The 72,089-nt window shown below is 43.3% G+C and overlaps 2 protein-coding genes across 2 annotated transcripts; both read left to right on the forward strand.

Moving 5' to 3' along the window:
* Window positions 1–995: 995 nt before the first annotated feature.
* LOC308293324 (ras-related protein Rab-25-like) lies at window positions 996–26,780 on the forward strand (the record flags this gene model as incomplete). Its single annotated transcript, XM_080735785.1, has 5 exons — window positions 996–1,032; window positions 12,310–12,505; window positions 14,575–14,768; window positions 24,799–24,879; window positions 26,653–26,780. The coding sequence occupies 5 exons, from the start codon at window positions 996–998 to the stop codon at window positions 26,778–26,780; spliced, it is 636 nt and encodes a 211-aa protein (XP_080591911.1).
* Window positions 26,781–70,773: 43,993 nt separating this feature from the next.
* Window positions 70,774–71,943, forward strand: LOC308292261 (beta-1,4-galactosyltransferase 1-like; the record flags this gene model as incomplete). Its single annotated transcript, XM_080734576.1, has 1 exon — window positions 70,774–71,943. The coding sequence occupies one exon, from the start codon at window positions 70,774–70,776 to the stop codon at window positions 71,941–71,943; it is 1,170 nt and encodes a 389-aa protein (XP_080590702.1).
* Between the last annotated feature and the right edge of the window lie 146 nt (window positions 71,944–72,089).

Here is a 72,089-nt window from a genome sequence, read left to right on the forward strand (position 1 = left end):
AGTTTTGCCGACCATCCCCCCGAACTGTCTGACAAGTCGGTAAGACGTTTTATGCCGTCGCCCCGGGAGGCTCTCTCCATTCCGACATGTCGCCACTCCGAAATTGACTTCTTATTGTCGGAGTGGCGACACTCCCATAGGGGTTAGGTTTAGGGTTAGAGATAGGGTTAGTGTCGGAATGGAGACATGTCGGAAAGGAGACATGTCGGAGTGGAGAGATGCACTCCGTCGCCCCAACATCACAATACGGAAGTCTCGGCAGAAAGCGTCTTAATGTAAGGCCAAGAGGGCGATAGCAAGAGGGCTGCATAAATATCTTTGTGTAAGGCTAACAGACGATAAAAGGGCAGGGGCTCAAGCCCCCTTTTGATGTCTATGTGTGCACCTGCCTGTTGAGGGACGAAACCAGAGCCCTAGAGGTGAGGTGGAGGGTGGAGAGGGAGGGGTTGTAAAAGCCTTGTTATGACACTGGTTCTACCTGTTCCACCTGTCCTCCCACACGCGCACACACACACACACACACACACACACACACACACACACACACACACACACACACACACAGAACGGCCCGTATAGCGCACACCTTTCCGCACCGCCTCGCTAGGTCAGCTGATGAGGGATCGGCACCAGTAGCAGCCAAGGCGACAGAGGAGTGTCGTCTCGTCGTCTGCCCCGTACGTGTCACTGACTGCCCAGCCAACCAACCGATACCTACACCTGCTGCCCTATTAGACACGGAGAAAGAGAGCTGAGGCTGCTAGTGCCGGAGGAACCGGTTCTGTTCCTCGACCCTGTTTCATTTTCACCTGTAGCTTCATTCAGTCCTGGAGAGAGAACATAGAAAGAGAGAGAAGGGAGAAGAGGGTCCTATGGTTGTTGTGTGGATGTTGTGAGGGACTGTTGTGCTGTGTGGGACTGGGAGGCACGTTGGTGAACCAGTAAAAAGCCTGAAAAGCTCGCCCTGTGGCCGGCCGGGACACCACACCGTCATCATGGGGTCGGACGAGGCCTATAACTTCGTCTTCAAAGGTGAGTCACTTTTTTTTCTTTTTCTTCTTAAAAGCTCCGAAAACAGCTCGGCGCTACAATCTGCGCGCAACTTTAGTGTGTGTGTGTGTAGCGCCTATAAATCAAGGCTGATTCCGTTGTGTCTGTCTCTGGGTCTGGGATTATTATAGCCCTGAAACATGACGGTCGCTGATCGTAGCTGACACCATGACGTACCAACGTCATGGATGAGGATTCACCTCGGTTGGCGGAGGCGAATTCAAACGCGTCTACAAACTACACAAACGTTCAAATTCCACAAACAAAGTGCTTAATAAAGTCACAACCCATTGTAAATCTTGGCCGGCATTGTATAATTACCCGGAACCTCCGTGTTCTTTAATAAGAAGCCTTTTTATCCGATATGTGTCTGTTTCCCCATGCATTTCCTGGTGTTCCGCATGCGCACCAACGCCATCTATTGAACCCTGAGATGTGGGCGTGGCCTTGGGAAAACAGTACAAATATGGGATAAAAAGGCTTCTTATTAAAGAACACGGAGGTTCCGGGTAATTATACAAAGCCGGAAAAGATTTACAATGGGTTGTGACTTTATTAAGCACTTTGTTTGTGAAATGTCAATGTTCGTGTAGTTTGTAGACGCTTTTGAATTCACGTCCGCCAACCGAGTTGAATCCTCATCCATGACGGTCGTACGTCATGTTATCAGCGAACGTCATGTTTCAGTTCGGTCTGGGATGGGATTTGATTGAAGACGATTTTATTAGAAGTGCCTATGCCTTTGCCTAGGAAAAGGTACAGTTTCATGACAGTACAGTTCACTGGTACAAGGTCTACTAAAAGGAGATCATAGAAAAGACTAAGCTTATTTCCATAGGAAACCAAGTATCTCATATTTAAAAAAAAAAAGGGGGAAAACATAAAAAAAAAAAAAACATACAGCAGGTAAATACAAAGAAGGGTCAGGGGAGGGGAGGGCTGGGCTGGATGGGAGTGCAAGGACAAACAGACAGACAGACAGACAGACAGACAGACAGACAGACAGACAGACAGGTGCACTGTCTGGGTGCAAAGGGCAGCTCAATGCTACAGAGCAGCTCTACTGGTTGGTAGGTCATGGAATGGTTGCCACTTCTTATTTCCATGAAAGCAGAAACAAACAAAAGGAGATCTGGGACCAAACGAGGAAGTGCTCTCTCTCTCTCTCTCTCTCTCTCTCTCTCTCTCTCTCTCTCTCTCTCTCTCTCTCTCTGCTTGCCTGGCAGCGTGCCCGACCGTGTGATCTTTGACCCCATGTGGGTGTGTCTATGATATAGGCTAGTGAGCTTGTAGATCTGATATTTTTAAATAGCCCTAGTGCAAGGGTCCTCAACAAGGGGTCCGGGACCCCTAGGACAGAGTTACTACAAGGGGTCCTCCAAATATTGGTGTGATAGAAACCCTTTTCTGTTGTTTTTATATTAACCACTTGAACCCTATTCTGAGAACTTAAGCCAAAAATAGCAGATCTACAAGCTCACAACGCCTCGCGATGAGAGTTAGTAGATCGGCTATTTTCGGCAAAGAGGTTTGGTGTAGAGGGGGAAAAAGAGCAGACTAAGTACAGAGTAAAAGGTCAAGTTTATTAAGTATTGATGGCTCAAGTGGTTAAATATCTAAAAACACAAATTGACATCCAAAATATGCTGATGATTGTGCTGTCAAACGATGAAACTATGGAATCTATGAACATGTTGTGGGGGTCCCTGCTTCATCTCTCTCTCAACCAAGGGGTCCTTGGCCAGAAAACATGAAAGATCCCTGGGCTAGTGGTTCTCAACATGTGGGGCCCTTGGGGTCCGCAGATGACAGTCAAGTGACAATTATGGACTTTTGGAAATGTTTAATTTACTTAAAGGGGGCCTGTCACCTAAAGGGTTACTGTCATTGTGGGGATGCGCAATTATAAGCCAATCAAATTAATTGTCCATATAGCCTGACTGTATGACTACTTACTGTACTGGTCAGCTGTTGTTGGGGGGCGAGGGGCAGATCACACTGTGACATAAGCTTCAGACTGTTTCAGACCGTTTTCAGAGAAGCTCATCACAGTGTAATCTGCCCCTCAACCCCTTTAGGTGACAGTACCCCTTTAAACAAATTGGGGGGAAAAGACAGTGCATCAAAAATAATCAAAAAAAACTATACTACTACAAAAACTGGTCAAACTTTGGTCAAATTGTCAAATAATAGGCTATATAGCCTATGTAAGAGGCAGTTTATTTTGAAAATAACAGTCAAACAGAATGAAATGCCTCAACTCCTACATTCATATCTTCAATGAACACAGTATGTAGTCTAGTCCAGGGGTTCCCAAACCTTTTTGTCTCAGGGCACCCCATAAATATGTTTTTAATCCGAGGCAACCCTACATTCTAATTTTCACTCCCAGCACCTTATATTTATAGCATATCGTCGTTGTCAGGTGGAAACCTGTGTCCAAAACCGTTTGTTTTGTATTCATCATCTATAAAATGTACTAAACTAGTGAAAACAGCAGATCTACAAGTGTGCTTGTAGATCGGCTGTTTTCACTAGTTTTGTGCGACAGTCTTGTAAGATGAAGCAGGGCTTTGCTTTTACCAAAAAGACGTACACATTTGAAACTTGGAGATACAAGGTTTCTGCCCGACAGTGACGATATTTTAGTGATTATGTTGCGAGGAAAACGTTGAGATAATAGCCACTTTGGTTAGAACTGACTGAAAATAACTTTGTAATTCAAGTTTAAAATGGTACTAAATATTTCTTCAAGTGTCTAAATAAATTCCAAATATTAATGATCTCGCGGCACCCCTGGACTGCCGTCGTGGCACCCCAGGGTGCCCCGTCACCCACTTTGAAAACCCCTGAAGTCTATGCCTTTTCATTCCGTACATTCCTAATGCTGCATTCACAAGTGAGCAGCAACAATGCGTGACCGGCGACATTGTTGCCATGTCTCTGTTGAAGCATTGCTTAAGAGCCACACTGTAATTGAAAAGGGTAGATTTAAAGATAGGGTTAGATTTAAAGTTATTTAGTTAAAAGTCATATATTCTGATAGTAATCAATGCTTATAGAGTCTTTGTTCCGTCACGGGGGTCTCTGCAGCTCTTTAATTGCGACCGTCAGGTCGCAGTTAATATCAAAACCTCCACCGGCTGTCAGTCTGTCTGTCACACGTCACGTCACACTTTTGCCCTACTCACATCTCCGCCACCGTTGCCCCTATCCATGCCAAACCTTGCACACACACTCCTTGGCTGCCAAACCACATCCCCCACTCCTCATTTCTCACATGGCCCTCTTCTAGCATTCTTGCTATTCTTGCAAAACACATTTTTTTGCTCCTACAGATTTTGCCCTAAAATCCTGCAAAACGCTACACAGTATGTATACAGTCATGTCATCAACATGGATCTGTCCCATTTAGTGCCACCATCAGGCCGATTTTTTCAAACAAATCTTTGGACACTGCTCCCAAAGATGTTGGCCTAAAATCACGCAAAGCGGTACACAGCATCTCTAAAGTCATGTCATCAACATGGATCTGTCCCATTTCCCATATTCCTTCCCTCCTGATTGGCTACGACTGCCTTCTAAAGTTTGTGTATGCGACGTGACGGTCGCTTATCTCCCGGTTAGGTAGTCTTACTGGTAAACACTAAACAGACAACAGTGTTTCCCCTAGCCAGAAGCTGAAGGAGTGGGGGAGAATTGCGGAGAGCGGGGGGGGGGCATTTGCTAAAGACCCATAAGGGTCTATTTGGTTCATAACTATTTATCATTTGGCTGGGGCCTGGGGACCCCCTGGAACTCCCCCACTTTGAGAACCAATCCTACTCACCAGTGGTGGAAAAAGTACAGTATCCTATCAACATTCTAATGTAGACATACTGTGTTACAACTTACAAGTAGATGTCTGGAATAAAATATGTAGTGAAATAAGTAAAGGTACAAAAGTATTGGTGTCAAAATAAACGTAAGTACTAAAAGTTCTCAGTAATCATAATAACAGTTTCCAAATGTATAAAAAAAATTAAATCCTATAAAAATAGCAGATATACAAGCTCTACAAGCTCACAACACGTCACTTTGTGAGCTTGTAGATCGGCTATTTGCATAGCCATCATGTCATAAATGTAGTGGAGTAGAAGTACTTAAGTACAGTACTTGTAAAGTAAATGTAGACTACTAGTTACTTTACACCACTGCTACACACTCTGTGTGTGCATGTAGCAAAGTTTATTTTCTAGTCAAAAATGTTTGTTGCCTAATGACAGTGGTGGTGATGCATCCCTCGTTTCTATTCCACATCTACCACATCTACAACCAGTGAGTGAATGACAACCGTGTTAGCACTTAGCTCTCATTAGCATGAGACAAGTTAGCTCTGGTCCATAGCGTTAGTGGAGTTCTCCCTAACGCTATGTTCCTCTACCTCCGTATTCCTTGGCAAAACCGGAAAACCCCGCCGTCTGGTCCGAAAATAACAAAAACTGTTTCGCCCCTCATCAAACCAAAGGTATCAGTGGACAGTTGAAAGCTTACACTACTTAGTGGACGCGGGCTGAGCCCCCCACCACACGATTAAAATACATTTCTAGGGCAAAATGAAAAATATTCTACCGGATGGAGACTCCATTTCTTCTCGTTTTTCACTATTTGTCGTCGCCATCAAGGTGCCAACTCACTACTGCCGCGCAGGTCAGAGGACCGAATTACACTGAGCATTAGTCTCCCTGGCCTCACTGGGTGTTATTCAACTCTGCGACGTTGGAAGCGCTGTTTCGTAAAAACCTGGAAGAGCGTCTCCATCCGGTGGAATATTTTTCATTTTGCCCTAGAAATGTATTTTAATCGTGTGGTGGGGGGCTCAGACCTCGTCCACTAAGTAGAGTAAGCTTTCAACTGTCCACCGATACCTTTGGTTTAATGAGGGGCGAAACAGTTTTTGTTATTTTTGGACCAGACGGCGGGGTGTTCCGGTTTTGCCAAGGAATACGGAGGTAGAGGAACATAGCGTTAGGGAGAACTCCACTAACGCTATGGACCAGAGTTAGAGACAAGTAAGCCTACTATTGCCCAACAGCGGTAAACTACATGATTCAAACCCGTGGGGCACTGCTTTTATCCACAGCCCAAATCTTCTAATTGTACACACCAGTTGCAAATATGCTAACGAGGGGCAAAGACGTAGTCAGCTCAGAATCAGAGGTGCTCAGCGCGACAAGGCTGCTGCCTGACTGACTGGATGAATGAGAGGGGAGGGGGAGAAACTAGACATATACATCTCCTTCCAACCGTATGTAAGCGAGAGAAGTTTAGAACGCTATGCTTCACATGAGCGCTACATTGTTGTGGGGGGAAACAATCTTAAAAAAAAAAGAAAAAAAAAAATCTTAAAAAAAAAAAAAAGTGAAAATCATACAGTGGCGGCCGGATTTGAAGCAGCGGCGGCCCGCCGCTGCTTAATGCATGTAGGGGAAACACTGGACAATAAATCTTCCGGTATTTTGTCATTTCAACCAATTAGGAGAGAGTGTCCATTTATCAGCTTCATTGCGACCGTCATGTCGCAGTTACTATCAAAACCTCCACCAGCTGTCAGTCTCTCTGTCACGTCACGTCACACTTTTGCCCTACTCATATCTCTGCCATCGTTGCCCCTAGCCATGCCAAACTTTGCACACACATTCTTTGCCTGCCAAACCACAACCTCCAGGACCCCCGGAGCTCCAGGGACGCCCAGGGACCCCCCAAAACGTACAAAAGTGACCAAATGAACACCCCAACGGGGCTGCTCACGGGGAATTCCCGGGGACCACCGACTCCTGGTGCTCAAGAACGGATGCAAAAGTGGTTGCACCCCTAGTGGAAGACCCCCGCCACTGCAGCGCACATAAAATGCTGTAACTCGGCCTAGGAGAGTCCGGGAGAGCCGGGGCCGGTACCCACGCCTCCGCCTCGGCCGCGCGGAGACAGCCGTGCGTAGAGCGCAGCCCGCTAAAAAGGCCGTAACTCGGCCACCCAGCCACCGGGAGAGACGGGGCCGGCACCCAGGAGGTCCCCGGGGGCCCAGCCACCGCTGGGGCCCCCAGCAGACCCCAGTGGACCCCCACCCCGCTGGGAAAAAAATATGGGAAAATAGTCAAAAGTAGCCGATCTACAAGCTACTGCTCCACTCCACGGCCCCTGGTGTACTATACATGTGACCTGACGGCCGCTTATCTCCCGACTAAGGAGTCTTACTGTTTTTTATTGTGTTCCCGTTCCTATTGTGTTCTCTGCTCATGTCTTTGTGTCATCACTTCTGATTTTGCTTGTTTAATCTGTGTCAGGACTGAGTTTAGTTTAGTTTATTAGCACATTGTCAACTTCATTAAGCGTCCCGCAAAGCGTGGCCAATGTGACCCTGGCCTGGGCGTCCCTTTGCCCTGGACAAACGGACAAAGCCAGATGTAGGAGCGGTTGGTTCCTTACAGCAGGGGTTTTCAAAGTGGGACGGCAGTCCAGGGGTGCCGCGAGATCATTTGATAATAGTTTGACTTGAAAAAGTATTTAGTATAATTTTAAACTTGAAGTACAAAGTTATTTTCAGTCAGTTCTAACCAAAATGGCTATTATCTCAACATTTTCCTCGCAACGTAATCACTAAAATATCGACACTGTCGGGCAGAAACCTCGCATCTCCAAGTTTCAAATGTGTACGTCTTTTGGTAAAGCAAAGCCCTGCTTCATCATACAAGACTGTCGCACAAAACTAGTGAAAACAGCCGATCTACAAGCACACAACGCCTCGCATTGGTATCCTGAACCTGAAAATGCATTTTGTGTTAAAAGTGCTGGAGAGACATGGACTGGAGACTCCTGTTACTGAACAAACACTGTCTATAGCAGCGAGTACTATCAGAAGATATAGATCTATTTAACACTTATTTTAACCAAAGAAAATCACTTACCGTAACTTTTGAAATAGCAGCACAGTAACTATTAGTTTCTCCTCCTTTTACAGACAAGAACAGGGCTTGTGGGGACAAAGAAGTGCAGTGTAAAGTAGGGCATTAACGACTTGTGATTTTTGCAAGTCGACTCGACTTGCACAAATAAAAAGTTGAGTTGAAGTCGACTTTATCGTTTGATGACGTCATCACATCACACAGGACCCCCCAATTATTTTGGGGCGTCCCCAGATGATTAACTTACTGTGAAACATTGTTTTCTCACTCAACTGTAAACAAACCAACATAAAGTTTAAGTATACTGTATAGAGGGTATCTTCACATTTCTAAAGTGCCAATTCAAGGACCTTTTAACACATTGACCGCCATTTTAACATACCTCCGTACTCCCACCTGCCATTCGTCTCCATAGACTTCCATGTAATTGGGTGTGCACGGATCATGCACACCCATGCCTAGATAATGCACCACGTGTGTCCACATTGCTCACAGCTTTCAAACAAAAAAATCCGAATGGAAATCCGTTCAGGCATTCATGAGATAACAGCCACTATGTTTAACAAAGATGGCTGCCAAAATGGCTGCCATGCTTGAAAGATGGGGTTGCTATGGGGGTTAAACATGCAATTTCGCGATTGCTATCATGCCTACTCCATTTTTTGGGGTCCAAAAATTTTTTTGAATTTTTTTTTTTTTTTTTTTTTTAATTCTCGGGACTATCGGGCCTGGCGGGGAAAGACATTGGAATAATCTCGGGACTATCGGGCCTGGCAGGGAATGAGTTAATACCTCTGAAATGACAAATTAAACATTGTCCAAATTGTCAAATATTAGAGGCAGAAATTGTGAAAATAGCCGATCTACATGCTCACAACGCCTCGCATCACAATAGAACCATGTTTTACCAAATGTAATGTAGCACTGTAATATTGGATCATTCCGTTCTTGACGATAAGCAATCCTACAGTTTGAATGCTGCACAGACGCACACATGGAGCAAAAATAATGATAGAAAAAAATACAAAGGTTCATTTTTTTTTCCAAATTCGACTTTCTCGGGTGGGAGCCGACTTGTGTAATGAAGTCGACTTGTCGACCTCTTCGTTAATGCCCTAGTATTAGTTTCTCCTCCTTTTACAGACAAGAACAGGGCTTGCGGGGACAGAAGAAGTGCAGTGTAAAGCAAACTAGGGGGCGAAACAAAAACTCGTGTCTGATTGAGGCATCCTTGCATCATTGCGTCATTGCGGCGCTGAAGAAAGTTGAAGCCAGTGCAGCGCAACATTTTTAATGTGGCCCGTCACGCAGAGCCAGCTGTCATCTGAGGGACAGCCACAGGGTAGACGGGGACCTCATGTGTGCCAGTCTCTCTTTGATGACGATGTCATCACCACCACATCTGGTGACCTGTCGGGGCCAAAGGATGGCACACTGCCAAATGCCAGGTTGACGGACTGAGTAGAACAGTGGTTCTCCAGCCTGTGGGTCGGGTCCCCCAGGGGGCGAGTATTCCTACCGTAGGAGAGTTCGTTGAGGCGCGGCTTGTGATTGGCTGGAGCGGAGGTCTGGAGCGCTCGGCTGTGGTCACTTGGACTGCGCGGGCGGGTGTGAATGCGTTTATCGTGGGCTTGCCCAGGCCTTACGGCCTGGGCATAAATATAACGATTGCATTCACCACGGCTTCGTAACTCGCGCGGCGCTCCGCCGGCCGCGCGGCCCTGGCCCGCTCTTCGCGGCCACTCGCGCCTGCGGCGCTCGGGGGCGAAGAGCAGGACCAAGGTCCGCTGGCCTTCGCGCCGCTTGTAATGTCGTGGACAATAACTGTGACATTTAACCATAAAACGAGCGCTCCTTCAAACGAACTCTCCTACGTTTGGAATATCAGCCCCCAGGGGGGTCCCCAAATTATTTTGGTCCCCAGATGATTAACTTAACATTGTTTTCTCACTCGTCATCAGTAAACAAACCGACGTAAAGTTTTAAGAGTATAGTGGGTATCTGCAACGTTTCTAAAGTCACAATTTGAGGACTTTTTAATACATCTAAAATGACAAATGATACATTGGTCAAATTGTCAGATAGTAGAAGCTGAAATTGTGAAAATAGCCAATCTACATGCTTACAACGCCTCGTGAAAACAAGCGCTACAAGAACCTAACTGAACTCTGGTGGTTATAGGATTCACGCATAAAATTCCCTCGATTTTCCCTTGAAGGCACTGGTCATCAAGGGTTGGGTTGGGGGTTAAGTCCCTGTGACATACTAAGCGGCATAACTATAGCATCATGTCCAGGGGGTGTACTTGTACATCAAGCTGCCTCAACTGGCTACTATGGGCCTCATGGCTCGGTTGTGACAAGTTGTCAGTCAGGCGGTTTGATTGATTGAAGACTTTATTAGAAGTTTACACAGAAAGAAAGTACAGTTTCATGATGGTACAGTTCACTGGTACAAGGTCAACTAAAAGGAGATCCTAGGAAAGCACTTGGCTTATTTACACAGGAAACCTCTATTACATATCTCTATTACATTGAACGACAGACGGATAGAACACAGTACTATGCAGTAGATATGCTCAGGAGAAAATAAATAAATAAATAAACAGAGACTAAAAAAAAGAAATTCATTGTCGGATGGAAACCTTGTATGCCCAAAACCGTTTAAAAAATGAACTAAACTAGTGAAATTCAGCCGATCTACAAGCACACGTGTGCACTCAAGTGTGCTTGTAGATCTGTTGTTTTCACTGCTTTTGTGTGACGGCCTTGTATGATGAAGCAGAGCTTAACTTTGCAAAAAACGATATACAGTGGCTGGGCTAGGTTTGTTATTGCCAGTTGCGAATGGCTGCCGCCTGTAAGTGGTTTTTCAGGGCGATTTTAAAGGATGCTAGGGAACCACATACCTTTAAGGCCTTCGGTAAGGTGTTCCACATTTTGCTGGTATAGCAGAAGAACGAGTTTGACCCTTTGTTTGGTGACATCTGTTGATATATTAATGCAGGGGTCTTCAGTGATGTTGCTAGGTTTTCAATGTAATGGGTCCCGGGACCCACAGGTGGTCATTCAAATGGGTCCCAGAAAAGTTTTATGAGTCCTCAATACAATGTTTTCGAGCGCAGTGAGCTTGTAGATCGGCTATTTTCAAAATGTTTGCCTATTTCTTATATTTATTTTACAATTTGGCTAATGTTTGAACTTAGAACTAGGATTTCTAAATACACTAGGCTACAGACACCCATTTAATTATATTTATATCACTGGGACCCCAATTTATATTAAATGTTAAAATACTAGAGTAAAAATGGAACAGGTCCATTTGGTTCCATTTTGTTCCCTCAAGGACCCAGGACCCCACTTTGAGAACCACTAGTGAAAATAGTTTTTAGCTGTTCCAGGTTTAACTGATACTAAATCTTTACAGTGTTTATCTTACACAATACATTAAAAAACGAATTAAACTAATCTAAACTAATATAGCAACTTAATTTAAGTAGAAGAAGTAAATTATTTTAACATGGACTCGAATGGAGGCGCATCCCCGGGACCCCAGGACCATGACATGAATGAGTCCCTGGGCGACTTGAATGAGTTTTTGATGCGGGATGCGCACGTAATGACATCACTGGGTCTTCAACGTTTTCAGGCCAAGGACCCCTTAGATTTGGAGGACCCCCAGTAGCAACTCTGAGGACCCCCTGTTGAAAACCCTTATATTAATGAATTAACGATTTATCTTAACCTAGAATTATTGAATGCTTTAACCAGTGAAAAATACAAGCTCACAGCGTGGCACAGAGTGCCGCGCTGCAAGCTTGTAGATCTGCTATTTTTTGAAAAAGTCGTGAAAATGTGTGCAAATCTTTGTATTTTCAAAGCAAACGTTTGTAACTCAAATTTTGCTTCTGGGGGGGTCCCTGGAACTAAATATTTTGAGATGCGGGTCTGTGGCCAAATAAATATCCGTTTTTTGGGGTCTTTCACATGAAAAGGTTTGAGAACCACTGACATAACTGTGCTCCATTTAAGTGAAAAGGACCTTTTCTTTGACGATGGCTGGCCAGATTGCTGACATAGAAACATTGGGTTTTTCCCAAAAACCTTAGAAGGATTCAAAAGACACTTATAGAATCGGGTCAAATTTTCATGTTTTTTTTTTTTTTTTTTTTTTTTTAATAGCAGACCGTGCCGCGCTGCGAGCTTGTATATCTGCTATTTTTCAATAGTTAAAGCATTCAATAATGATACACAATAATGTGTACCCGCTCTGAATGGGGTTAAAGAATTAACGATTTATCTTAATTATCCCTCGCCAGTGGTCCTGATCGGCGAGTCGGGCGTGGGGAAGAGCAACCTGCTCTCTCGCTACACAAAGAACGAGTTCAACCACGACAGCCGCACCACCATCGGCGTGGAGTTCAGCACGCGCACCGTGCAGCTGGACACCATCACCATCAAGGCCCAGATCTGGGACACGGCGGGACTGGAGCGCTACAGAGCCATCACCTCAGCGTGGGTACACGCACACACACACACACATGCACGCACGCACGCACGCACGCACACACACACACACACACACTAGGGCAATTGCCAAATATTCGAATATTCGATTATCAAAGTCACTATTCGACGTTGTTCACCGTAGCCGAATATTTGCTTTTTTTTATTTATTTTTTATTGTTTTCTCTTTAAAAAATATATAGTTTATAAAGCTCGGCTAGATAGGAAGTCATAAGAATGAGTTGTCAATGCCCCTGGTGGATGAATTTGTTAATGCTCTATACCAGGGCTTCTCAAACCTTTTTAGGCCGTGACCCCCAAAATAAACATATTTGAACTGGGGACCCCCACCCTGACAAGCACTTGGAATTGTAGGTATTACATTTAATTTGACTCACAACGCCTTGCGTTGCGAGGCGTTGTGAGCATGTAGATCTGCTGTTTTCACAATGTTCGCCTCTTGCTTACTTAATATTTGACAGTTTGTCCTGTCGAATATTCGACTATTCAAATACTTTGAGGTAGAATAATTCGAATACTAAGAATCACTATTCGTGAATGCCCTAATGCACACACACTCACAATAGGGATGGGACGATAATCGTTATTATCGTTTATCGTGATAAAGAACACTCACGGTAATCATATTGTGGAGATTTAATTCGTCGTGAAATCGTCCTCCGTCGTGCACTGGGATCAATTCACCTTTTATTTGCCGGGCTGCAAATAATAGATGTTGGGGATATTTTGATTAAAATAAAGTTTATCTGGAAAAATAAAGTCTCAACCTGTGGGTCGGGACCCCCCCTGGGGGTCCCCAGGTGATTAGCTTAATGTGAAACATTGTTTTCTCTCTCAACAGTAAACAAACCAACATAACGTTTAAGTGTATAGAGCAGTGGTTCTCAACCTTTTCAGGCCGCGACCCCCAAAATAATCATATTTTAACTGGGGACCCCCACCCTGACGAGCACTAAGAGTTGAGGCATTACATTTAGTATAACACGGTTCTATTGTGAAAATAGCAGATCTACATGCTCACAACGCCTCGCCACTGCGCCACTCACAACGCCTCGCAACGGCGTTGTGAGCATGTAGATCTGCTATTTTCACAATTTCTGCCTCTAATATTTGACAATTTGGCCGATGTTTAATTTGTCATTTTAGAGGTATTAAAAAGTCCTTAAATTGTCACATTAGAAACAAGCATACTGTAGACTTCTATACATTTAAACTTTATGTTGGTTTGTTTACTGTTGAGTGAGAAAACAACGTTGCACATTGAGCTAATCAGCTGGGGACCGCCCAAAATAATTTGGGGACCCCCAGGGGGGTCCCGACACCCAGGTTGAGAACCACTGGTATAGAGGGTATCTGCACATTTCTAAAGTGACTTAGTGACTAATGCCTCTAAAGTGACTAATTAAACCTTGGCCAAATTGTCAAATATATAGAGGCAGAAAGTGTGAAAATAATCTCTTTTCACAATAGAACCGTGTTATTCAAAATGTAATGCCTCAACTTTTGATTTGACTCTTGATGTGATTATTTTGGGGGTTGCGGGGCTGAAAAGGTTGAGAACCCCTGGTCTGGGCTATAACCACACTAACAACGTGCGCTAAACGTCGTTCCTTTGCGTCTAGGGCTGTCACGATATGACATTTTACATGACGATTAATTGTCACTCAAATAATTGGCGATTAACGATTTAATTGTGTTTTTGTCGTTGACAATTACATTTCTGTTTGGCTTTTAGGCTTTGAAGTTGCACATGGTAGATATGACACATAACCTAAATATACAAAGACATTACTGACATATTTGACAACTTACTACTTAAAAAAGAACATTGATAGTGGAAATAGCCGATCTACAAGCTCACAACGCGTCGCGATGCGACGCGTTGTGAGCTTGTAGATCTGCTATTTCCACAATTTTTGACCTTTTTTTTAAAATATATGAACATTTTTCAACATGGAAACGATTATGACGATTATGAAAAATAATCGCGATTATGTCAAAAAAATCACGATCAGACGATTATGTAATAATTGTGACAGCCCTATTTGCGTCTCCAGGTACTACAGGGGCGCGGTGGGGGCTCTCCTGGTCTACGACATCTCCAAGCACCTCACCTACGAGAGCGCCGAGCGCTGGCTCAAGGAGCTGTACGACCACGCCGACCCCCACATCGTGGTCATGCTGGTGGGCAACAAGAGCGACCTGGACTCCACCAGGACGGTGCCCGGGGACGAGGCCAGGCAATTCGCAGGTACCGTATTCGCAGTGTTGTTTTTGTCAGCGGATTTTGATTTAGTTTCAGTCATGGTCTTTTGAATAAAAATGTCATTTAGTTTTAGTCATGATTTTAGTCACCTGAAAAGTTTTAGTTTTAGTCTAATTTTAGTCGACTAAATATTGGCAGGCCTCGATGGCATCGTAATGACTGGTTTTACACTTGGTTGTGTGCTGAAAAAGAGCTTGTAGATCTGCTATTTTGCTACACCTGAGAGCAACCAAACATAAAATGACTCTCTTCTCCACTAGTCCCTCCCGAACGTCTAGTTTTTTATTTTGTTGACGAAATTGTCAATATATTTAGTCTTAGTTTTAGTCATCACAGCTTAGTTTTTATTTCGTTTTTATTTATTTTTCGTCAGTGAAAAAAAACAGTCGACAAACATTTTTAGTTTTTACAGTTTCACGATGGTACTGTTCACTGGTACAAGGTCAACTAAAAGGAGATCCTAGGAAAGCACTTGGCTTATTTACACAGGAAACCATTGAAGTATCTCATATAACATTCAATGACAGACGGATAGAACAGAGTACTATACATTAGATATAGTAAAAACAAAAGTAAATAAAAATAAAATAAACCGTGCAAAACATATAGAGTAGGTAAATACAAAGAAGGGTCAGGGGAGGCTGGGCTATGATAATTATAATACACTATAACAGTGATAACACAATATAATCTATTATCATGTATTACAACTATATCCTGGTGGTCTAAATGAAAAGTCAGTGAGGGATCAGTCATTATGAAGTGTTTGGCCCTGTTTGGCCTAGCTCAGACCATTGAGCTGAATTATTGTTATATAGTCTTGGAAATTGGGTTAAATATTCTGGAAAAGTTTTGGAAATTAATTGGTAAAAATGTGTGGGAACCCTGGTGGTGACTTCATTCAGTCCAATGACTCATCTGGTCTGAGTGTATCATGCACAAATTGTGCACTATATGATAGAAGCATGACATGATGTGGCACACAGTTAGAACATGCCATATGGAACATTTTTGGCTATAGGGACATCGCAGATTTGGCTTGGGAAACTTGTGGGAGCCAATCGAATCAAAGTTAGGCTCTCATAGACTTTACTATACAGTAAAATAATACAAAAAGCTTTAAGTAGCATGTGAGGGGTCAAACTAGGGTTTTTTCATAATTCTGAATACAATGCAAGCATTTGTTTTGCACGAAAAACATTCCTTTCCGAAACACGGGCCCCACAAAACTGTGAAAAGTGACGTCTCATCACTAAACCTTGCATTGGATTGAGAATCATGAAAAACCCATAGTTTGACCCCTCACATGCTACTTAAACATTTTTGTATTATTTTACTCTATAGTAAAGTCTATGAGAGCAACTTTGATTGGCTCCCATAAGTTTCCCAAAACAAATCTACATGTCATGCTTCTTTCATAAAGTGCACGATTCCATCAACATACTGCCCGAAACGCCTGGACTATTCTGCAAGCTGGCAACGAGCTGAGCTCCACCAACTAGGGTTTATTAACCCATTTAGAACGGGTACACATTATTGTATATCATTATTTTATGCTTTAACTATTGAAAAACAGCAGATATACAAGCTCACAGCGCGGGCAAAACACTCTCACACCCTACACGCACATTTGATTACGTGAACGGAAGCTGTGTTGAGTCATCATGACTGATACAGAGGTACTGTAGGGGCGAGACCAACCCTTCAGGAACAGACTGTAGGTGTGTACTGTACGCACACTTCTGTCATTAGGAGGAAAGTTCCTGGCCGATATCGATATCCGATATAATTAATTGCTGTTATGACCAGGGCATTCACGAATAGTGATTTTTAGTATTCGAATTATTTGACCTCAAAGTATTCTAATAGTCGAATATTCGACAGGGCTGGCCAAACTGTCAAATATTAAGTAAGCAAGAGGCGAACATTGTGAAAATAGCCAATCTACATGCTCACAACGCCTCGCGTTGCGAGGCGTTGTGAGCATGTAGATCTGCTATTTTCACAATATTCTATCTGTGGAACCGAGTCACATTAAATGTAATACCTACAATTGAGAAGCGAAGCCATGTCGTCATTTGTGCGTAATGTCGCCCTCTAGGGGGTTCATGCTGGTATTGTTTTGTATTGAAATCGCCATTGGGGAATCTGCGATCGCCGCATATAAGGACTGTGTTAAAAAAATAAAAACACCATGTGCGCGTTTCTGTCAGCGGGGGGGTTCTGCATAGTTTATGATATTCATTCATATCTGATATAGCCTGTTGTAACTCGTTTCTAGCGTTTATTGTGTTACTTTTTGGGTAAATCTGTACATTTCCACCTTAGTCGATGCTTCATATCCATTTGGGTCAATCCGAGAGCATGGTGTGTTTATATTTTTAACACAGTTCTTATATGCGGTGATCGCAAATTCCCCAATGGCGATTTGAATACAAAACAATACCAGCATGAACCCCCTAGAGGGCGACATTTCACACCATTTCACGGAAGTGACATCACACTTCGCTAGTCAATTCCAAGTGCTTGTCAGGGTGGGGGTCCCCAGTTCAAATATGTTCATTTTGGGTTTCACAGCCTAAAAAGGTTTGAGAACCCCTGGTATAGAGCATTAACAAATTCATCCACCAGGGGCATTGACAACTCAGAAAAAGAAAAAAAAAGAGAATATTCGACTTCGGTGAACAACGTCAAATAGTGACTTTGATATTCGAATATTCGAATATTTGGTGAATGCCCTAGTTATGACCGATAACCGATATAAACCGATGACAATGTCATCTCATTCTGTATGAAAAAAAATTATAAAATACAATAGCTTTGTCCATTCTGAAAAAGGCATATAAACAAACACTGCATTTGAAAAAAGCAATGGCTCTTTTTACCAAAACTAGGGTTGCACTGTTATTGAAACGGAATGAATGTATCGTCACTGTCGGGCAGAAACCTCGTATCTCCATGTTTCAAATTTGAAATTCTTCGCCAATTAAAGCCCTGCTTCATCATACAAGGCCGTCACACAAAAGTTGTGGAAACAGCAGATCTATAAGCACACAACGCCGGTGCGAGGCGTTGTGTGCTTGTAGATTGTCTGTTTTCACTAGTTTAAATCCCACTACATAATCAGAATCGCCCCAAAAAAATGCGTGTGTGTGTGTGTTTCCATCTGTAACTCCACGTTCAGCAGTTGTTCAATTGTCTAAAAAACATAATACAAAAATCAATAACGCATGTACCTTGCCCAACATCAACTTTATCACCTTCAGATGTGTCTCTACTTCTCATAATCCCAAAATGTTTTAAATTTTCCCCCACATTTTGGCCTGTAGGCGGCATATTGCGCAATCCATAGTTGGGAGCGAAGTGTCATTATCATCACCAGGTCTCAGGTTACAAGAGGGAAGGGGGGGGGGGGGTCAGATGCACACACACACACACACACACACACACACACACACACACACACACACACACACACACACACAGAGAGAGAGGGGGGGGGGGATCTAGAACACAGAATTCATAGTTCTAGAACACATAGAATTCATAGATATAGAACACAGAATATGTACAGTACAGTACAGCAAGGTACAGTAGAGTACAGCAAGGTACAGTAGAGTACAGCAAAGTACAGTACAGTAAGGTAAAGTACAGTAGATTACAGTAGAGTACAGTACAGTACAGTAAGGTACAGTAAGGTACAGTAGAGGATGGATGGATGTGGATGGATGGATGATGGATGGATGTGGATGGATGGATGTGGATGGATGGATGTGGATGGATGGATGTGGATGGATGGATGGATGTGGATGGATGGATGGATGGATGTGGATGGATGCATGGATGGATGGATGCATGGATGGATGGATGTGGATGGATGGATGGATGGATGGATGGATGCATGGATGGATGGATGCATGGATGGATGGATGGATGTGGATGGATGGATGGATGTGGATGGATGTGGATGGATGGATGGATGGATGGATGGATGGATGGATGGATGCAAGGTACAGTAGAGTACAGCAAAGTACAGTAAAGTAAGGTAAAGTACAGTAGAGTACAGTACAGTAAGGTACGGTAAGGTACAGTAGAGGATGGATGGATGTGGATGGATGGATGGATGATGGATGGATGTGGATGGATGGATGTGGATGGATGGATGGATGTGGATGTGGATGGATGGATGGATGGATGTGGATGGATGGATGCATGGATGGATGGATGGATGGATGGATATGGATGGATGGATGGATGGATGGATGTGGATGGATGTGGATGGATGGATGGATGTGGATGGATGGATGGATGGATTGATGCATGGATTGATGTGGATGGATGGATGGATGGATGGATGGATGTGGATGGATGGATGGATGGATGCATGGATGGATGGATGCATGGATGGATGGATGGATGGATGGATGTGGATGGATGGATGGATGGATGGATGGATGTGGATGGATGGATGGATGGATGCATGGATGGATGGATGGATGGATGGATGTGGTTGGATGGATGGATGGATGGATGGATGGATGTGGATGGATGGATGGATTGCCATTTACACTATTTTGCATTTTGGAAAAAACTGCATATTTAATGTTGAGCTATCCTAAATTTGTATTGCTTAGCTGCCCACTGGACTGTATCCATCTCTGGGTACAGGGGACTTTCACATAGGAAAGGGGCCAGGCCCCCGCAGGGGGCTTTTTTCTAGTCATTTTTAAAATGATAAATACAAAACAAACGGTTTTGGACATACAAGGTTTCCACCCGACAACGACAATATATATTTTTTTACATTTTCTAACTTGTTGACATTTTCTAAAGCTTCCACAGAAAACACTGATAATCTGCAGCCTTCATCGTCACAAAAGCCTTTTTGAGGCTTAAAAAAAAGGAATTCAACATAGTTATTATAAAATAAAATATCGGCTAAAACCGATATATTAGTTTGATATCGGGCCGATCATGATATGATGGCCGATTAATTTCCCATCCGTAACAAACATATATCTATCATCACACAGACTAAGTGTAGTTAAGTGGTAGTTAAGAGATTATGCACAGATACTGAGGATGTGGGTCAAGCCTTGTGTGTGTGCAGCAACCAGGTCCAGTCAGATCGTTGTGTAAACTCCATGTGTGTGTCTCTACAGCATTCAAACAGTAGCATTGTTTATTGTCAAGGACGGAATGATCCAATATTACAGTGCTACATTACATTTGGTATAACATGGTTCTATTGTGAAAATAGCAGATCGGCTATTTTCACAATTTCTGCCTCTATATATTTGACAATTTGGACAATGTTTAATTTGTCATTTTAGAGGTATTAACCCTTTAAGTGCCTATCCCGAACATGTTCGGGATATTCGGGATCAAAAACAATTTTTTATTTGCTATTTTACTTACCCCGAGCTGCTTGGAGCAACGTGGGTGGTCCCGGCTCGCCCATCGCTCACCAACGAGAGACACTAGATGCTCCGACGATTTATTCCATTGAAAATGGTTTAATATAAAGTTTAGACCCCCCCCCAATGTTCACCCAATGTTCATTGTAGGCGGCGCGACGTATTCCAGGGTGCCTATCCCGAACATGTCCGGGATATTTAATAAAATGAATTATTTTATCGGAGGCCTCAATGAAGCCCCGGTCTAGACGTCCATCCTTGGCCGGGACTTAGACTCGGCCATCCACGGGCCGTATTCGCGCTAACGGCCAAATCGCGCCGCCCACTCCAATAATAAATCACATCTTTAGACAGGATTTTCTCCGGATTGTGTCCCCAGACCCAAAGAGAACGTTTTTTTGCGGCTGAAATAGCTTTAGATCGGGCTTCTAAAGGGGTTAGCATTTTGGCTACGTGTCAGCTAGCTTCCTCCTCTCGACACCCATAGCATTGACTGGAGTGAAAACACAAGGCAGTTGGGAGAGGGTCGACGAAAGCTATAAAGAAGGTCTATGGAGAAATTTCTGGCACTCTAGCACCCCTTGTGGCCGGATGGCACTGTATGAGTTAAAAAAGTCCTTAAATTGGCTCTTTAGAAATGTGCAGATGCCCTCTATACACTTTATGTTGGTTTGTTTACAGTTGAGTGAGAAAACAATGTTTCACATTAAGTTGATCATCTGGGGACCCCCCAAAATAATTGGGGGTTCGTGTGTGATGCGATGACGTCATCAAACGATAAAGTCGACTTCAGCTCAACTTTTTACTGAGTCGAGTCGACTTGCAAAAATCACAAGTCGTTAATGCCCTAGCGTGTACTGTATTCCCTCATACTGTTTGTTGGTATCCAGTAGTGTTGTACACACTGACAGTGGGTTTGCGGTCCTCCATAATGTGCAAACCCTGAAACCTTGCATGTCCAAAACCGTTGCTCTTCAGGAAATCAAATCTCTGTCTTGGTCACAAGAGATGGTATTCCATAAAGTAGGTGTTGAGCTGGCTGTCTGCCCAGTGCAACACTGTCGCCTCGGAAAACAAGGAAGTGTTGATCAAATAGACTACATTTTTTGGCTACTGCATCGTCTATCTCTCGCATCGAATGTTTTCAAAAACATTCTCGAGAACGATGCTTAGTTGTGTGCAGTGGCGTCAGTTCAGAAAAAGCTAAGGTATGGCAACATGACTGGTGTCCTGCACGTGCACAAGACACCAGTCATGTTGCCATACCTTAGCAACAGGCATGATACATTTATTTTAAGAAGTACATTCTATTTTTCACCCTGTTTCTACGGTTTCTTGGGCTGGATATGGCAGCCTGGAACGGTTGTTCAAGTGCAGCTAAACTTGGCATGTTAGTAAACGTGCCACAATTAACAATAATGCATTGCACCTGTGCAGCTGACCTGCGGAACCTGGGAATATACCATTTTGTCAAGATGGGGAGAATATAATTATGTTAAAGTGACCATTTTGCAAAATTGTGCATTTGTAGTTATTTTACTGTAATTTAACAACATAATAACCAGCACAGATAGAAAAAGAGACATTCATGGATTTATATTTAAAAGTAACTTGTATTTTCCCCCCTGGACCCAGGGTATGGCAGCTGCATACCCCTGCCATACCCAATTGACGCCCTGGTTGTGTGTGTCTGTTGACATGGCTGTTGGCATGTTGGATACGGCAGTGCACTGAGTGAAGCCATGTGATCTTAGTCTTTGATTAGACAGAGGTCTAATAAAGCCACGTAATAAAAGATAAATAATACATACATTGAATTAGCCCCATATAGAACCTCACCCGTCGCTGCATACTGTTGTGCTCCGAGATGAGGTCCTATAAAAAGTACCTCAGTGCTGGCCCGGACCGCCTCCACGTCGAGTTGTTAAACACTCGTAACAACATTTTATCCAAAAGGTAAAGGTAGTTCCGAGCTCTCAAGTCCCGTTTTCACTGAGCAAAACTTCTGGAAGTCTTGTCAAAAATGACGGCAATTTTGAAATTCACGCCATGTGAAAACGGCCACTTGTTTTGTGTCCCGGGAGTTTTGGAGGCCGAAATTTGACGGCAAAATACCTAGTATTTTTTGCAGAAAGTACCGTGAGATTACAAATTTCCCTTCTGTGAAAACGCATACCGTTATTTTTGACGGTTTTTTGACAAGCAGGTGCGTAAGGAGCCAATGATAACAGTTAAAGCATTGTATTTGGGATTGAAAACGATCTGAATGTGAATGGGATATACAGTAGAAATATAATACAGCTTCACCTTGCATTAGGGATATAATTATTTAGGCTATAGAGTCCTTGCATTAGGGATATAATTATTTAGGCTATAGAAGAGTAGAGTCGCATTGTGACCATGGTGGCTGGCTGCCTGCAAAAGTGCAATGAATTCTTATAACGGCAGCTCCTCTTCCTCCGCTATCTGCGGAGGGACTGGAGAGGTTCCGAAAGAAAGAAGCTGTTCTCAACAAAAGGTGCATCATTAGTTTATCGTCGTCGTTGTCGTGTGATGATTAGCCTAAAGGTCTTTTGAGCAGCGAGCGAGTCCACAGACTACAGCTAATCTAAAGCCCACAGGTGCAACACGTTGCATTAGATGAGATCCTTTATGAACGGACCTTATGTGTTGTTGTCGCTGAGCATGAAGAATATTTTGTTTTAGTAAATCCATTTGTAGTGTTCACTTCAGAGTGAGAGAGAGAAGAGACCGATGCCACTGCAGTGAACGCAACGAACTGGGGAGAGTGTCCCCAGAGTGTCTTTTTTTTTCTTCAGGTCTTTCAGTCCAAGTGTTGCCATGTCTGCTCATTATAAGCGACTCTTGGCTTCATTTCCGTAAGGTTGCTTGTATATGATAGTTGCTGGTTTCGTTTTATTTGTTGTGAGCTTGTAGATCGTAATTTTCAATTAGCTGATGTGACGATGCGTGTAGTTTTAAAGTGCTCGTGTGGCCTAGATAATATCACTTTTTGGGGATTATTTTCGTACACCTGGTTGCTTAGTTCTCTCGCAAAGTCTGGCAACACGGACTTTCATACCGTGAAATTTCTTTAGTGAAAACGAGGATTTTATGGCTATGCCAGCATTTTTGCTTATGTGAAAACACCCAAAAAACTAAACTCCCGGCAAATTGAAAATCATTATGCTAATTATTTTGCAGGAAAAATTCCGGAACTGTAGTGAAAACATGCCTTCAGACTGTGGTTTCCTATCCCAGGGTACCTAAAACATGAACCACGGCATGAAACAACCGCTTAAATCCTTAGTTTTGTAATGTTTTCCCATTCAACCGGAACGGTTGCCAGTACTGTAGTCTCGCGTAGCCAGGGAGCTTTTGCAAATCGTGTTAGGCAACAGTCTTCAACAGTCTTCTGGGAGACTATGCCGGGGGCTTTTCTGAATTTATTGAGACTAAATAAGCAATTTAAAACGTTTTCCCAACGCCGTGGTGCATGTTTTATGTACCGTGGGATGGAAAACCATAATCTGGGAGCTCGGAACTACCTTTACTTTTTGGATAAAATTTCGCTACGGGTGTTTTCCAACTCGACGTGGAGGCGGTCCGGGCCAGTGCTCGGGTACCTTTATAGGACCTCATCTCGGACCTCATCTCGGAGCACAACAGTATGCAGCGACGGGTGAGGTTCTATATGGGGCTAACATTGATTGAGATTGGAGATTCTTTGATCATCTATAGATATGCAGGCAAGAACCGATCTTGTCTGAAAGTGACAGTCGCACTAGTGAAACCTCGTATCTCCAAGTTTCAAATGTGTATATCTTTATGTAAAGCAAAGCCCTGCTTCATCGTACAAGACTGTTGCACAAACCTAGTGAAAATTATTATATATATATATATATATATATATATATATATATATATATATATATATATATATATATATATATATAATATTTTCGATACTTTAACTGTTTTTTTAAATAATTTAAAAAAGGAACAGTTTTGGAGATACAAGGCTTCCACCCGACAACGGCGATATATGTATGTAATCCTACTGTGTGCATCTGTACAGCATTCAAACAGTAGGATTGCTTATTGTCAAGGACGGAATGATCCAATATTACAGTGCAACATTACATTTGGTATAACATGGTTCTATTGTGAAAATAGCAGATCTACATGTGAGCATGTAGATCGGCTATTTTCACAATTTCTGCCTCTATATATTTGACAATTTGGACAATGTTTAATTTTTCATTTTAGAGGTATTAAAAAAGTCCTTAAATTGGCTCTTTAGAAATGTGCAGATACCCTCTATACACTTTATGTTGGTTTGTTTACAGTTGAGTGAGAAAACAATGTTGCACATTAAGTTAATCATCTGGGGACCCCGCAAACTAATTGGGGGGGGTCGTGTGTGATGTGATGACGTCATCAAACGATAAAGTCGACTTCAACTCAACTTTTTACTGAGTCGAGTCGACTTGCAAAAAGGCTTCCAAGGCTTCCACCCGACAACGGCGATATATGTATGTAAAGAGACTTTAGGCTTTAGTCAGGGCTGACTTCCCTCTCTTTCCCTCCCAACGCAGAGAGCAAGGGCCTCATGTACATGGAGACATCAGCGCTGGATTCTACCAACGTTGAAACTGCTTTCCACGACGTACTCACAGGTACACACACACACACACACACACACACACACACACACACACACACACACACACACCCACACACACACACTAGGGCATTCACCAAATATTTGAATATTCGAATATCAAAGTCACTATTCGACGTTGTTAACCGAAGTCGAATATTCTTTTTTTTTTTTGCTCTTTATAAAATATATAGTTTATAAAGCTTGGCTAGATAGGAAGTCATAAGAATGAGTTGTCAATGCCCCTGGTGGATGATTTTGTTAATGCTCTATACCAGGGGTTCTCAAACCTTTTTAGGCCGTGACCCCCAAAATAAACATATTTGAATTGGGGACCCCCACCCTGACAAGCACTTGGAATTGTAGTTATTACATTTAATGTGACTCGGTTCTGCAGATACATATTGTGAAATATGCTTTGCGAGGCGTTGTGAGCATGTTAGTCTTGGAGGATTTGCCTCGATACGTGGGTTTTTTGAGATATAGGTAACCTCCTCGATATTTGCCTCTGGTTACCCATACTTGTGCAACTTCCTGCTACTCAGATTCTGAGCTGTGCTGACTTCCGGCCCAGAGATATAATGGTTTCTTCCCAGAAGTTCTTCTCGCCCCACTAGTGGTGAGAAAAATAACTTCTGGGAACTCAGATTATGAGCATGTAGATCAGCTATTTTCACAATGTTCGCCTCTTGCTTACTTAATATTTGACAGTTTGGCCAGTCCTGTCGAATATTCGACTATTCGAATACTTTGAGGTTGAATAATCCGAATACTAAAAATCACTATTCGTGAATGCCCTAACACACACACACACACACACACACACACACACACACACACACACACACACACACACACGCTCGCTAGACCTAAATACCAATGTTGTTTTCTTGTATCTTGCCAGACGGTGCTTGAATGTTACTGAATAACTGCACAGCCATAATAAGTCCAGGAATTGACTTGAGTGCATCGCAGACAAACGTTTTGTTTTGTGTCTTCCAAGGTTATAATAGTTTGGGGTTGTTTTTTCTTTCTCTAATTCAGTTAGTTTTCATTCGTGTTACGAGCGGGTTTGCTAGTTTTTATTCGTTTTTATCTTGGGTTAGTTTGGATTGTATTAGTTCTCGTGTTTATTTATTTTTTATTTTTTTTATTTTTATTTTTTCAACCTTCATGTTCCCGTGTTTATATGGGTTCAGGCAGAGTGACTTATTTAGCCCCCTACCACTACACCAACATTCAGATTTCACAAACAAAGTGCTTAATAAAGTCTCACACCTGTCTGAATACGGTACGGCTTTCTAGAATTATCCTCCGCGTTCTTTAATAAGAAGCCTTTTCATCCGATGGCTGTCTGTTTATCTCAATGGGGTTGGTGCGCATGGGGAACGCCAGGAAATACATGGGAAAACAGAACACCATCGGATAAAAAGGCTTCTTATTAAAGAACACGGACGATATGGGTAATTATAGAGTGCCGTACTGTATTTAGACAGGAGTGAGACTTTATTAAGCACTTTGTGAAATCTGAATGATGGATGGTGTAGTTGTAGGGGGGTAAATAAGTCGCTCTGCCTGAACCCATGTAAACACGGGAACATGGCAGTCGGGGCTTATGGTCTCTACGACTATGCGTGATCTACGATGGGCTAAAATCGCTTTGGGAAACTCGGCCATTGTTCCTTGAAGGGATTTACACTCCTTTGAGGCCTTCGGTATTGCCTTCCACTTTTTTTTTTTTTTGCCAAACCTGACCGTTTTGTTGTGCGTCTTCTCCGTGTTGCTGCAGCCATCCACAAGAAGGTGGCCAGCAGGGAGGTGACCCGCGGCTCCATCAGCGCTGTGACCCTGAGCAGCCCCGTGGGACCGGCCAGCGAGCCTCCGCCGGAGCAGAGGACCTGCTGCAAGAACCTCTGACCACCGCCTTCCACCGGAGCAGAGGACCTGCTGCAAGAACCTCTGACCACCGCCTGCTCAGCTGATGTTCGCGTTATCCTCCCTTGGGATGGGTCTGTTATCACCCCTGTCATGCCTTGGCCAAGGCTCAGTAGTCGGACTCCCAGCTCCAGCTCCGTTATCGCCCATAGACTTGTCATTGCGATGCGCATGCGCCAACGCACGTTCTCAGGAACAATGTACTGGTCGCTCCCTCAGTGAGAATCGAACCCGAGCCGTCGGATTACCAGTCCCCGTCGCTACCGACTGAGCAAACCAGGCAGCTGGCGGACCTTTTTTTTTTTTTTGCTTGGTTTTACACATAACTTGGTAACGGAACGCGACGCGGCGGTGAAAAATACTATGCCTACACCTAAAGCTAACCCAAACCCTAACCTTAACCTCAGTAAAACTATGCCTAACCCTAACCCAAACCCTAACCTTAACCTCAGTAAAACTATGGCTAAACCTAATGCTAAAAAAATATATATCGGAGCGGCGCCTCCATCTCAGTTGCGTCCTCAGTAAGAACGCATGGCTAGAATTCCCAACCCTGTAGTCTCGAATCCCAGCGTGACTTCTTTTTTTCCCCTCGTGTTTTGGCGCATGCGCATTGCAATGACAAGACCAAGGCTGATATGGGGTCTTCCCAGCTCCTGGGAGCTGGTAGTCAGACTCCTGAGCCTTGGCTAAGGCATGACAGTATTGATAACAGTCCCCAGGGACGTGCTGGCCATTGGGAAAAGCGGGACAACTCCCGAACAGCATGGGGACTCCATTCCCGGCCGGTCCAGGCCGGCCATTAGGAAAAAGATAACAATAAAATGTCGGCCTTCGTTCCATTTTGGGGGCTGTGCGGCCAACCTTGTATCTCCAAGTTTCAAATTTGTAATTTTTTTTCGCAAAGCAAAGCCCTGCTTCATCATACAAGGCCGTTGCACAAAAGTAGTGAAAACAGCAGATCTACAAGCACACAACGCCTCGCGGTGCGATGCGTTGTGTGCTGTGCGAGGCGTTGTGTGCTTGTAGATCGGCTGTTTTCACTAGTTTAAATCATTTTTAAAATGATAAATACAAAACAAACGGTTTTGGACATATAAGGTTTCCACCCGACAACGACGAAATATAACTAAAAAAATATAAAAATGAGGGCCTCTCCAACTCTTTTTCCCGGGCAGAATCAGGGGCCCAAGCACGTCCCTGACAGTCCCATCCCAAGGATAATATAACGCATGTATCAGGTGGCCTGCTACCGGAGCAGAGGACCTGCTGCAAGAACCTCTAACCACCGCCTTCCAATGGACCCCCTCGCACACCATGGAATCACCACCGGGACCCCCCCGGGCCAGTTTCTACTGGACCCCCTCTCTCACCAATGCAATCACCACCCGGACCCCTGGCCGGCATTAACCCATTTAGGCCTGGAATTATTGAGTGCTTTAACTATTGAAAAATAGTAGATAGACAAAGCTCACAGTGCGGCACTCGGTGCCGCGCTGTGAGCTTGTAGATCTGCTATTTTAGAAAAGTCGTGAAAATGTGTGCACATCTTTGAATATAAGTGTTTTTTAAATGTACATTTGTAACTAATTTCTTTTTTCTGGGGGGGGGGGGGGGGGGGGAACTAAATATTTTGAGATGGGGGTCCGTGGCCAAATACATATAATTTTGGGGGTCCTTCACATGAAAAGGTTTGAGCACCACTGACATAGAAACATAGGTTTTTCTAAAAACCTCAGAAGGATTTGAAATCTTCAAAGACTTGCACACATTTTCAAGATTTTTCAAAAATAGCAGATCTACAAGCTCGCAGCGCGGCACTCGGTGCCGCGCTGTGAGCTTGTAGATCTGCTATTTTTTAATAGTTAAAGTACCCAGAATGTGGTGCGACACCCCTGTTTACACTTCATCCACAATGTCATTCACATGATCAGCAAGGTGCCTCTTTAACCACGTGAGCCTTGATTTCAGACACAAAAAAAAAGATCTATATTATGCACACAGCGGCCATTTTGCTAAATTAAGTTAATGAAATGCCACCCCGTTTCTTCAATGCAAAATGCCAAAATGGCCGCAGTGTGTGTGGTCTATAGCTGATCTACAAGCTCCGCTAAGAGATCAGCTTTTTTCACTATTTCTGAAAGTTGCCTACAATGACATGCCCAAAAATTGGGACGCTAGTAGTTAATGTTGTTGCAAACGACAAGGGCTGTGTTGTAGGGCTAGAGTACCTAACACCAGTGTTTGAGCACCACTGACATAGAAACATAGGTTTTTCAGAAGGATTTGAAATATTCAAGGCCTTGCACACACAAAAATAGCAGATCTACAAGCTCGCAGCGCGGCACTCGGTGCCACGCTGTGAGCTTGTATATCTGCAATTTTTCAATAGTTAACCCATTTAGAACGGGTACACATTATTGTGTATCATTATTTTATGCTTTAACTATTGAAAAATAGCAGATATTGTAGCTCTGCTATTTTTGAAAAATCGTGAAAATTAGAATTTCGACCTGATTCTATAAGTGTCTTTTGAATCCTTCTGAGGTTTTTTGAAAAACCTATGTTTCTATGTCCGCAATCTGGCCAGCCATCGTCAAAGAAAAGGTCCTTTTCACTTAACTGGAGCTCAGTTAGTCTGTTCTTGAGAGACATACTATGTTCATCTCAAAATATTTAGTTCCAGGGACCACCCAGAAGCAAAATTTGAGTTACAAACGTTGGCTTTGAAAATACATATATTAAAATATTTGCACACATTTTCACGACTTTTCCCAAAAATAGCAGATCTACAGGCTCGCTGTGAGCTTGTACATCTGCTATTTTTCACTGGTTAAAGCATTCAATAATTCTAGGCCTAAGTACCCAGGGCCCAGGATTTGGTGCAACACCCCGACCGATCGCATGCGCCCCGCCCGGCTTCCCTCCCCCGAACACGGGCCTGTCGTGTTTGCAGAGACGCCCGACAAAGCCGGATACGCCGCGGTGGATTCGAACCCACAACCTCCGTGGTGGTGGGCACTGGGCAGGGACTTCCACCGCTGCGCCACCCGAGCGCCCTTGGGAGTCTTTCACTTTCAGGACCACATTTTGTTGGTCTCGGTCTCTCCTGTGACTTTTCCTCGGACCAGAGGGCTAAGCTAAGTCGACCGCTGCAGCTTCAAGGGTTTTTACTGCCAGTATAACGTCATTGTCAAGCGGAAACCTCGTATCTCCAAGTTTCAAATTTGTACGTTCTTTCGTAAAGCAAAGCCCTTCATACAAGGCGGTCGCACAAAAGTAGTGAAAACAGCCGATCTACAAGCACACAACGCCTCGCGGTGCGAGGCGTTGTGTGCTTGTAGATCGGCTGTTTTCACTAGCTTAAATCACTTTTAAAATCATAAATAAAAAGAAACCGTTTTGGATATACGAGGTTCCCACCCGACAACGACGATAAGTTTTGTTTTTGTTCATTCTCAGATTTCCTCTTGAATTAATTAGCCAATTACTTGAATAATTACTTAATTATTTAAGTAGACCCATTAACCTGTTTTCAAAGTTCTTTTTCTCCTCTCCATACTAGCGGTGTCTTTTATTTACAGGTTATTTTAAATGCTATATAGGCCTATATAGAATGATGCGCTATCATTTTGTCTTCATCGCAGAAGGAAGGTGTTTGACACTCTTTTTATATCCAATTCCGAGCTTTTACAAAGTCAGAAGAATGTATGTGTGTTTCAGATGATCAAAGGATTGCCTTCTGTTATATATTAATTTGTATTTTACTTAAATACATTAAAATATTTTTTCCTTTTGAAAAACAGAATTAATTGTTCATGGGCTTCATTTACGAACACCAGACTTTCTGCTATCAGTTTTGATTCTGTCTTTGCCCCCCTTTGGTCTCGACTCTCGACTTTGATCCAGTTTCAGCCTCGATTAAAGGACAACTTTGTTTCTTTACAACAAGGGTTCATATTTTAGGTTGTAATTAGGGGGGAAAAAAGTGAGTGCTAAAATGTTTTCATTTGTTCGTTCTATTGTTTTATCGCGTTTACCGTGCTAAAATGTGGGGCATGCGTACGTATGGGGGCATGCGTACAAGTGGCTAAATATGTCTTTTTAGACACAGTAAGCCAGCAGTTTCTTTATTGTTATTTACAGTAACACTTCTAGCCCCCATAAGTCACATCCAACCATGAAAGGTTGCATTGTATCTTGGGAATGGGCTTATTCTGTGTAAAATTGCATATTTAGCCACTTGTACGCATGCCCCCAACCACTGAAATAAGAATCTCTAAAACAACAGAAAAAAGTAAATGAAATAATTTTAACACTCATCTTTTATATTCCTTAAATACAATCTAAAATATGAACCCTTGTCGTAAAAAACCCTAGGTGGGGTTGGCGATAGGGCCTTTCTTTGTGGAGTTTGCATGTTCTCCCCGTGTCTCCTAGGGTTGATACCCTCACAAAAACATGCAGTAGTCCTGGTTTCTATACTACCTCCCCCTAGCCAGCCAGGTGCTCCCCAATTCCCCTGGCGCGGCAGGGGGAGAGCGGAAACCAGGACTACAGGTTAGTTAGTTGGCACTGGGTGAGAAAATGGGTTGCAAAACCGTGGGATAAAAATTATTTAAAAAAAAAAATTAAAAACTAAAGTTGTCCTTTAAGCCTACAGCACTGTTCTTACACACAAAAAAACGAAAACATGGAGGGGTAATTTTCTTTTTATAATAAATTGTTTTTCTTATTGTTATTGTCATTGACTTTGCAACTCTTGTTGTCAAAGGGCTTAGTCATTGATGTCCATAACAAGAGCCCCAAAAGTCCTACTGAAAACTGAGCATTAGAAAAAAAAAACTGTATAATTTATGTCACAAGAATGAAAACATCATGATAGCTTACTTTTTAAGTGCATGTTCATCTATAGCAGGGGTTTTCAAAGTGGGTGAAGGGGCACCCTGGGGTGCCGCGAGATAATTTGATAATATTTGGAATTTATTTGGACACTTGAAAAAATATTTAGTATCATTTTAAACATTTGAAAAGTACAAGTTATTTTCAGTCAGTTCTAACCAAAATGGCTATTGTCTCAACGTTTTCCTCGCAACATAATCACTAAAATATCGTCACCGTCGGGCAGAAACCTCGTATCTCCAAGTTTCAAATGTGTACGTCTTGTTTAGTACATTTTATAGACGATAAATACAAAACGAACGGTTTTGGACATACAAGGTTTCCACCTGACAACGACGATATGCTATAAATATAAGGTGCCAGGAGTGAAAATTATAATGTTGGGGTGCCTCAGATGAAAAAAAAAATGTATAGGGGTAGGGGTACCCTGAGACAAAAAAGTTTGGGAACCCCTGATCGATGGGGCTGACATCATTTTGTAGGCAGAGGAGAACTTTACAAAAGGCCCCAGCGCCTGTGAATCTTTTTACTATTTGTACTATTTACAAATTTTTATTCTCTTTGTTGTTGAAAGGAAAGTGGTAGAATTATACTTTAGTCGTTATTTTTGTCTCGGATCTGTTGAAATAGCGAGGGACAGATATTGACAATAAATCTGCTTGGAGGTCTGACTACAAAATGATGTCACAGCTTAAAAGCCCCATAGGACTTTAGATGGGCATGCAAAAAAAGTGCAACACTTTCTAAAAGCCTGTTGAGAGGCAGGTGTGTTTGTATGGTGTGTTGGCGTTCTCTGCATTACATCCTAGAGTCGTGGCTAAAAGTATTGGCACCTTGCATTTGTAAAAAAAAAAAATCTTCCATAAGCTTGGCATCAACATACAGCAGGGGTCTTCAACGTTTTCAGGCCAAGGACCCCTTAGTTGAGAAAGAGATGAAGCAGGGACCCCCACAACCTGTTCATAGATTCCATATAGTTTAATTGTTTGACAGCACAATCATCAGTGTATTTTGGATTCATGTCAATTTGTGTATTCAGATATTTAACCACTTGAACCATCAATACTTGACCTTTCACTCTGTACTTAGTCTGCTCTTTTCCCCCCTCTACACCAAACCTCTTTACTGAAAATAGCCGATCTACAAGCTCACAACGCCTCGCAGGGTTGTGAGCTTGTATCTGCTATTTTTGGCTAAAGTTCTCAGAATATGGATGTTAGGGTTCAAGTGGTTAATATAAAAAAAGAGAAAAAAAGGTTTCTATCACACAAAGATTTGAAGGACCCCCTGTAGTAACTCTGAGGACCCCCTAGGGGTCCCGGACCCCAGCTGTTGAAGACCCCTGACATACAGTATTTGGTTTGCAGAGGAACACAAGATAAAACTAGAATAAATACAGAATCCTACATCATCCTACAAAGAACCTTGCAGTCATACTTAAACTGTACTTGAATTTCAAGCAGGCTATTCACCTGGAACTCACCTGTGGTGAGTCCAAGTTGTCTTAAATCTTTAGTAACCACTAATCCACCAAGTTTAAATGGAGTAAAGCCCTCATTCTGCTTGTGTCACACACTGTATATTGTATACACCGATGGCATTATTTTCTGTCCCTGTTACAGATGTTGTCCAAAAATCATGCAGATCGGTACACAGTACCTCTATAGCCATTAAACAAAACGGGTATTTCTTACATTGATGCTCCTACATATTATCATGCAAGCACCAGTTAAAGTTACTTTCCATCCAGGGGTTGACACTAAGGCCTCAGAGGCACTTGCCCGTCGGGCAAGTACAGGTCATGTTCTACTTGCCCAAAGGTCATGCCCACTTGCCCGAAAAGTAAATTTAGTCTGTTATAAGATGATAGGGCAAGATTTTAACTACAGCTACAACACTTATTTCTTTACTTTCTGTGGCTGTGCGATAAAATGTCATACCTCAATACCTCCAAATCCCAAATACCTACATAGCTATGATTGAATATGTATATGGTTTCACACTTATTTTTATATTTTTAAGTGTAGCAACAGTAAAAACAGCACAGCACGGTGCTCTTATTTCACATTTCAGTCCAGAAGACAGAGCGCTCTGGCCATGTTTAGGTGTTTAGACAGATCTCTTGTTGTGTTTATAGACGCTTGCGTCCCCTCTCAAATGAGCACTTGCCCGGTCGGGCAACCTGAAAGCCAACTTCACCTGCCCTGACGTTTTATTTACCTGCCGGGGGCAGGTGGGCAAGCCTTAGTGTCAATGCCTGCCATCCCTCATATACTGTGTGCACAGTGCACATCCCATAACCCACACACTGCACATCATTTAGGAGCTCATATCTTTGAACGGGTAAGGGCTAGTATATATATATTTGCAGTAGGTGTGTGTGTGTGTGTGTGTGTGTGTGTGTGTGTGTGTGTGTGTGTGCGTGCGTGCGTGCGTGCGTGCGTGCGTGCGTGTGTGTGTGTGTGTGTGTACAGTGTTTGTGTGTGTACTCCCTCCATTTGGCCTGTAGGTGGCAGCGGCGAGATTGAAAGCGGGGCAGAGTTTGTTGTTGGAGCATCTGTGCCCTCAGCTCAGCTGTCCTATAGCTGTCTCCTCTCCTCACTGAAACCGTGGTGCACATCAGGGGTGTTGCACCACCAAATTCTGGTCCCTGGCGGTGCTTTAACTATTGAAAAATAGCACATATACAAGCTCACAGTGCCGGCGCTGCGAGCTTGTAGATCTGCTGTTTTTGAAAAGTCGCGAAAATCTTTGAAAGTTTCAAATCCTGTTTTTTGAAAAATCTATGTTTCTATGTCAGCGGTGCTCAGACATGTATTTGGCCAGACATGTATTTGGCCACGGACCCCCCCCCCCCCCCCCCCCCCCATGAAGCAACATTTGAGTTACGAATGTTCACTTAAAAAATACATATTTTCAAAGATTTGCACACATTGTCATGACTTGTCAAAAATAGCAGATCTACAAGCTCGCAGCGCGGCACCGAGAGCTTGTACATCGGCTATTTTTCAATAGCTAAAGTATAAAATAATTCCAGACCCCTCCTCCACCTTGGGCCCTAGTAACTCAGTCCCACTTTTCCCCCCCTTGTGACGCCCCTGCCTTCCCTTCCCTATCCCGTTAATGGACATGAATCACGATACACCACTGCGCTCACGGGGAAAAAAAACTTCCCAGCCCTGTCTCCATGGCAGCGAGACTGACGTTTTCCCCTCCTGACAAGCTCATAAGTAGCTCATCACCCGAGGAGAACAGAATTAATTCACACTCTTTCCCACAATTCATTCACAGGCCTGCTGTTTTTATTCTTCTATTGCTGTGTGTGCGCGCTAGGGCATTAACGACTGGTGATTTTTGCAAGTCGACTCGACTCAGTAAAAAGTTGAGTTGATGTCGACTTTATCGGGGGGGTGGGGGGGGGGGGGGGGGGGGGGGGGGGGTTATTAGTACAGGCAATCTAAGAAAAAAATGGGCCAACCTTGAACAAATTGCAACACAAACTCTTTCAACTTTTTTTGTTTCATAAATATGTTAGTAATAACATATCAAAAGTCCTAAGAAATCCAAGTGGTGGACTGATGAAAAGTGAATGATCACTTTTCATCAGTTTTGTGGGCGTTTTCTGGGGCCAAGGAATGTTTTTTGTGCAAAACAAATGCTTGCAATGGATTCAGCATCATGACAAACCCCTAGTTAGACCCCTCACATCCTACTTAAAGCAGATTTTTTTTCTGGGTATTTTCCTCCTGTATAGAAAGTCGATGGGAGCCCAACTTATGTTCCACCACTTCACTATGTTCCACCACTTGGATTTCTTAGGACTTTTGATATGTTATTACTAACATATTTATGAAACAAAAAAAGTTGAAAGAGTTTGTGTTGCAATTTGTTCAAGGTTAAACCCTAGAATGCCTGTACTATATCTTAATGTGAAACATTGTTTTTTTTCACTCAACTGTAAACAAAACCAACATAAAGTTTAAGTGTATAGACGGTATCTGCACATTTCTAAAGTGCCAATTTAAGGACTTTTTAATACCTCTAAAATTTCACAATAGAAGGTTTTTTTTTTTTTTTCTTTTTTTTTTTTTTTTCAAATTCAACTTTCGACTTTGTCTGGTGGGAGTCGACTTGTGTAATGAAGTCGACTGAGTCGACTTGTCGACTTTTTCCTTAACACATCGGGTGCCCACGAGGTGTCTACACGCCAATCTCTTTGATGTCTCTGGAGGCCCACGACGCGTTTGACGCGTTTTACAATAATCTATACTGTACTGTAGTTACTGTACATTGCTACCGCAATGAAGGCTCTACCACGGTGATCAAACGCCAACAATATGGGAAAAACACTACATTTCCCAAAATGCAGCGCGGTACACGTGACCAGGATGTGCAGTCTCCCTGCAGCCAATCACAAGCTTCTGTTCCTATCCTGCACTGCACTCTATCGTCCCCTCGCAGGCTCGCACGACCCGTATGTATCATGGATACTAGTATTTTCCCAGTAACGGAGTCTCGGCGGAGATACACGTAACATGGCGGATTCTTCTCCTAGTCTAGCTTTTTCAATCACCATGTTCAATGCGCGGTCCTTTCTACCTACCGTGACACAAGCGCTGTGGCCCAGGTTTGATAAAAAGATGTCCTGACTGAAAGAAAACTTTATCGTAAAAATAAACAGGACATCCGTGGATTACATTTACTCGTATCATGGATACTATTTTCCCAGTGACGCGGCGGAGGTAACGTAACATGGCGGATTCCTCTCCTGGTCTAGCTTTTTCAATCACCATGTTCAAAACGCGACCCTTTCTACCGCCCGTGATACACACGCTGTGGCCCAAGATTGGTAAAAAGCTGTCCTGACTGAAAGAAAAGATCATCGTGAAAATAAACTGGACATACTTGGATTACATTTACTCAACGTATTACGGATACTTTTTCCACGACGCGAAGGTACGTAAATGACGTGTTGCCATGGAGACGATGGGCCCCTGTGAGGGTAAACCCTGAATTAACGTGGGCACCCGATGTGTTAATGCCCTAGTGTGCGCGTGTGCGTGCGTGCGCGTGTAGTGTGTGCGTGTGTGTAGTGTGCACGGTGCGGATCACCTGCAGACTGCATGGCTTTAATTGGGTCGGCCTGCTGCACTGCTGGGCTGTGAGAGACACAGACTGCATTATAAATCTACAGTATTGGTTGTTAATGACATTTTTGACAGATAACTGCTCTATCTCTGGCCCACAGATGTGCACACGGAGGCCTTACTCTCTCTCTCTCTGTGTGTGTGTGTGTGTGTGTGTGTGTGTGTGTGTGTGTGTGTGTGTGTGTGTGTGTGTGTGTGTGTGTGTGTGTGTGTGTGTGTGTGTGTGCGCGTGTGTGGCCCGCATGATGTGCTTATTTCAAAATTGCTCCGCCTGTCTGAGATCATTTGCTACAGTGAATTGACCACAAAGGTTTTTTCTTCTTTTTTTTAATTAAGTTTCTGTCATGAAAGTATAATAAGGAAGTATCTGCGAGGGGCAGTAAATGTTTCATTATTCCTCCCCATGAATGATGATATTTTTATGGGCCGAGTAAAAGGCATCTGGTTTAATAATCCGTGGAGGAGGCTGAGCCGTGAGCCCGTGGCCGCACCGGCTTTTTGAAAACCGTAAATTCTGATGGGTCTAGCATGGCCCTCACAAAGAGGCCACAAAGAGAGAAAAAATCACACTCGTGTGAACTGAGCGGTGGAGGCTGCGTGTGTGTGTGTGTGTGTGTGTGTGTGTGTGTGTGTGTGTGTGTGTGTGTGTGTGTGTGTGTGTGTGTGTGTGTGTGTGTGTGTGTGTGTGTGTGCGCGTGCGTGCGTGCGTGCGTGTGTGTGTGTGAATGTGAGTGTGAGTGTGCCTGGCCTGAACAACAGCGCCCCTCCCTTAACATGTGTGGTCAGAAAAAGGTATTGCAGGCTACATACAGACTCAGGCTACATACAGACAGACAGACAGACAGACAGACACACACACACATGTATACATACACGGATACACATACACGGCCACGCTATGGAGACGGTGTGACCACCGCTCAAAAAAAATGAAAGAAAAGACCTACAAAATGCAGCGGTCATCGCCATGCTGCTGTCTTGTGGTGGACGCTGTGGTAAAATGATATGATATGATATAGTACTTCAGGGTTCCCCAATAGGCGGCCCGCGGGCCATTTGCGGCCCGCGGGGGGCTACTGTCTGGCCCCCACCAACCCCAGTAATAATGGTGGTATAAGAGCAGCAACAACACTATAATTATCGTCTTTGTCGGGTGGGAAGCTTGTATCTCCAAATGTGTACGTTCTTTTGCAAATCATACAAGGCCATCGCACAAAAGTAGTGAAAACAGCAGATCTACAAGCACACAACGCCTCGCACCACGAGGCGCTGTGTGCTTGTAGATCGTCAGTTTTCACTAGTTTAAATCATTTTTAAAATGACAAATGCAAAACAAACGGTTTTGGACATACAAGATTTTCACCCGTCAACGACGATATCTGAACTGTCACTGGAGTAGTGAGAACGCCACTGTCGCCTGCTGCAATGTTGTGGCCCTCGGCTTGGTACCCTAGACATAATTCGGCCCTTGGTGAAAACGAATTGGGGAACCCTGTAGTACTTTATTGTCAGTTCACATTGAAATTTGTCTTGTATGCGAAACATACAAACATTTGACACAAGGGAACAAAAACAAGACAGGGTTACATATAAGGATAATACAGACAAGAGCAATGTCCACCGCCTAGCCTACCTCTGGCCAAACTCCTGATTAAGCCTTAAAGTCGACTGATGGACAAAGGACCTTTTTAGTCTGACCTTATTGTATGCTGGAACACCGTATCTCCTTCCTGAAGGCAGCAACCTATATTCTCTATGCAACACATGGCTACAGTTAGGCTGGACTCACACATATATGTGAAACATCTTCTCCGTATCGTCTGAGAATGGCCACTAGGGGCGCCGTACTCATGCATTGTCAATGGAAGGTTGTTTGTTTTTTTGTCGTTGCCGTGTCTCTTGCTCAACCGCAGCCTGTCTTTTGGCCAAGAGACACGGCAACGACAAAACACCAAACAACCTTCCATTGACAATGCATTAGTACGGCGCCCCGCAGTGGCCATTCTCAGACGATACAGAGAAGATGTTTCACGAAAATGTCTGTACGGCGCCTTAGAGGTAATATTTCTTGCCAACCTTAGAATGCTGTTATCATACGTAGTCCTATATAGCCTCTGAAGTGGTTGTCCAACCATCTTTGAACAAATGTTCAGTTGTTGCAGCAGTTGTGACTTTAGGGCTGCAGACAAGCATCCATACCAGGTGGTACTACAGTACTGAAGAACACTCATAATGACAGAAGTGAAAAACATAAGAAGAATCTGTCTACTAGCACCAAATGATCTTAAACGGCGAAGGAAGTAGATTCTTTGCTTTGTTTTCTTACACACATGATTCAATCTGATCTTTCCATGACAAAAGATGGTCTATTACTACTCCGAGGTATGTATACGAACATACCTGGTTGATCTGTTCACCATGAATAGTAATGGGAGATCTGTGTGTATCTGGTGGTGCACCAAAAACAATCTCTTCTGTCTTTTTAGTGTTAATGATGAGAGCGTTGTTATCACTGCACTCCAAAATTGCATTCAATTCAATTCAATTCAATTCAATTCAATTCAATTCAAAGGAGCTTTATTGGCATGAGAAAACATACGTTTACATTGCCAAATTAAGTGTCACAAATGAAATAAAAATTGTTGAAAATGGGGAACACATATACATTGGGAGGGGTTACAGCATTGTGTAAACAGAGCCATGTCGCATTGTGACATTTTATATATATACACAGGGTATAAAGCTTTTGGAACAAATAACAGCATTATTTTTTCTCAAAATGCATTTATAGGTAGCAGCTCTGTTTCATACTGTATGTGCAGCAGGTCTAGATGTCAATCCATGGTTTGTAGTCCTTAGGGTGGTTGTGTTTCTAGCCTTCTTTTGTCGCAACAGTTCACAAATCTTGCTGCTGTGTTCGAACATTGTTGTATATCTCCCAGCAGGTATGGGAGTTTTTCATCATTGGTCATGTTTTCAAACTCACTTCGGGTGTGTGTAATCTGTGGGAAGTATGTGTCTCTGATGTCTTGGTATAGTGGGCAGGTGGGTGGTTAGAAAGTGTAGCTCTGTTTCTACCACATTCATACATTTTTGACACAAAAAGGAGTGGACAATAATATTACCAGAATCCTTGAATGATCATAACAGAGTTACGGTTCCATTTGTTTCCATTTGTACACACTCAGAGTTGAGGTCTTTGCAAATAAAACATTTGAGAACCACACGTACCAGTGGACTAATATAATGTGCCATAGTGTCGTATCAGTGTCGTACATATTCTGAAGAAAACCTGGTGCAGGGGTCTTCAACGTTTTCAGGCCAAGGACCCCTTAGTCTCGAGAGAGAGGAAGCAGGGACCCCCACAACCTGTTCATAGATTCCATATAGTTTCATTGTTTGACAGCACAATCATCAGTGTATTTTGGATTCATGTCAATTTGTGTTTTCAGATATTTAACCACTTGAACCGTCAATACTTAATAAACTTACAATTTAGGCATTTAGCAGACGCTTTTAATCCAAATCGACTTACAATAAGCAGATAAAACATCACAATAATAAACAAGATAATGTGTCAGTACATCAACAGCAATATAACAAATGCGGCATGCTGACGTATTAGGGGGGTAGTATGAGTCACCAGAAAAAATAATGGGTGTTTTTAATGAATCTATCATTGTTGAAATGGAGTTTGAAGTTACAATGGGTGTGTATGTGGAGAAAAGCCCATAAGCTGTTTCCCTGTTGAAAGTGGAATATCCCTTTAAGTTCGCACAAAGTAGCATTAATATAGTATATGACAATAATAATGATAATACATGTTGTGTGGTTGTATATATTGCAATAATAATGTGTGGTTATCTCAAAATCCCAAGCCACAGTTGGTCTTGTCTCGTGGCACACCACGACCACACACACACGCACGCACGCACGCACGCACGCACGCACACACACACACACACACACACACACACACACACACACACACACACACACACACACACACACACACACCACCATTGGTGTGCCTTGGCACGCCGTTTGGAAACCACCGATTTAACCACAGTAAAACCCTGGCATCATTTATTTTGTGCAAGTCATTATGAGAAAGAGAAACAAAAAAAAAAACATTTAGAAAAATATAGCAGATGCTCAAGCTGTGAGCTTGTGGATCGGCTATTAGAGATGGGATTTATGGCTCTTTGAAGTGAGCTGGATCTCTGGAATCCGTTCCTTTCAAAGAGCCGATCAAAAGAATGGCTCATTTAGTTACTAATTACTTTGTAGATTTTGATTATAATTACAAATCTCTTCAACCCTATATACATTTCCGCCATATATACATTTCGGCCATTTGAAAATAGCCGATCTACAAGCTCACAATGTGTCGTAACGCGACGCATTGTGAGCTTGCTATTTTCAAATGATTTTTCTATAGTTAATTCACTGGAAAACCTGTGAAATGGGACGTTCTGCATAATGAGCACTTTCTACTATTGGTACTTTTTGTACATTTTGATACCAATACACTTGTACCTTTACTCAAGTACATTCTGATTCCAAACTTATACTGGTGGCAGAGCATTTCCACGTTGCAGTATCGATACCTTTAATTAAGTAAAGAATGTGAGTACTTTTTACACCACTGTTGAATGAACAGTGTAAAAAGTACTCAAATTCTACTTAATGAACAGCGTTCATTTAGAAAGGAACGGCTCCCTATACTGCGAACCGGATCCCATCGTTCATTTCAAAGAGCCGTTCAAAAGACTCGACTCGTTCTCGAACGTCCCACCTCTAATCGGCTATTTCCCCTGTTTGTCCTGAGTGAAGTATATGGGGCCTGGGCTCCACGGCGTTCTTGTAAATTCACCCTGGACCCTGCCGCCGCGGTGGGCCAACCGGCAGTGGTGTGAAGTAATTAAGTGCCAGGGACGTGCAGAGAACGTTAGCAGGGGCGTCAATTGGGTATGGCAGGGGTATGCAGCTGCCATACCCTGGGTCCAGGGGGGAAATACATTTTTTTTTTTATATAATTTTTATCCCACGATTTTGTAACCCATTTTTTTCACCCAGTGCCAATTGCCTAAGCTATGTAATCCTGTGCTCTGCTCTCCCTCTGCCGCGCCTGGGGAGACAACGGACTGACCTCATGCTTCCTTCAATGCATGTTGTTTCTTTTCACCTGACAGTGGGGATTTCCCCGGTATGGACGTAGCGCGTGGAAGGAACACGTTATTCCAACCAGTTCCTTTCCCCTCCATCAGGCGCCCCGGCTGGCCAGGGGGATGCAGTATAGAGACCAGGATTACTGCATGTTTTTGTGAGGGTATCTACCCTAAGAGACACGGGGAGAACATGCAAACTCCACACAGAAAGGCCCTTTCGCCAACCCCACCTAGGGTGTGGGCGCTGATGAGAGAACACGCCCCCAGCACCCACAGCATCCCCCGGCGGGTATCGAACCCAGGACATTCTAGCTGTGAGGCGAAGCGCTAGCAACTGCGCCACCGTGCCCCCATAAAAATTACTTTTAAATATAAATCCATGAACCTTTTACAAAATGGTCACTTTAACAAGGTATTATAATTATATTCTCCACACTTGTATTCTCCCAATCTTGACAAAATGGTATATTTCCAGGTTCTGCAGGTCAGCTGCACAGGTGCAATTCATTATTGTTAATTGTGGCACGTTTACTAACATGCCAAGTTTCGTTGCACTTGATAACCGCCAGGCTGCCATATCCAGCCCAAGAAACCGTAGAAACGGGGGGAAAGATTGAATGTACTACTTAAAATAAATGTATCATGACTGTTGCTAAGGTACATGACTGGTGTCTTGCATGTGGGCCACACCAGTCATGTTGCCATACCTTAGCTTTTTCTGAACTGATGCCACTGAACGTTAGAGAGGCAGGGTCTGAAATTTCTAAAAGGGCCTTTTGGTGAAAATATTGAAAATAGCAGACCTCCAAGCTCACAACGCGTCGCAGCGCGACACGTTGTGAGCTTGGAGGTCGGCTATTTACGTTGCTTTATACCACACTAAACTAAGCATAATCAGGTCAATACTGGACATGTGGCGTAACGGCATGGATTTCTACACGGAGAGGGCAATTCTTTCAACATACGGTAAGATGCTGCATTCAAGTTCAGGAGAGTTTGGACAAGGCGATTCTCTTGAATGCTGCCTTCAGGTATGGCATGGAACGAGGGCGTTTGCATTTCTTTCACCATAGTAAAAACTGCATTCTTGGTCTGGAGAGGACACTTTTAACAGACGGGTAAAAGGGCAGGGGCTCACTGATCGCTGCTAAAAAATCATTTGCTAAGAACTAGGACATTAACGACTTGTGATTTTTGCAAGTCGACGCGACTCAGTAAAAAGTTGAGTTGAAGTCGACTTTATCGTTTGATGACGTCATCACATCACGCGATGATTAACTTAACCCTTTGCTAGCCTGGCCGTACTTGCCCGTACTTGTCCCGACCACCCAATTAGCCGCTCAAACTTTCCCGTACTTTTGATATAAATGATAATTATCAAAAAAAAAAAAAACGATCGGCCGTTGTTCTCTGGGTCTTCTTGGATCCATCTAAAGGGTTAAAATGTTCTCCCCCCTCCTTTCTGGAAGTGGGTGTACTCCTCGTAGTTTCCAGCAGGCCGCGCCGTTCACTTACATTCTAGCTGCATGGTTGGCTCAGCAACTCCTCCTTCACTCCATGGGGCAGAGAATCAACAACAAGCACAACCACCATGGCTGGATTAAAAGCGTCTAGGTTTCTGTACGTGGATCGCGGACTCAATCACGCTCGGGCGCCGCTCCCCTATCGCTCTTTTCCCTGCTTCGCCGCACGGAAACGAATGGAGGAGATCTCCCCTCCGCGTCCCCAAAGTAAGACCGTTGACCTCTAAAGGATCAATATACGCGCTGTACCGAGCACTCCATTACGTGTTGTTTATCATGTGGGCATTGTTTTTTTAAACATGTTTATAAATAAATAGCATATTTGTTCGGCAGAACCTGTGTTCAGGGGTTTCTGGGGGGGCTTACAAAGTGTTTCAATGTGAAACATTGTTTTCTCACTCAACTGTAAACAAACCAACATCAAGTTTAAGTGTACAGAGGGTATCTGCACATTTCTAAAGTGACAATTTAAAGGACTTTTTAATACCTCTAAAATGACAAATTAAACATTGGTCAAATTGTCAAATATTAGAGGCAGAAATTGTGAAAATAGCCGATCTACATGCTCACAACGCCTCGCAACGCGATGCGTTGTGAGCATGTAGATCGGCTATTTTCACAATAGAACCGTGTTACAAAAAAATGTAAAGCCTCAACTCTTAGAGCTCGTCAGGGTGGGGGGGTCCCCATTTAAAATATGATTATTTTGTGGGTCGTGGCCTGAAAAAGTTGAGAACCACTGCCCTAACGGAGTATTTCTACATTGCAGGATCGATACTTTTACTTAAGTAAAAAAAATATGTATTTCTTTCCGCCACTGTTCCACAGCCTTTCTTGTAAATTCGCCCTGAACCCGTCCTGTCCTGGTAGGGCCGTCCCGACCGGGCTCTGACCCCCAGGGAGCGCGTTGGAAAAAAGTGTGCGTTGGCCGGCGGCCATCTGGTGCTTATTATCCACGCACCGCTGGACATGTGTAGCCTGTAAAAAGAAAAGCCAGGCGGTTGTACATGCTTACCGCTTACAGCTGATGAATGAATGGCGTGGCACCTTTATCACCAGGACGGGACCCGTTATAGAGAGACTAGACCAGGCTGATCTGGGGCTGCCAGCTGGTCCCTAACATTGTTATTTTTTTTCGTATAGTCCGAGCATTTCAGGCAAAAACATGTTTTGGCTATAGGAACATCGCAGATTTGACTTTTAGTCCGGCTGCCAACTTAGCATTCATGCTAAGTTGGTATCATAGGTATGATATTTGGTATATAGTTTTTTTTTATTGGCCTAAAATGTTGTCTATATAATATACGTTCATGAAACCACCTGCTGACGGCCTGTCAGCATTGAGCAATTTCTTTTATAGGGGGTAAAAGTTTGGGCCCATCACTTACTATACACTACTACAAAGGAAAAGAATACCCCCCAAAAATCTGCTTTAAGTAGCATGTGAGGGGTCAAACTAGGGGTTTATAATTATTCTGAATCAATTGCAAGCAGTGGTTTGGCATGAAAAACATTCCTTGCCCTAAAACCACCGTACAAAAATATGATTTTGTGATGAGTCATCACTTTTGACAGTTTTGTCGGGCTGAGGTGGGGTATGGAATGTGGTATATACTTTTTTTTTTATTTGCCTAAAATATTGTCTATATACATACAGTCATGAATCCACCTGCTGACCGCCTGTCAGTATTGAGCAATTTATTTTATGGGGTAAAAATGTGGGGCCCATTCATTTACTATACACTATACTATAAAAGGAAAGAAATACCCCCAAAAATCAGCTTTAAGTAGCATGTGAGGGCCTGAGGGGTCAAACTACGGGTTTATAATTATTCTGAATCCATTGCAAGCATTGGTTTGGCATGAAAAACATTCCTGGCCTAAAAACTGACGAACAAAAATATGGTTTAGTGATGAGTCATCACTTTTTAAGCCCAAGGAAGGTTTTTCATGCAAAACAAATGCGTGCAATGGATTCAGAATAATTATAAACTCCTAGTTTGACCCCTCACATGCTACTTAAAGCAAATTCTTTGGGGGTATTTTTTTCCTTTGTAGTATAGTTGCGACCGTAGGTCGCATTTACTACCAAAACCTCCACCGGCTGTCTGTCCGTCAGTCCGTCCGTCAGTGAGTGAGTGAGTGAGTGAGTCAGTCACACGTCACACGTCACACTTTTGCCCTGCTCATATCTCCACAACCGTTGCCCCCATCCATGCCACATTTTGCACACACACTCCTTACCTGGCAAACTACAACCTCCAAGGACCCCCGGAGCTCCAGGGACCCCCAGGTCCCTGGGGGACCCCCAGGTGTAAAAAATGACCAAATGTGCAAAAATGACCACCCCAACGGGGCTGCTCACAGGGAATTCCTGGGGACCACCCACTCCTGGTGCTCCAGAACGGATGCAAAAGTGGTGGCGCCCCCAGTGGAGGACCCCTCCACTGCAGCTCACATAAAATGCCGTAACTCAGGCTAGGAGCGTCCGGGAGAGCCGGGGCCGGTACCTATTCGTCCGCCAAGGCAACGCGGAGACCCCACCCCTCATTTCGCACATGGCCCTCTTCTAGCGCCACCTTCAGGCCAATTTTTAAAACACATTTTTGGACACTGCTCCTACAGTTTTTGCCCTAAAATCACGCCAATCGCTACACAGTATGTCTACACTCATCCCATCAACATGAATCTGTCCCATATAGCGCCACCTTCAGGCCGATTTTTAAAAACACATTTTTGGACACTGCTCCTCCAGATTTTGCCCTAAAATCACGAAAATCACTACACAGCATGTCTACACTCATGTCATCAACATGGATCAGGAAGATTTTGGAAAAACACTTTTTTGCCCTATTTATCCCGATTAGGGAGTCTTACTGGTGTATAAGTGATGGGCCCAAACTTCTACCCTCTATAAAATAAATTGCTCAATGCTGACAGGCCGTCAGCAGGTGGTTTCATGAACGTATATGACAACATTTTAGGCCAATAAAAAAAAAACTATATACCAAATATCATACCTATGATACCAACTTAACCAGTAAGACTCCCTAATCGGGAGATAAGCGACCGTTGGTCGCTTATCTCCACAATCTGTCGGTAGATAATGCCGGTCTTATATAAGGGTCATTTGTGTACGGTGTGATGTCATACTGATGTCAGCAGTGTGATGTCATACTGATGTCAGCAGCTATGTCTCTATATATGGAGTTATATGTTGTTCGTGTCCAAATATGGGGCTTGTGAGGTCAGACTTAGTGAGATTTGTCGGTTATCTCCATATATGGAGGGATGTAGGGTAAAAAACATGGTTGCTATGGTAAACAGTTGGTTGCTAAGGTAAAAAAAACATGGTTGCTATGGTAAACAGTTGGTTGCTAGGGTAAAAAAATGGTTGCTATGGTAAACAGTTGGTTGCTAGGGTAAAAAAACATGGTTGCTATGGTAAACAGTTGGTTGCTAGGGTAAACAGTTGGTTGCTAGGGTAAAACCATGGTTGCTAAGGTGGTTGCTAACGTACACTAACAGACCAGCAACAACAGACTGTTGCCACAGCAACGTACACAAAGGTTTGTGTACACATGTGGTGTGATGTCATACTGATGCGGAGATATGAGCAGGGCAAAGGTGTGACGTGTGACGTGTGACCGACCGACCGACCGACCGACCGACCGACCGACCGACCGACGGCCGGTGGAGGTTTTGATACTAAACTGCGACCTTACGGTCGCAACTAAACTGCGACCTACGGTCGCAATAAATGCTAAGTTGGCAGCCGGACTATTTGGAAACTTGTGGGAGCCAATCAAAGTTGGGCTCTCATAGACTTTACTACAGTAAAATAATACAATAATTAAATGTGCTTTAAAGGTCCTACACCATGCATTTAAAAATAATTGATATAACACTGTTTGTGTCCCAAAAACGTTTTTGAAAAGGTTTGAGGCTAAATTACCACTCCTGAATACAGAGCCCCTGTCATTTCTGCCTGGCTTTCAGAGCATTTTCAGCTGCAGTACCACCTTGTCCTGAGTGGGAGGACTGCGCTATTGAGCCAGTTTTGGCCCCACACTCCTCCTCCCCACCTTCTCAGGCCTTGTGACATCACAAATCTGACATTTCACAATCAGGACCGTTCTGAGACATGCTAACATAGATCTGCCCATAAACTGAGAAAGACACAATGGTCAGAAATAAGACTTTGTGAGGATAGAAGTTGCTGGTGGGACACCAAGAAAATACATAAAAATTGGAAAAATGAAAATTCATGGTGTAGGCCTTTTAAGTAGCATGTGAGGGGTCAAGCTAGGGTTTTTTTTTCAGGATTCTGAATCCAATGCAAGCATTTGTTTGCACACAAAAACATTCCTTTCTGGAAAAACGTCCCTGACAAAACTGTGAAAAGTGATGACTCATCACTAAACCATCACTAATAGTTTTATGGGGACCGTTTTTAGCTCAAGGAATGTTTTTTTGTGCAAAACGAATGCTTGCATTGGATTCAGAATCCCGAAAAAACACCTAGTTTGACCCCTCACATGCTACTTAAAGCATGTTTATTTTTTGTATTATTTTACCCACAAGTTTCCAAAGACAAATCTGCGATGTCCCTATAGCCAATGTTATAACTGTGTGCCAAATGTCATGGTTCTTTCATAAAGTGCACGATTCCATCAAAATACTGCCCGAAACGCCTGGACTAGTAAGTAAAAGTACTAGTAAAACGCCTCAGGGTGACAAGCGACCTCGTGCCAAAAAAAGGGCCAATTCTTGGCCATCTGGCCAGTGATGTATATCGGACCAGTTACCCATATATGGAGATCCATCTACTGTAGTACATCCCTTTTATGCCCATACATGGAGATCCCTGTCTGAACCAGCCGCACAGATATGGGCTGTCTTCCTCCATATATGGGCATTCCCATATGAAGTTCTGTTAGACATGGGTTTAATATTGATGACATCAGGGATCTCCTCATTTTGGGAGTGAACTACTCCTTTAAAGTACCAACAGAAGAAATTTACTCATTATGCAGAATGTCCCATTTCAAGTATTCAAACGTATAACAAATATCTTTTGAAAATGGCAGATCTACAAGCTCACAATGCGTTCAAATGGCTGAAATGTGCAGTCAATAGCCTACTGTACGTAGGCCTGCCCTGAAGTGGTTAATGTATGTCTTATAATGAGAAGAAATCTACAAAGTATACTCGCAACTAAAGTTTTCGAATAAATGTATAGTGGAGTAAAAGTAAAAAGTATACAATATTTGCCTCTATGATGTGGTGGTGTAAAGAACTGAATATTGGAAATACTCCAGTAAGTAAGAAAAAACCTCAAAACTGTACTTAAAGGGGCACTCCACCACTTTTCAACCTATGTTCATATAATTGGTCCTCACTCAAAAATAGTAAATAAAAGTTTTTTTTTCTTTTTCTTTTTTTTTTCCTCAGAGGAGGGTTGTGGGCAGGTCAGAAACCCATCGTCTTGTGACATCATCGATAGCCAATCCAGCTTATAGAAACTGCAGGCTTTCTATTCCTAAAAAGTTGCAATTTTAAAGTGGAAGCCATTGTTCTCGCAATAATACAAATCTAAATATTTTTTTCAAAAATATTGATTACTTTTTTTTTTTTTTTTGAAAATGATGATGTCACAAGACGATGGATTCTGAACTTCCTACAGCTCTCCTAGGAGACTTGGACTGAGTAGAAAAAATTGTGATATTTTATCATGAACATTAGTGAGGACCTATTATATGAAGACAGGTTGAAAAGTGGTGAACTACTCCTTTAAGTACAGTAATAGTTACTTTCCACCAGGAGAGTCACAAGGGGGGGAAGTGGGACTAAGTTACTAGGGCCCAAGGTGGAGGGGCCTTAATTATTTTATACTATTGAAAAATAGCAGATCTACAAGCTCACAGCGCGGCACAGAGTGCCACGCTGCAAGCTTGTAGATCTGCTATTTTTGAAAAGACGTGAAAATGTTTGCAAATCTTTTAATATACATGTTTCTTTTTTAAGCGAACATTTGTAACTCAAATGTTGCTTCTGGGGGGTCCCTGGAACAAAAAAATTGATATGGGGATCCGTGGCCAAATACATATAATTTTGGGGGTCCTTCACATGAAAAAAGTTTGAGCACCACTGACATATAGTAACATAGGTTTTTCAAAAAAACCTATGACTTGCACAAATTTTCACGTAAAAAAAGAAAATAAAAATAGCAGATCCACAAGCTCGCAGCGCTGCACTTGGTGCCGCGCTGCGAGCTTGTGTATCTGCTATTTTTCAATAGTTAAAGCACAAAAGAACACAGTCAGGGCCGTAGGGCGTAGCGTAATCACGTGTAATCGCGGGTTTTGGCGTGAATTTAGTCGGTTTTGGGACGGTTTTGGGGCTGGTTTGGGTCCACTCCCTCAGTTTACAGTTTTACAGACTTACAATAAGCAGGTAATACATCACTATAATAAGCAAGATAACATGTCAGAACATTAACAACAATATAACAAATGCATATGAATATCAATCTAAAAAAAAACAAAAAAACAATATAATCAGTAAAGAAAAAAGGATAACAAAAAAACCAACCTAAAAACAAATGCTAACTAGCTTCATGTATGGTCATTGAGTGTTTCAGTAGTGCTAAGGGTTTAGGTGGAGTCTGAAGAGGTGAGTCTTCAGTCCACTGCGAAAGCTGGCGAGTGAGTCCGTAGTTCTAAGTGCGACAGGGAGTTTATTCCACAGCTTGGGGGCCAGGAGGGCAAACTGTCTCTCCATTTCGGCGCCCCCTCGGCGCCCCCTCTATATGACGCTCTAGGTGGCCGCCAGGGACGTGCTGGGCCCCTGATTCAGCCCGGGAAAAAGAGTTGGAGAGGCCCTCATTGCGCGCTATAGAGAGAGATCTCTCTCCATAGTGCTGCTGCTACTCAAAGATTTGCCATTTCAGATCATGACAAGCCAGTGGGCCAATTAATGAGTTATATTTTGTCGTTGTCGGGTGGAAACCTTGTCGGGTCCAAAACTGTTTGTTTTGTATTTATCATTTAAAAAATGATTTAAACTAGTGAAAACAGCCAATCTACAAGCACACAACGTCTCGCAGGCGTTGTGTGCTTGTAGAGCTGCTGTTTTCACTACTTTTGTGCAACGGCCTTGTATGATGAAGCAGGGCGAAAAGATTTACACATTTGAAACTTGGAGGTACAAGGTTTCTGCCCGACAGTGACGATTCACTTTGTTGGCCGCCCAGCCCCCAAAATGGAACGAAGGCCGACATTTTATTATACATTTTCCCCTAATGGCCGGCCTGGACCGGCCGTTCGGGAGTTGTCCCGCTTTTCCCAATGGCCAGCACGTCCCTGGAGGCCGCCTATCTCGCCTATAGCTAAAAACGGCCCTGAACGGCCCTGAACGCAGTGAATCCTTGTACCCTGCAGGGCCCAGAATTTGGTTGCGACGCCCCTGCTTTCCACCATTGTGTGTGTGCAGGGCGCGACCGAGTATTTCCCGGTGAATCTGTGCGCAAAGGTGGGGGCCGATGGGCAAGGAGGGTTGCGAGCTTATGAGAAACAACTAAAATAAGACCTTAAAACCTGGTGAAAACAGTTGCGTGCATTAGCGGAAGATGACGATAAAGGAAATAATTTAATGGAAAACATTAAATTAACTTCTGAAAAGCATACACGGCCTTAAAACATATGGCAAAAACAGTTGCGTGCATTAGCGCAAGATTAGATGAGGATAAAGGAAATCATTAAATGGAAAACATTAAATTAACTTCTGAAAAGGCTTCTAAGCCTACACTATAGCCTACTAAAAACTAGTCAACCGTGATCTTGCCACACGTGAATAATTGTGGTTGTAAACAATAACACAGACAATATAAATCCTTAGTCTAGTTATGGGAAGAAAAGATATCATGGCCCCAAATAACTTTGAAATATCTTGCAATTGGCGACGAGTCTCTTACTAAATCGGCAAGATTACATTACATAACATAATACATAAAAGCTAAGCTATATAACCTCTCCATCATCAGCAATAGTCAGTGGTGCGTGTCCCCCACACTCCCAAGCCCCCTCCGTTGCGCACAGATTCACCGGGAAATACTCGGTCGCGTGCAGGGCAGGGCAGGGCTGTAGGAAGAAGTGAGTGTTCTCCTGAGGGTTTACACTTTACAGTGGTGGAATCACACCTGCACACTGGACTTTTATTGGGATCCCTTTTGTCCCCCCTGTGCCCTTTGACCTGCGGGTCTATCTCTCTCTCTCTCTCTCTCCCCCCTTCTCTCTCGCTCTCTCTCTCTCCCTCCCCCTCTCCCTCCCCCTCCCCCTCCCCCTCTCTCCCTCTCCCTCTCTCTCTTTCTCTCTCTCTCTCTCTCTCTCTCTCTCTCTCTCTCTCTCTCTCTCTTTCTCTCCCCCCCCCCCCCCCTCTCTCGGGTCCGCCCCAATATGCCGACGGGCCGGTATGCCGACCACCTAAACCTAACCTTAACCCTAACCCTAACCTCAGTAAAACTAACGCTGGTGAACGCTAACCTGGTGAAATGCTAACCTCCTGACAGCTTGTCAATGCTAACCTGGTGGTGAATGTTAACCTGGTCGGACCAACGGACCCTCGAACCAATGCTCGGTCCCCCCCCCCTCTCTCTCTCTCCTTCTCTCTCTCTCTTTCTATAAGTGTATAAACGTGTGTTGGTGGGGGAGCAAGGAGATCTACTGGTGTTTTTAATGGTTGGTGATTATTAAAGTTGGGTTTGTTCTGAATTTCATGCAACGTCAATCACAGTAATATAATGTTTGATTTGCTGTATCATGTATTAAGAATAAAGGTATTTTTTAATTCAAATTCTCTCTCTCTCTCGCTCTCTCGCTCGCTCGCTCGCTCGCTCTCTCTCTCTCTAAGTGTATAAACGTGTGTTGTGTTGTTTGACTCTTTCATATCAACCCTATGCAAACAAGACAGAACTCAGCATATGCTCGCACATTATCTCGCCCACACACACACACACACACGCACGCACACACGCGCGTGCACGCACACGCACGCACGCACGCACGCACGCACGCACGCACGCACACACTCAGCTGCATATAAAACAGGAGTGAATAAACCATGATGGATTCTTGTATCCCATAAATGCTCCGGCACCACAAAAACACACATTGGCAACACCTGTGACACGGAGTTAAGTGCTGAGAAGAGAAGCCTACAGTACAACTAAAACATTCTCCCTGGTGTCTGTCTGCTGCATGCATGCTGACAGTCACGCTGTTTTTAAAGGCTAGCCGTGTGACAAAGAGGCCTATTTGTCATGCAAGGATTTGCATATATAGTGTCAGATATAGTCTACTGTAGTGCCTTTTAGGTTTTGTGTGCGCGCGCGCGTTTGTGTGCGCACTCGTGTCTGTGCGCCTGCGTGTGTGCGATCTCCGATCAGAGGCTTCAATTGGGTTTGCTGCCTGATAAATATATTATTTGTAAACACCTTCTTATTCCCCTATGAGATACATTAATCCATCACAAAGAAATAAGACAGGAGAGTGATTCAGAGTGAGAATGGAATGTTTACTGGAGAGAGAGAATTCAAGACAGGTACTGTACAGAGATAATGGTTCAATGGTCCGTGCTCTCTCTGACAAATGATTTGTTGTCTCCACCAGCCGAAGGCATGGGGGAGAGTATGTTTTCCCCTTCGTCCGTCCGTGTGTCCGTGTGTCCGTCCGTCCGTCCGTCCGTCCGTCCGTCCGTCCGTGTGTCCTCGCAGTTTGTGTGCACCTAATCTCAGTCGCCGTTGGCCCGGTCGCTGCCAAAGTGAGCACACGCATTCCCTGGATGCCAATCTAGAACCTCTGCCCTAAATTTTTCAAATGGGCCTTTTCTAGCGCTACCTAGTGGCTGATGTTCGCAAAACACATTTCTGTGCACTACTCTTACAGATTTTGTCCAAATATCCTACAAATCGGTAGGCAGTATCTCGACAGTCATGTGATCGACACAGATCTGTCCGATTTTGCATATTCCATCCTGATTGGCTAAGATTGGCTTCCAAAGTTTGTAGGATTGAGCCGTTTTGAACAAAATGCCTCAAATCCCAAACGCAAAGTGCAATTATCATGAAATCACGCACACACGTTCCCACTAGGCCGAGGAAGAAATGCCACTTAATTTTTTCATCAACCTCATGGTGGCGCTATAACAGGCCGATTTTTGGTTTTACCTATAACTCCACCGATCAGTTTCAAACTTTGTAAGCGCACTCCCTAGAGGCTAAGGATAAACCTTTGCCCTGCATTTTTCACATCAGCCTTTTATAGCGCCACCTTTGGGCCGACTTATGTAAAACACATTTTTGGATATTACTCCTTGAGATTTTATCCAAAAATCACGCAAATCGGTACACAGTATCTCTATAGTCATGTGATCAAGGCCGATCCGTCTGATATTCCATCCTGATTGGCTAATATTAGCTTCCAAAGTTTGCAGGATTGCTCCGTTTTTGAACAAAATGCCACAAATCATCAACGCAGCTTGCGATTACCGTGAAATTTGCCACACATATTCCCACTAGGTCAATGAACAAATGGTACCTTTTTCACATTGCACCACCAGGACGCACAGCCTGGTGGGGACCTGTGCTCGGAAGAGCACTGCTTCTAGTTTTGACATGAGTTTAAGTATGGTCATTTGGTCAGTCAATGGATGACGTTTCCACAGTTCATAGGATGTTTCTTGTCCACAAGTGGGTTCCTTATACGTGGCAAAGAGTTCATAGGTTCCTGAAGGGATGTCCTTCCCTGCAGTGTCTGCATGACACCAGGCTGAGCCTTTTAACCCAAAACAATTCTCATTGTTTTTGGTACAGGCTCCATGGCAGTAGATAAGGCCTCATTTCTACCAGACAGAAACCTGGCCTTGTAAATGCTGCACATGGCATTATAGCAGGACACAGTCACAAGCTGTGCCTTAGGGTCAGGTGGTTCATTTTTATTCCACGATTTTCTAACCCATTTTTCACCCGGTGTCAATTATCTAATGTAATCCCGGGCACTACACTCCCTCTGCCAACCTGGGGAGACAACGGACTGACCTCACGCTGCCTTCAACGCATGAGGAGTCCAAGTTGCTTCTTTTCACCTGACAGGGGGGAGTTTCCCCGGTTGGGCGTAGCGCGTGGAAGGAACACGTTATTCCAACCAGTTCCTTTACCCTCCATCAGCTGCCCCGGCTGGCCAGGGGGAGGCAGTATAGAGTCCTGGATTACTGCATGTTTTTTGTGAGGGTACCTACCCTAGGAGACACGGGGAGAACATGCAAATGTACTTCTTCATCATGCCTGCTGCTAAGGTATGTCTGCGACCGCGAGAGTGTGGGGAATTCTAGAACACAGATGGAGATGTTAGCATTATTGAGAGGAACTCTTGCCGATTACGTAAGAGACTCGTCGCCAATTGCAAGATATTTAAAAGTTATTTGGGGCCATGATGATAACCCCTTCTTCCCACTAATCCCCCACTAATTATCTGTGTTATTGTTTACAACCACAATGAATTATTCACGTGTGGCAAGATCACGGTTCCACTAGTTTTACGTGTAGGCTTGTGTAGGCTTAGAAGCCTTTTCAGGAGTCAATTTAATGGTTTCCATTTAATGATTTCCTTTATCCTCATCTATATCTTGCGCTAATGCACACAACTGTTTTCAATAGGTTTTAAGGCCTAGTAGGCTTTTCAGAAGTTAATTTAATGTTTTCCATTTAATGATTTCCTTTATTGACAATTTGCGCTAATGCACGCAACTGTTTTCACCAGGTTTTAAGGTCTTATTTGAGTTGTTTCTCATAAGCTCGCGACCCTCCTTGCCCATCAGCCCTCACCGTTGTGCTCAGGGTCACCGGGAAAACCGCGGTCGCGGTATGGCTGGTGTCGCGGGCGTGCAAGCTTTGGCATCAGTTTAGCTTTTGCTGAACTGTCTCAGATCTTGCTGGGTCACTCAGCAATGGTCATCATCGGTGGACTGGACGCCAGGGGTGTCAGTTGGGTATGGCAGGGGTATGCAGCTACCATAACCTCCAGGGGGGAAAATAAGTTACTTATAAATCCATGAAAGTCGCTTTATCTATCTGTGCTGGTTATTATGCTGTTGTTAAATTACAGTAAAATAACTACAAATGCAATATTTAACGGGGACTGAGTTAATAGGGCCTAAGGTGTAGGGGCAATGATTATTTAGCTATTGAAAAATAGCAGATCTACAAGCTCATAGCGCGGCACCGAGTGCCGCGCTGCAAGCTTGTAGATCTGCTATTTGGAAAAGTCGTTAAAATGCATGCACATCTTTGAATATATTATGTAATTTTTAAGCGAACATTTGTAACAAAACTTCTGGGGGGTCCCTGGAACTAAATATTTTGAGATGGGGGTCCGTGGCCACATGAAAAGGTTTGAGAACCACTGGCATAGAAAGACTTGCACAAGTGTTCGCAGTTTTTCAAAAATAGCAGACCTACTAGCTCGCCGCGCTGTGCTTGTACTGTAGATCTGCTATTTTTCAATAGTTGAATCATCAAATGTGAGTGAATCCTTGTACCCAGGGACCAGCATTCGGTGTGACACCCCTGCACGTGGCATCCTCACAACACACCAGCTCAGTGGCCTGCGTGGCCCTCTAACCTAACGCGGACCAGTTTGTGTAGGCAGATGGGCGGGCGCAGCGAATCTCAACACATTCGGTGCGACGCTCTCTGCACTCTGATTGGTTAGGGAAATTGTACACTTCCTCCAACAGTGATCGTAACGCGATCGCCCACGCTTCTATTGCCAAAAGAAGCCTGGGTTTCCGAGGCTACCTTTGTGGTGGCTAGAGTGTCTGTGACCAGTGGCGTCAGTTCCGCAAAAAGCTAAGGTATGGCAACATGACTGGTGTCTTGTACGCGCGCAGACACCAGTCATGTCGTCATACCTTAGCAACAGGCCTGATGAATTCTAAACCGAACCGTGTGATCAGGTTTAGGAAAAAAAGGGGGGGAAAAAACTGTGTTTACGGTGTTTGGTTCCCGTTGGCGTCGCATTGTTTTTGGTCCCCAAATAATGTGAATCGATCAGTTTATTCTCGCTAGTCGTGTTACGAGCTAGAATAAAAGATGAACATACCAAACCATTATTATACCGAAAGAAAGAGTTGCACGGCACTGGTGGTTCCAGTCGGTGGTTCCGGATCCCCTGATGACGAATAACAGGGGTCTTCAACATTTTTAGTTGTCTTCAACACTCTTAGTTGAGAGAGAGATGAAGCAGAGACCCCCAGTCCCCACAACCTGTTCATAGATTCCATATAGTTTTATCATTTGACGGCACGATCAGTGTATTTTGGATTCATGTCAATTTGTGTTTTCAGATATTTAACCACTTGAACCGTCAAAACTATATATATATATATATATATATATATATATATATATATATATATATATATATATTTTTTTTTTTTTATCCCACGATTTTGTAACCCATTTTTCACCCAGTGCCAATTGAAATCCTGGGCTCTGCTCTCCCTTTGCCGCGCCTGGGGAGACAACGGACTGACCTCATGCTTCCTTCTATGCATGAGGAGCCCAAGTTGCTTCTTTTCTCCTGACAGTGGAGATTTCCCTGGTTTGGACTTAGCGCGTAGAAGGAACACGTTATTCCAACCAGTTCCAGTCAGTTATGGCTAGTGTTCTCTTTTTTGGAAAGGGGGTGGAGGAAATAGCCAGGGTGCGTACAGCTATAAGCTGGTTGCCATCTTGGAGAACTCCACCCATCCCCTCTACCCTGAGATCTTTGGTTACTGGAGTATGAGAGGAAACAACCGTTTCCGCTACCCAGGACGGAGGTGCGAAAGACTTGGAAAGTCCTTTGTGCTGGTCGCTCTCAAGCAATACAGCGAGACTCATGATGGTCGCTTGCCGAGGCCTAATTGGATTACCTAGGACAACTGTTACCTTGCACTACTGGAACAAAAGTTGTACTGACTCTGACCTCTAACGTACTGTTCCCTGAGAGGGTTGCTGTGGCGTCTTGCTGTGGCTCCCATTATTGCTTTAAAAGGAAAAAAATGTATATATATATATATATATATATATATATTCTTGACTTATTTGCACTGACTTTGGTCACTTTTTTGCTGGCCCTGCACTATTTTGGTTGTGTTGGTTGTACTGTGTATTATTGCGGTGTTGATATGGCGGTGTGATACTTGACATGATTGCATTGACTAGCAGTGACTGTTATGTGTACAAAAAAAGGAGTAAGTAATTAAACCCCTTCTTTTTATTTTTTCTTCTTAAAAATGCACAAGTAGGTAGTATCGATACAATCGATTCTTTGCACTGCCGATTCGATACGATACAAAATAAAACGATACGATTCGATTTTAGCTGTTTTCATTTCGATATACTTCGATTTTTTTAGTTAAAAAACAATATTTCGATGCAGTTACTATATTGTTACACCCCTAAAAACTACTGTATGGCACCACCTCTTTAATTATCCGTTCGGGGGCGTCAATTGGGTATGGCAGGGGTATGCAGCTGCCATACGAATAGAATGTACTTCTTAAAATAAATGTATCATGCCTGTTGCTAAGGTATGGCAACATGACTGGTGTCTTGTACGCACGCGGCGGCGGCGGCGCGCATGCAAGACACCAGTCATGTTGCCATACCTTAGCTTTTTCTGAACTGACGACACTGTATCAGTTATAGGGATATAAGATAATGTTCTTATGTAGAGTAGGCTACTATTAGAAGTCTATTAGGATACTATGTGTTTGTTGGTGTTACGTTGGTTCACACATCACACCGTTTTTTTGTGTGTCGGTGCTAATGCCTTACTTGCACACGCGAGTGCACGTTCGACCGCACTACCTCCTCATAAATTATGCCGCAATTAACTCCCTTAAAAGCCTCTAATATCAGCATAACACAGTGCCATTATGCTTGGCTCCAGACCGTCACCAGGGCCCCAGCTTGGGTCACAATATTCCCTTTCTGCCTTGCAATTAACTCCACCAGTCCTCCTGAGTGCCACCACGTCGCTCCGCTCGCCGCATGCATTACATGCTTGCAGTTGCCCTGACAACTGTGCCGTTTGTCCAACAATGACTCAAAGATATTTACATTTTTTAGGTGTAAAAGTAATGTAATTGACTGTACATCTGAGCCCGTACACAACAACCAGGAACAGCAAGCAGCATGCACGGCAGAACCTGCTTAAAGGAGTAGTTCACCACTTTTCAACCTGTCTTCATATAATAGGTCCTCACTAATGTTCATGATAAAATATCACAATATTTTTCTACTCAGTCCAAGTCTCCTAGGAGAGCTGTGGGAAGTTCAGAATCCATCGTCTTGTTCTTGCGATTTTTATTATCGCGAGAACAATGGCTTCCACTTTAAAATTGCAACTTTTCAGGAATAGAAAGCCTGCAGTTTCTATAAGCGGGATTGGAAATCGATGATGTCACAAGATGATGGGTTTGTGACCTGCCCACAGCCCTCCTCTGAGAAAAAAAGAAAAAGAAAAAAGCTATTTTTGAGTGAGGACCAATTATATGAACATAGGTTGAAAAGTGGTGGAGTGCCCCTTTAAGGGATATTTCACTTAAAATAAATTGGTCATTTTATCGTCTAATCAGGCTTTTATGAACACCCTGAACAGTTTTTAATTTGCTTGATTCAATATTATTATTATTAGATATTTGATGTAAATGTTACCAGGCCCTCCTCCTCCAGAGCTTCTCCCCATACACACCAAACTCCATTTTAACCATCCACGATAGATTAATTAAAAACACCTATTATTTTTTTCTGGTGACTCATGTCATACTACCCTCCTAATACGTGAGCAGGCCGTGTTTTTTCGATAGCTTTTTTTCATTTATTTTTAATAATTTTTTATTGTATTAATTTTTTTTCATTTTCCCAAAGAATTATTAAAAAGAAATGAAAACAGAAAAACACGGCCTGCTCACGTATTAGGAGGGTAGTATGAGTCACCAGAAAAAATAAAGGATGTTTTTAATGAATCTATCATGGTTAAAATGGAGTTTGAAGTTACAATGGGTGTGTATGTGGAGAGGAACTGGGCCTGGAGGGCCTGATAATATCAAATATCGAAATATTGAATCAAGCTAATTAAAACTGTTCAGGGTGTTCATAAAAGGCCTGATTAGATGATAAAATGACCAAAAGTTTTTATATATATATATATATATATACCGGTATATATATATATATATATATATATATATATATATATATATATATATATATATATATAAAATTAATAATAACTAGAAATACTGTTCCTACGAAACAGTGTGGGCTCGCTTGTACAGAAAAAAAAACTCTTAATAAATTGTTGTTTTTTCCTTCATTTCTTATGTTTGCCAACGTAACTATATTCTGCAGTGTGCTAACTGTCATGTGAAGCTCAACCTCAACCAATACTCCAGCTAACACCACTCCCAGATGTTTTTTTCCCACCAATTGCACCTCATTGGCTAAGGCCTTTGTACTGTCTGCGGCGTAACTTGGTAAATAAATAATGAAGATAACATAGTGTTCTCGCCTTTCAGGAGAGCCCACAACAATAATTGAGTACCTGAGACGAATAACAGTATAAGTCCATATTTGAATTTTTTTGAATATATATATTTTTGGATTTACCAGACTGTAAACCACAAACTAGTCATTTTGAATCTGTTAAATTGTTAATGCAATGCCCCCTCATTTTGTTTAATTGACGGTTTTAATTGCGACCGTTAGGTCGCAGTTTAGTTGCGACCGTTAGGTCGCAGTTTAGTATCAAAACCTCCACCGGCCGTCCGTCCGTCCGTCGGTCACACGTCACACGTCACACCTTTGCCCTGCTCATATCTCCGCATCAGTATGACATCACACTGCTGACATCAGTATGACATCACACCGTACACAAATGACCCTTATATAAGACCGGCATTATCTACCGACAGATTAGTAACAAGATGTCAAAATCGTTGAAGGTTGAATCTCCAGATATGGAGATAACCAACACATCCCTGTTGACTCTGTGATGTCATCGTATCTCCATATATGGCCATCTCCGTATATGGAGAGCAGCCATAGTTACACCTGGAATGTTGAATCTCCATATATGGAGATAACCTACGCATCACACAAAGTCTGACCTCACCAGCCCATACTTCGGCATGGACGACTTATATCTCCATATACGGAGATGGCCATATATGGAGATAAGATGACATCACAGAGTCCACAGCTGATGATGTGGCGTGATGTCATACAATACACAAACAAGCCCTATATAAAGGGGCAATTCTCACCAGGGAAGAGAGCATTCCCCACTAGCTGAGTATCTTAAGATGGTTGGATGTGATGATAAGCTATAAGCTTAGTTGATCCTGGCGATAAGGTCTGAGTCGAGGAATGCTCTCTTCCCTGGTGAGAATTGCCCCTTTATATATAGTACAGGCATTCTAGGGTTTAACCTTGAACAAATTGCAACACAAACTCTTTCAACTTTTTTTGTTTCATAAATATGTTAGTAATAACATATCAAAAGTCCTAAGAAATCCAAGTGGTGGAACATAGTGAAAAATGCTGAAATAGGTGATGTCCCAATTCCCCATTGACGCCCATGTTAAAAATTGATTAATGGAACTTTTCTTAGCTGTTGTCCAAAGAAAAGGTTCAATACTTTCCAGAATTACTTAGAAACTGTGTTGGATGCAGTAAATTGATTGTTCAAAGGGAAATTGTTAATATTATAGCCATTTTGTGAGAAAAAAGGGACAAACTTCACCCAAGACAAAAGCGGAAATATGGTTTATGAATGCAATAAAAGGTAAAACTGTAAACACAACATTATACAAAACTTTAAAGTTATAAAAGCAATGTTGTCATTATATTTAAACTAGGGCTGGGATGCGATTACAAATTTTAATCTAATTAATTACAGGCTCTGTGATTAATTAATCGCATTTTAATCGCACATTGATATTTGACCTGAGAAGCATTTTTTTTCCAAGTAAAACACATTTTGTTGTACGAGTGAATCAGCATGTGAGTTTTTTTAATCAAAATTTCACATCCACTGAGCCAAGCAAAGCACTCTGATCGGCTACTTCTCCCTTTGCGTTTGTTGTCTCTTCTTGGTTGGTGCATCGCTATGATCGGTATGCCCGAAACTGAAGGTTCTGTGGTGCAAAAACTAAGTGCGATTAAAATGCGTTAATTTTTTTAATCGCATTAATTTTCTGTAATTAATTAATCGCAATTAATCAGTTAAAGTCCCAGCCTTAATTTAAACTATTCATCATCATCATCATCATCATCAGTTTCAATCAGACATGTGTTTGCACACCCCATGTCTTTGCAGTTTGCACATGCAACAGAGCAGTCAATGCCATGCTTCTTGCAAGTGCACCTCAGACTACTGCAGTCTGTCTTGCAGGTGCATTTGATGACCTGTAGCAGTTCCTGTGGAGCTGGAGGTATGTCTGTCTGGACAGGGACAAGCCCCCCATCATCCTCTTCCCATCCCCATTCTTGCAGCAGGAGCTCACATGCAGTTCCCTTCCACTGCTGCACTTGGTAGTACACACAGAGACTGTGATACTTTGCTGCTGCAGCTGTAGGTGGCAGACTCTCTGGCTTTACAGCTTGAGATGTGCTAGTAGCCACCTTCTCAAAAGCACTTGTATCTTAATGAGTCAAGACCCTCCCCAGACTTCCCATTGTACAGCCAAACCAAAGCCTTCTCTCCTGCTGAAACAACCTCTGCTGTTGATGCTGACTGTTTGTCAAACACTGTAGCTTGCTCATGGAAGTCATTGATGGTTGTGATTTTTTTTTGTGGGAGCTGCTTTCCCAATGCCATAAAGCCGGGAGGTAATGTCACACCCAGCTACTGCGTGGATGAAGAGAATGTGATTGCACACACTGGGACCCAGCTGCTGTTTCAGAGATTTGATGTTCCAGACATGTGGCTTCTTCACACTCCTTTTTGGCTCAGGTTTGAAGATGAGGTTGTGTGACTTGAGGTCAGCATGGTAGATGAGGATCACCTTCAGCACAAGCTGGCATGGAGAGCAGCCATATCAAACGTTTCTGCTCTGGCATCCCTCGCCCTCTTGTGAGGTCACCACTGGTTTTCATACTCCTCATGAGCACCTGTTCGATAGCTAAATCTACAGACAGGCCAGCCCATAGCCGATCACTTCGTCTGACCACATGAAATCCCTCTTCAAATTAAAAAAACATCCCCCAGCACTGTTTGACACTTCCCTAATGCTTCGACAGCCACAGAAGCCAGTGCTAGCAGAGGCCATCTGGGCACTCCATACACCTGACCTTTCAGAAGTCACAGGCCCTGTTCAGCGTGTGTTGGATGGTGGAGCACTATTCAGCACGTGGATCCACTTACATGGACACATGCAAGCGGTATGGCGAGTATGTCACAAAACACCAAAGACATGACACACCTAAGGCGAGCAGGTGGGAGGACTGGAGCAACCGTGACCATAGATGAGTACTTGAATGTTACAATGGAAAAAGACAAGTTCCTTGCAAACAACACAAACAAACAGCAGTTCATCAACATGCTCAGTGGTCACCTACAGACACAGAACGGTCAGACACACCATGCCCCTGGAGATGCTGATCTTCTCATAGTACAAAAAGCAGTGGAATCTGCAACCACAACAAATACTGTGGTCATTGGTGATGACACAGATTTGCTCATCCTCCTCATCTACCATGCTGACCTCAAGTCACACAACCTCATCTTCAAACCTGAGCCAAAAAAGAGTGTGAAGAAGCCACATGTCTGGAACATCAAATCTCTGAAACAGCAGCTGGGTCCCAGTGTGTGCAATCACATTCTCTTCATCCACGCAGTAGCTGGGTGTGACACTACCTACCGGCTTTAAGGCATTGGGAAAGCAGCTCCCCTCAAAAAAATCACAACCATCAATGACTTCCATGAGCAAGCTACAGTGTTTGACAAACAGTCAGCATCAACAGCAGAGGTTGTTTCAGCAGGAGAGAAGGCTTTGGTTTGGCTGTACAATGGGAAGTCTGGGGAGGGTCTTGACTCATTAAGATACAAGTGCTTTTGAGAAGGTGGCTACTAGCACATCTCAAGCTGTAAAGCCAGAGAGTCTGCCACCTACAGCTGCAGCAGCAAAGTATCACAGTCTCCGTGTGTACTACCAAGTGCAGCAGTGGAAGGGAACTGCATGTGAGCTCCTGCTGCAAGAATGGGGATGGGAAGAGAATGATGGGGGGCTTGTCCCTGTCCAGACAGACATACCTCCAGCTCCACAGGAACTGCTACATGTCATCAGATGCACCTGCAAGACAGACTGCAGTAGTCTGAGGTGCACTTGCAAGAAGCATGGCATTGACTGCTCTGTTGCATGTGCAAACTGCAAAGACATGGGGTGTGCAAACACATGTCTGATTGAAACTGATGATGATGATGAATAGTTTAAATATAATGACAACATTGCTTTTATAACTTTAAAGTTTTGTATAATGTTGTGTTTACTGTTTTACCTTGTATTGCATTCATAAACCATATTTCCGATTTTGTCTTGGGTGAAGTTTGTCCCTTTTTTCTCACAAAATGGCTATAATATTAACAATTTCCCTTTGAACAATCAATTTACTGCATCCAACACAGTTTCTAGGTAATTCTGGAAAGTATTGAACCTTTTCTTTGGACAACAGCTAAGAAAACTTCCATAAATCAATTTTTAACATGGGCGTCAATGGGGAATTGGGACATCACCTATTTCAGCATTTTTCACTATGTTCCACCACTTGGATTTCTTAGGACTTTTGATATGTTATTACTAACATATTTATGAAACAAAAAAAGTTGAAAGAGTTTGTGTTGCAATTTGTTCAAGGTTGGCCCATTTTTTTTCTTAGATTGCCTGTACTAATAGGGCTTGTTTGTGTATTGTATGACATCACGCCACATCATCAGCTGTGGACTCTGTGATGTCATCGTATCTCCATATATGGCCATCTCCGTATATGGAGATATAAGTCGTCCATGCCCAAGTATGGGCTGGTGAGGTCAGACTTTGTGTGATGCGTAGGTTATCTCCATATATGGAGATTCAACATTCCAGGTGTAACTATGGCTGCCCGTATGACGTGAGAGGTGGAGGTTGTGATATTTGTGGAGATAAGCGACCAACGGTCGCTTATCTCCCGATTAGGGAGTCTTACTGGTGTTATCTGCTCCCTTTGTCCGCTGAATATTGCTTGTACGGACTTATACTGTTGTTCCACAAACTGCTGGAGATATACTGTTTTTCCACTTTCCATAAGTATTATGTCTTATTATAATTCCTAATTGCGACCGTCAGGTCGCAGTTTAGTATCAAAACCTCCACCGGCCGTCCGTCCGTCGGTCACACGTCACACGTCACACCTTTGCCCTGCTCATATCTCCGCATCAGTATGACATCACACTGCTTGGTGTGTGCCGTCAGGGTCATTTGTGTACGGTGTGATGTCATACTGATGTCAGCAGTGTGATGTCATACTGATGTCAGCAGCTATGTCTCTATATATGGAGTTATATGTTGTTCGTGTCCAAATATGGGGCTTGTGAGGTCAGACTGAGTGAGATTCGTCGGTTATCTCCATATATGGAGGGAGAACCAGCTTATGAGCCGATGAGTTGTGTCAGAGTCGAGATCCTGCTTGCATCTAATCTGTTGGTAGATAATGCCGGTCTTATATAAGGGTCATTTGTGTACGGTGTGATGTCATACTGATGTCAGCAGTGTGATGTCATACTGATGTCAGCAGCTATGTCTCTATATATGGAGTTATATGTTGTTCGTGTCCAAATATGGGGCTTGTGAGGTCAGACTGAGTGAGATTCATCGGTTATCTCCATATATGGAGGGAGAACCAGCTTATGAGCCGATGAGTTGTGTCAGAGTCGAGATCCTGCTTGCATCTAATCTGTTGGTAGATAATGCCGGTCTTATATAAGGGTCATTTGTGTACGGTGTGATGTCATACTGATGTCAGCAGTGTGATGTCATACTGATGTCAGCAGCTATGTCTCTATATATGGAGTTATATGTTGTTCGTGTCCAAATATGGGGCTTGTGAGGTCAGACTTAGTGAGATTCGTCGGTTATCTCCATATATGGAGGGATGTGTTGGTTATCTCCATATCTGGAGATTCAACCTTCAACGATTTTGACATCTTGTTACTAATCTGTCGGTAGATAATGCCGGTCTTATATAAGGGTCATTTGTGTACGGTGTGATGTCATACTGATGTCAGCAGTGTGACAGGAGATAAGCGACCAACGGTCGCTTATCTCCCGATTAGGGAGTCTTACTGGTATATAGTAAGTTAAGTAGTTAAGTAAAACAATCTAACTAAAAAAAATGAGGGGGGAGTACATTAAGACTTTAAGAAAATAAAAACTTCTAGTTTGTGGTTTACAGTCTGGTAAATCAAAAAAGTGTCTTTGTCCAAAATGTTAAAATACGGACTTAGACTGTTATTCGTCTCAGGTATTCAATTTGACCCACAGGTTGAGAACCGTTACAAAGTAGGCTACATTTACTTGAGAACTTTACTTTTTGAGGATCTGTGCTTTATTTGAGTAGGCCTATTTGTATTGTCTGATACGAACACGTCTGTTTGTTTGATACGCGTGTTCTCTCCTCCGTGTCATCTGTGTGGAGTTTGTATGTTCTCCCCGTGTCTCCTGGGGTAGATAACCTCACAAAAACATGCAGTAATCCTGGTCTCTATACTGCCTCCCCCTGGCCAGCCAGGGCGCCTGATGGAGGGGAAACGAACTGGTTGGAATAACGTGTTCCTTCCACGCGCTACGTCCAACCGGGGAAGCTCCCCCCCTGTCAGGTGATAAGAAGCGGCCTGCTTACTCCTCATGCACTGAAGGAAGCATGAGCTCAGTTCGGGGCTCTCCCCAGGTTGGCAGAGAGGGCGCAGTGCCCAGGAGTACAGCTTAGGCAATTGGCATTGGGTGAAAAATGGGTTACAAAATCGTGGGATAAAATCTAAGAGAAATATAGTTACATGTTGTTATATAAGCAAAACAAGAAGGAGTAAAAAAAAGCTAAAATAGCAGATCTACAACCTCACGTCCCAATGAGACACATTGGTTGTGAGCTTTTGGCTGAGTTATTTCCGCTACTTTCGCACACACCACTGTCATACAGCAGTTTATAAAAACAGCGTTTAATTTGTGAGGGGAAAAAAAACATAAAAAGGTGAAAGATGAAGGAACGAGGTTTCTGCGCTCAGTGCGCTGACAGCAAGAATAACATGTGGTGAGAGGCTTTTTTCACCTGTTAGCATGAAACTCCCTTAAAGGGGGCGTGACACGGCCAAAACAGCTAATTATGGCTATCAAATTAGCCAATTTTTTTAATGATGTCATGTACCCCCATGTTAAATTACCCAATCAAATTAATTTATTGTAGTTACTGTACTGAAAGTAGTACTTTCTGTACAGTAACGGCAATACATTAATTTGATTGGGCTAATATGGGGGAGGGGCGGAGACTCGCGGAGTCGAGTATCCATATCATTATCTTTTGAAACTGCCCCAAAAAAAGCTGTCCGAGGCGTGTTTCCGACTTTCTAAACCAACTTTAAAACTATCAGTTCTAGGGGTAAAAATTATACACCATTCACCATTAGACCGGTAAAAAATTACATGTCTTCTCCAAAAACGGTGTCAGAGATTCGTTACGAGGGTCAACACGCTTCTCCCCGTCTAAGGGACGGTTTTGTCGGCCATACCCTGCTGTGTCTTCCGCTAAACCTGACTGGAGGACCTGGCCGGGACGCGAGTTTCTAAATTCTAGGCGCACTGGGGGAAAACCGCGCCCGCACTCATTTTTGAAGCTTGTGATTGGCTGAACTGGAGGTAGGGAGGCGAGTTTCTAAACTCTAGGCGCACTGGGGGAAACACCGGAGCAAGCTTAGAACGAGCGTCCAGCTATCTCCTCCTCCTCGGCAGCTTTGAGCCCTTTTAGCAGACATATGTCCTGCTGTTTCAGAGGACTGAGGTCCGTGGCTCATACACTCTGTGTGTGTAGCCTGTGTGTGTGTGTACACACACAATAGCTCTCGCAAATAGCCGTGCGGTGCAGCGCTAGCCACGCTACACGCTAACAACAAGGTTGTGCGCGGCACCGCACGACGGACGAAGTATGCATTGCGCGGCACCGCACGACGGACGAAGTATACATTCACTACTAACTGATACGGCCCCGCCTCCTTCTCAGACTGTTTGAAGAAACACCACGTGACCTACTGTATCATAATGTTAATTTTCGGCCGGTGTCGCCACTCCTTTAAACACAAATTCACAGAGTGTTACACCCTACAGACAGCATGAAAAGGTCATGGTCGTCCCACCAGTGATGGAAAGTAATTAAGTACATTTTCTCAAGTACTGCAGCCTACGTAAGTACAGTTTTTAGGTACTTTTACTTTACAATACTTTAAAATAAATCTTGATTAAAAAGAAAATAGCAGATCTACAAGCTCACAGCATGGCACTCGGTGTCGCGCTGTGAGCTTGTATATCTGCTATTTTTCAATAGTTTAAGCATAAAATATTTCCAGGTCTTAAAGGGATATTTCACTAAAAAAGTGCTTGTATGAACACCCTGGACAGTTTTTAATTTGCTTGATTCAATATTTAGATATTTGATGTAAATGTTTATCAGGCCCTCCAGGCCCATGTCCTCTCCACATACACACCCATTGTAACTTCAAACTCCATTTTAACCATGATAGATTCATTAAAAACACCCATTATTCTTTCTGGTGACTCATATTACCCTCCTAATACGTGAGCAGGCCGTGTTTTTCCGATACCTTTTTCTTTTTCATTTCTTTTTAATATTCTTTTATTGTATTTAATTATTACAAATAAACGAAAAAAAGTTATTGGAAATGATACGGCCTGCTCACGTATTAGGGTAGTATGAGTCAACAGAAAATAGAATGGGTGTTTTTATGAATCTTGGTTAAAATGGAGTTTGAATATATATATATAATTTTTTATTTTTAACGCACTTTATATTTGAAACAAATCTCAAAGTGCTACATTAAGTATGGCGGAACACATTCCGCCATACTTAAGTAAGTAATTTCGCCACGAATTTCGGCACGTAATAACAGCCGCACAATTTACGCCACCCCCGCAATATATACATCAAAACGTGCGGCTCGGCCGGGAATGGTGTGCAATTACTTTTCTTTCCGATCCGCGTTATCATGGTGACGTAATTCGCAAAAAACAATGCCATAAAACCCCATTGTGTGTCTGGACTTAAACGGCCAATAGGGACTTATTACTTAAGCCCCGCCCCCTATTAACCCCCACCCTATCTTCCTATTGGCTGAGCTTTAAACAGCTATAACTCCAATTCGCAGCATGGTACCGTCTCGAAACTCGCTGTGTATACTTAAACAGCAACTAGGAATGAGCTGTAATTGTTGAAGCCCAGCCCCCTCGCTTCCTATTGGCTGAGCTTTAAACAACCATAACTCCAGTTTGCAGCATCGTACCGTCTCGGAATTTGGTGTGTGTACTTACACGGCCAATAGGAATGATCTGTAATTGCTTAAGCCCCACCCCCTCTGCCTTCCTATTGGCTGGCCTTTAGACACGATACTGGTCTCAAACTCGGTGGGTGGTCCCACATGCTAACCTCTACTTCCGCAAATGCTAAGCTAAAAATGCGAATGCTAATGCTAAAAATGCTAACAAATGCTAACGCTATCAAATGCTAACGCTAACAAATGCTAATGCTAATGTTAACAAATGCTAATGCTAACAAATGCTAATGCTAACGTTAACAAATGCTAATGTTAACAAATGCTATTGCTAACAGATGCTAATGCTATTGTTAACAAATGCTAAAGCTAATGTTAACAAATGCTAATAACAAATGCTAACACATGCTAATGCTAACACATGCTAATGCTAAAAATGCTAATGCTAATGCTAGCTAATGCTAAAAATGCTAAAGCAAAAAATGATACAATGGTAAAGCTAATGTTAATAAAAACGCTAATGTTAAAAATTCTACTAATGATGTTCAATGCAAAAATGCTAATGCTAACACCAACTGCTACACAAGGTTGCACACACTTAGCGAGCTGCAGGCACACTTAAAATTTCTTAGAAAATGTATTTTCTAGTTTACTGTATATATCAGGTTGCACTTGTTGATAGTGACGTCACCAAGAACGCTGGTCCCTCATTGGCTGATGGTGATGTCACCGAGAATGCTGCTTCCATGATTGGCTACGGGCGTAAACACAAACAAGATACCACAAACACATACGCCACCGAATGCAGTACTTGCACACTCTGCTGGCGCAAGTAATAAAGTTGGACAAGTACTATAGGGGAGCGTGTCGATATTTCGACATAACAATTGTTCTACGTCCCAGTATTTCAAAGCGGGTGAATGTTAACCTGGTGAAATACTGACCTGCCGACGCTAGTGAGTAGCTAACACAAACCCTAACCTCAGTAACCCTGACGCTGGTGAGTACTGTAGCTATAGAAATAGTGAGATTTCCCTATACTATAGTCTGGTTGCCCTGTCAGGGCAACCACACTAAAAACAACACATAACCACATAGCCATCAAGAAGCAGCATCAAGATTAGCCATCAAGAATATCTGTTGTCCGTACAGTATATGTCCCCTAAATATTTGCCCAAATGTGGAGTTCCACACAGCTTGAGACTGACCTTTAAGTACTGATGTCCGACCTCCCTTTACTGATCTGGTGTTGATGACATCAGACTTCCATGTGGCTCCACACTGGCTTATAAATTCAACGTATTGGACACTGAAGGCCATTTCTAGCTTTGTCTTGCCTTGCTTATATAATCCTTTCGTCATTTCCCAAACATTCTAATCTTTATAAGCCATTGCGCAGCCGAATTGTATCGTTGCTTATGTCTCTGGCTAATTACTTATTTATTCTGAAAGAGAATATTTAAGTTTGCTTAAGTTGAGTTAAATATCCAACTGGATAAGGACAGCTTGATACAGAGTCCCCTAAACTTAGAAGAATAGCCTGCATTTGAGAAGGACCCAAAGACGCTCCCATCTTTCCTGAACACCCGGTGGCCAGGATGAGAAGAGAATGCTCAGGGGCCAATGATCCGGGAAAGTCGGTGACTGCGGATGCTCACACAGTCAAACAACAGAGGAGAACAGAGGATGTAGACTATGAGAATGTAGAGGATACGGACAACAGCTCTCTGACCTCCTTGGCCAGCTCCGCCACCTCTCAGGGCGGTGGTCTGGGAACCGACCACAAGAAGAGCCTCCCTCTGTCCGGCCGCAGAGGAGCCGCTCTGTTTAAACTGAAAGGGCTGCTGTTTTGTCTCGTGGTGATAGCGTTGCTGTTTTGTGTCGTGGTGATAGCGTTGCAGGTTTATCTGCTACCCCTTGCAGCAGCAGACCTACCTCCTGGAGCAAAACAAAGATGCCCTGAAACATCTCCGCTGCTAGTCGGTCCCTTGGTGGTCGATCTCGGCTCCAGCGTGAGCCTCGAGCAGACTGCTCGGGACAACCCCGAGCTGGAGCCCGGCGGTCGCTATCAACCGAAAGACTGTGTTGCCTTGCAGAAGGTGGCCGTGATCATTCCCTTCAGGGCCAGGGAGGAGCACCTCCAGCAGTGGCTTCGCTTCCTCCACCCCGTGCTCCAACGCCAGCAGCGGAGTTATGGCGTCTATGTGGTGCACCAGCACGGAGACGGGACCTTCAACAGGGCCAAGCTGTTGAACGCCGGATACGCCGAGGCTCTGAAGGACATGGATTATGACTGTTTCGTTTTCAGTGATGTGGACCTGATCCCCCTGGACGACCACAACATCTACGGCTGCTTCGGTCAGCCGAGACACCTGGCTGTCGCGGTTGAGAAATTGAACTTCGACTTGCCATATCCTGAATACATGGGAGGTGTATGTTCCGTGAGCAAAGTGGACTTTGTGACTGTCAATGGTTTCTCCAATGGCTTTTTCGGATGGGGAGCAGAGGATGACGACTTTTATAAGAGGCTTGTAATTAAAGGCATGCACGTTTCTCGTCCTAGCAGAGAGGTGGGTAAATACAGGAATATCCCTCATGGGAAGGACAAAGGCAACCCGGACAATTGGAAACACAATTGGGGCCTTCTCGCTCACACCAGATTGAGAATGGCGACAGACGGCCTCAGCTCTCTGTCCTACAAGCTGGTGAATACAACCAGAGAACCGCTGTACACCAATGTCACCGTGGACATCGGCACGTGGCCATAGATCAGAGATGGGGACCCGAGTTGAAGACTCGTACTTGAGCACTATAATGAATGACAAGCCCGACAAATATTGGCCTTTCCTTCTCCTTTCTTTCTTTCTTTCTTTCTTTCCTTCTCGGTGCGCGTCTGAGCGCCGCTGCGCACGGA

The sequence above is a fragment of the Nannobrachium achirus genome (assembly GCF_963921795.1).
Source record: "Nannobrachium achirus genome assembly, chromosome: 10".
NCBI classification, from domain to species: Eukaryota; Metazoa; Chordata; class Actinopteri; order Myctophiformes; family Myctophidae; genus Nannobrachium; species Nannobrachium achirus.